Source organism: Amblyomma maculatum, chromosome 1 (assembly GCF_055883805.1).
Source record: "Amblyomma maculatum isolate TAMU_Amacu chromosome 1, ASM5588380v1, whole genome shotgun sequence".
Taxonomy (NCBI): Eukaryota; Metazoa; Arthropoda; class Arachnida; order Ixodida; family Ixodidae; genus Amblyomma; species Amblyomma maculatum.
In genome coordinates, this window is record NC_139344.1 from 30,522,605 (window position 1) to 30,593,005 (window position 70,401).

The 70,401-nt window shown below is 44.9% G+C and overlaps 1 long non-coding RNA gene across 1 annotated transcript; it reads right to left on the reverse strand.

The window, feature by feature from the left end:
• Positions 1-24,334: 24,334 nt before the first annotated feature.
• On the reverse strand, positions 24,335-39,892 carry LOC146202033 (uncharacterized). The gene is made up of 5 exons (XR_014701960.1): positions 39,838-39,892; positions 39,307-39,387; positions 35,135-35,207; positions 28,520-28,627; positions 24,335-24,420 (listed from the first exon to the last, which is right to left on the reverse strand). It is a non-coding gene; the product is annotated as an uncharacterized LOC146202033 (long non-coding RNA).
• Between the last annotated feature and the right edge of the window lie 30,509 nt (positions 39,893-70,401).

Below are 70,401 nucleotides of genomic sequence, written 5' to 3' on the forward strand. Positions count from 1 at the left end.
CCTGCCTATCCCGCTCCTTGGGCGCAGTGCGGGGAGAAGAGGCGATCCGCCCTGTCAAGGACACAGTTGAAATCACCGACTAGAACTATCCTGGATGGACCCATTAGCTGGGAGTCAAGATGTTTGTAGAAGGCACCCTGAGCGCGACCATTATTCGCAGCATAGACGTTGACTATACGAATGCCAGAATCAAGATCCACAGATAGGAAGCGGCCCTCAGCATCCCTGGAGTGGCGCAAAACCGAGGCGCGGAAGCATGGCATAAGGATAATACCAACCCCACGGGAACCCGACGCGCCATTGCTCCAGTAAGACCTGGTGCCAAATGTTCTGTCAAAGCTCCTGATCTGGCCAAGACGATGGATGTATGTCTCTTGCAAAACCAAAATATCTATCACTCGGCCGGCAGCGTCTTTTGCATAGGGCCGCCGTCGACGCTCGTTTTGAGCAGGCCTGGAGTGTCGGGTCGGCGGGTATCTTGTGCCATTGATCACCGTGTCTGTACAGGCTTTTGGCCATTTGGCTCCTTTTAAAGTTTTTCTCCCTTTTTGCTCTTTTCAGCCACCTATTTATCCTTCAAAGTTTGCTCTATGCGGAATAAGCGATCAGGTTTTAGTCAGCGCTTTTTGGGTCTTCTCCTGATTGCTTCGTTTGAACAAGCTGACTTTTTTTTCTTTTTTTACTTTGATGCACCGCTGAAAAGGTCCCCAGTTTCTTCAGAGTGCCCCGCAGACGACCGTGTCGCCTTGCTGTCTTGCAATCCTGTCTCGTACCTCCCTGTCTGCAGTAAACGTGGCTTGGAATGCCGGTAGCTTATTCTTTTTTTTTTCTATTTGAGCTGCCTCTTCTAAGCAAATATTGTAAACGCGCGAGGGGTGCAGCGATGGGTGCGCACACAGCCACCGCGTCACATGTACTGCATGCAGTTGTGTTCCTTGAGATTGAAGTACGGTTGCTTTTTAGACCCGCTCCGCAAGCATGCGGTCCGCACGTTTTTTGTCTCAAGCGGACGTGGTGCGGAAAGGGTGTTGTACGATCGTTGTGCTGACTGCCGGTCAGCCGGACGGTTCCAGCGTCCCGATTGGTGCGTTCGGGCGTTCCCTTCTGTCCAATACCATCATACTCCAACTGCTGCGTGACCACCGCGGAGCTCTTTCGCGTCTTCCTTTCCAGCGTGCTGCATCTCGGTTGTGTCGGAATCGCCATGGCGAGGTTTTTGTCGAGGCTTTTGGTGTGGTCGATGGCTCTCGTCAGCTACCACATGAATAGCAGTTCAGCAGAGCGCCTGACTACCTACGTGGCCGCCGGAAGCGATGTGAATTGGTCTTTAGTTTCTCAGTTCATCGCCACCAACGTAATTAACCAGCAGCAACGTAAAAGGCGTAAGCCTATAAAACGTCTTTTGAGGGATCGGCGTCGACTGGGCGAGTATATTACGTTGGTGCGGAACATGAGGAGTGGAGACGGCACAGACTTCTTCCAGTACTTCCGCATGTCTGTGGAAAGGTAAGTAGTACATGTTCATATCATCCTTGCCTGTGTTTCGTGAGTTTCTTGAGCGCAGCCAGTACGCCGGAGCAGGTAGTGTGCTCGCGTCAGGGATGCATGAGATGGGAAGTGCGTTTTCATCCGTCAGAGCATAGAGCGTGTGAAAACTTTATTACTAAGTTTGTTTTACTCATAACTATGGAAGAGACTGGGAAGGCAAACGCGGTTACATCTGTGCATTATTAACTTCAACGAAGCGAGCCAAAGGCGCGGAAGTGCTCGTCAATGAAAGAAATAAAGTATGGACATCAATATTTTACTTAGTTGGTTCTATTATTATTGTTTTTGTGTGTGTGTGTTTTTTGCCTCAGCTTCGCGGTAATTACCTAGGCTCACTCGATACGAAGAAGTACGGCCATCATCACGTTCATGAATTTCTCCATCAGTAAAAAGCATGAACTAATTTTTATTTTACCCGTGGCCTCTGTAGCATATCGCCCTTGTTACTCAGCATACATGCGTCTCCCGTGCTTTTTTGCGTGCAGGAAACGTGGGGTTGTCTAACTCATTGTATTCAATAGACAAGTGTTTCATTATGCTGCTGTTATTATGCAGGTTTGACAGTCTCCTAGAGTTAGTTAGACCTCTTATTGAGCCACTCAAAGCCTCAGTGGTCAGTTTGTCAGCTGGGGAGAAGCTGGCATTCACATTAAGGTAAGCTCTTTTACATTTTTTTGCAATCCAGTGCCGTGACGTGTAAGTAGCATATACCATGTGCAGGTGGATACAATGCTGTCATCTATTTAAAGTGCATCCACATTTTAAGCTCTTTAGTTATTGTACCGCATGTATGAAAAAAGAAATGTATTGTTCACTTGTAATTTACAGTGCACAGCGCCTCACAGCTTTCTCCTACTTGTGTGCATAGTTATAGCTGTACTAGTAAGCTTTTTAAGTGCTTATGGATAGCTCCTGCATGTAATCATCCTTTCAGCATTCCAACAACATCTGCTCAGTCAAGAAGGCAATAGTGTTATTTTAGATTATACTACCTTTTTATTGTGACTGTAAGCATTCCATTACATTTGTGGTCAAATCTATATTGTCAAGTATTGATGTCTAGTACACCATGTGCCTTACTTTTCGTGAGATCTCCCAGTTTGTCTCTTGATTGCATATACCTTATTTTACAAACAATGCAAGACATCCATCGACCAGTACTAAGTAGAAATGTGAAAATATGTTAGAATATTGTGTATATTTGCTTCACTGTTTCTCAGTATTTTGTAGTGAAACAGTTCCAAACCTGCGGAAGAGTAAATGCTGAACACTCACAAAATTTCACATCAGAATAATGCTGCAGCAATTATAGTAATCAGTAAACACAGAAAAGTAGTCAGCTCCCCTGATTTATCTTATTATCTTAGGCTAACAAAGGTATAAAAATTTCAGGCCACCATATCATGCTGAACTAATATTTAAGCATACTTCTGCAGAATGTTGACCATGGCCTATTGACACAAAGGGTTCCCAGTTGCAAAGTAAACATGTAGACTAGCTTGAATTTTGATTTAGGTGTCATGATATTAAGTAAATTACATCTCCATGGCTTGATTGCATGCCTTGAATGTCAAGGTCTATTGATTACTTTTTTTTGCAAACATACTGCAATTTTTTATGCATGGCTCGTCCAGCATCGAATATGTAGATACTGTATACAAGTAAAACAAAAGACCATATATTTACATAGCATGTAAAGGGACTGTGTAAGTCTAAAAAACAGTCCGATAATAAAATATCTCATGACAGTGCATCGCATATTTGCGTTGTCGTAAGAGAGCAACAGGTCTTGATTCTGTTATTTCAATTTAAGATGGTGGAAAACTAATATTTATGGATTTTGAGTCTTCTGTTGGGGACTTACATGCATCCAGCACATTTACGTTACTGCCTTTTATACGGTTTCACACTCAAACGTCCATACATTAATTTCCTTTGGATCCTCGTTGATTAGATATTTAGATGCCCGACCTTATAGTGATAATCTGCACTTTTATATTTACCAAGTGTAAAGCTGTATACATTCTGCTGGCTTTTTACAAGGCACATGATTCCATTTCTCTTGTACTAATATTGGAAGAGCATATAACATACACTGGGCCTAGCTCACATTCTCAAGCTTATGGATAGGCGAGATAATGTTAGTATTTGCATCAACCAAGCATTCAGTGAAGAACTAACTGAAAGCTAGAATACATGTCATATTCTTTTGACTTCTATAATCTGAGTCGTTTTGGGACGTTTAAACCCCACAAACTGAAACCAAACAGTACAAGTGAACAAGTGCTCATAGGCCTGGCTCGGCACTGAGGAAACTCATTGCCAAAGTGCCTCTGACTTCAGGCATTGCAGCAAGTGTGTTCCGAGATTTGTTTGCTTGTTCCCTTCTTTAATTAAGAGAAACATTAGTAGTGTGGATGCCAGTGGCACTGCACTTCGTGTTCAAAGTAGGTACAACCTATACGAAAGGTCTTGCTCCCAAATGCATAAAATACCACTGCCAAGCCTTGCATAGTCTCGTTCTTCGACTACTGCTCCTTGCCCTCAAGGACTTTTATGACATCAGATCAGCTTTGAGATATGAAGCAAAGGAGGCAGGTGTAGTAAGAAGCCGACTACGCCAATTTCTTTATTACAGCTAATGATTGGTTGCTGATGTAGTGATCTGCTGACTACTAGAATAATAATTCCGAAATTCTTCGTGCTTGTACTAAGTACTTCATTCTTAATCAAGGAGTGGTGCCATGCCTATGTATTGCCTGTTTGAGATTGTACTTAAATTTCATGCTTTTCAACAATATGAACTAGTATCTCACCACCATATCAGCTCGGTGGTGGACACTTATTCAGGAACTCAAGGATGTGTATTTGATCCAGACTGAGGTGCCTGCTTTTCAATTGAGGCAAAAAGCAAGGCACATGTGTACATTGCAATGTTAGCGCACTTTAATGAGCCCCAGGTAGTCAAAAGTTTCGGATCCTCCACTAACAGCATCCCTCATAACCTTGGTTCACTTTGCAACGTTAAACCCATAAACCAAATCAAACTGCTTCACTGAATGACATCTGTGCCTAAAAGTTTGTTCCATGTACAAATAGTGCTTTTGCATTGGTACTACTCACTGGGTTTCCTATCTTTGCAGGTACCTGGCATACGGTTTCACGTTGAGGATTATAGCAAAGTCATGCAGGATCTCTGACTCTATCGCAGGCCGTATTGTGAGGCAAACATACATTGCCTTGCGGCAAGTTCTTCAGCCCTTGTATCTCCCAGAGCCAACCAGAGCTGACTGGAGACGGATGGCTTTTGAATTTGAAGACCTTTTGTAATTTTCCATATTGTATTGGGGCAATTGATGGGAAGCACATTAAGATAGAGGCGCCTGCTAACTCTGGAACAATGTTCCGCAACTTCATGGGTGGCTTCAGCACAGTTCTACTTGCTGTGTATGATGCCAGATATCGATTCATTAAAGTACACATTGGGGAATGCGGTTCTCTTGGAGATGCTGGCCTCTTCAACAGCTGTGAACTGGGGAAGGAATTTATAGCGGGCTCTTGGTCCATACCAGAAGCAAGGCTGCTCCCAGGCACCTCTGTAGAACTTCCTAATGTCATAGTTGGGGATGAGGCCTGCCCACTGTCTTCAAACCTCATGAGACCCTTCCCAGGAGCAAGCCTCAACTCAGAAAGGAGGATTTTTAACTATAGGCTGTGTCGAGCAAGGCATATCGTAGAGAATGCCTTTGGTACTTTGGCTAACCGGTGGAGGATCCTTCGTCAAGAAATTAGGGCCTCTACGAAAACGGTGGATGCAATAGTATGGGCCACTGTGCTTTTGCATAAGTGAGGACATTTGATGACGAAGAGGACACCATTTTTCAGTATTGTTCCCCAGCAGATGTTGACAGGGTGGGAGAGGATGGGCGAGTAATTGATGGTGAATGGATAGCTGATGAGCGCACAGGCGGTGGCTTTACACCTGTTCGCAGGTGCAGCAGCAACAACTATGGAGCTCAGGCAAAGGCAGTGCGAGAAAAGTTCTGCAGTACTTTCTCTCTCAAGCTGTAAGTGTCATGGCAGGACAAAGTACTTGATGCTGGCATTGTACTTCCAAAATAGCAAGTTACATTTATCTGAACGTGAACGTGGTGTAGCCATTGTTGAATTCCGGCCTACATTTTATTCAATGGGCACTTTTAGGAGTGCTCGGTTAGCGCATGTTAAAGCTAGACAGAAGAATTAAGACGTGGCACCACAGCTTGCATTGCAGTGAGCGATTTCCTGCAACTCGTTCATGTGCTGCATTTAGGAATTCAAGCAATTTCCGGCTTGCAGTGGCAGCACAGCGCTAGGACGCGACATGTGTTGACCATTTGTATGCTGGGTGAAAATCTCTTGAATGCCTAATAGTGCTGCTGTTGCGCTGCCGCTGCCAGATTCTGGTCTGCATCTGGTTCAGCGGGCCCTCTCACAGCGGTCCGTTTGATTCAGGCCCAGACCAGCTGGTGACTTTTCATGTCCTGGCATGGCACCACAGCTCGCACTGCATTGTGAGTGGCTTCGTGCAACTGGTGCGTGTGCAGCATTTAGGAATTCAAGCAATTTCCGGCTTGCAGTGGCAGCACAGCGCTAGGACGCGACATGTGTTGACCATTTGTATCTGGGTGAGAATCTCTTGAATGCCTAACAGTGCTGCGGTTCTGCTACCGCTGCCAGGCTCTGCTCTGCATCTGGTTCAGCAGGCCTTCTCATAGTGGTCCGTTTGATCCAGGCCTAGACCAGCCAGTTACGTTTCATGCACTGGCTTCGCTTCAGAGCTCTCACTGTGCTGCACTCGTGTAAATGTGTGGCCTTTGCTATTTATAGCAGTTGCTTCATTTATTTTTCTTTCATTCCTTTGCCTGTTCGTGCTTGTGGTTTTCTGTTTTTGTTCTATGTTTCTTTTCAGGTGACGTCAGACTTGTGCAAAAGGCAGCTGTGAAGTTTACAGGGGCGTTGCAGGCTGCAGTGCAGTCATGTGCATATCATTTTTTCTGATTTTGCTTGCAGTGTCCTTGCTAGTTCTTATTCTTTCTACTCATGCTTGGGCTGTGTCAAGCACATTCTTGGCCTGCATTGTATCTTTATTATGTGATTGTGGGCTTTGTGTCCCTACCTTGCCACCCTTTGAACGGCTGGGAAGCCAGACCATTGCAGTGGCACTCTCGGCACGGACTGCACGGCGGCACAGACTGCAATCTCGACAGTGGATCGCCAAATTGCTTTTCCAAGGTGTTCAAGAAACCAGAAATTTGGCTACGAACAACCATCAACTTACCCGCGAAATCATTGAAGCCGCCGCTATCAACGAGCAAAAACATGAGTGTGTTAGCACTCCTTCACTTGCGCTGTTAAAAAAAAGAATTTTCATTCCTTTCCGCCTAAATCTGTTTTGTGCATTCTTTTAGTCTTCGCCTGTGTTGGTTAGTTCCGCGTTCGCCCGTCGCAATTTTTTGATCGAGCAATTCTGTCTTTGCCCCATCGTTTTATTGCCCTAAGGTTGCGCGCATCTGTGGTATGTTTCGTTAGCCCGTTCTGTTTTTCAGTGTTCTAGGCGTATGAATTTTTTTTAGTGTCCTTTTATTGTTTTTTTTTTTCGGTTTGTCTGATTAGATTTCTACGTTTTCATTTAGCGTCTTTTAGTTGTTATTGTGGCACCGATCATCAGCTTCTTGTTGCCAAAATTAAGCTTCGATTGAGGAAAACGCAGAAAACTAGGCCTTTCAGGTATGATCTGGATCAAATTCCATTAGAATATGCTGTGGAAGTGAGGAATCGATTTCAAGAATTAGATCTAGAAGACAGATAGCCCGAAAAGATGTGGACTGATGTTCGTGATATAATACAAGAAGTTGCTACTAAGGTAGTTCCAAAGAAAAAGAAATGCAAGAAAGCAAACTGGTTATCTGAAGAGGCTTTGCAAATAGCTGAGGAAAGGAGGATGGCAAAAGTTATGGGGGAAAGAGAAAGATACAAGGTTCTCAATGCGGATTTTCAGAAAATAGCAAGGAGAGATAAGAATGCCTTCCTGAACATACAGTGCCAAGCAGTTGAGGACAACAGCCAATTAAGGAACACAAGAGCTCTGTATAAGACAATCAAAGATATCAAAGGAAGCTTCTGTGCTAAGCTGGGCATGATAAAGGACAAACGAGGCAAGGACCTCACTGAAGCCTCAGAGATAAAGAAGAGGTGGCAGGAATACACAGAAGAACTGTACAAGAAGGACGCGAATGTGCAAACCCAACATAAGATGTATGCGATTACTAATCTCGAGCCTGGCATCCTGAAGAGTAAAGTTGAATGGGCCTTAGCCAGCCTTGCTGACAACAAAGCTAGCGGAATTGATGGCATTCCAGCTGAGTTGCTTCAAAACCTCAACCATGACGCTGTTAACATTCTGCATAAATTAGGTCAGAAGATTTGGACAACCCTGCAGTGGCCACAGGATTGGAGGAGGTCAGTTTACATCCCCATTCCAAAGAAAGGCAGTGCCAAAGAATGTTCCAACTACCGCACGATCGCGCTTATTTCGCATGCTAGCAAGGTGATGTTGAAAATCCTCCAAGGTAGGCTGCAGCAGTATGTGGATCGGGAGCTTCCGGAAGCGCAAGCTGGTTTTCGCAAAGGCAGAGGAACTAGAGATCAAATTGCCAACCTTTTCTGGATCATGGAAAAAGCAAGAGAGTTCCAGAAACCCATCTACTTCTGCTTTATCGATGCGAAAGCGTTTGACTGCATAGATCACAGCAGATTGTGGCAAGCTCTCCAAGAGATGGGAGTTCCAATTCACCTCATCTGTCTCCTCAGGAACCTGTATGAAGGACAAGAGGCCACAGTCAGAACTGGGCATGGTCTTACTGATTGGTTTCCGATTGAGAAAGGAGTGAGGCAAGGCTGCATACTGTCGCCCTGCCTATTTAACCTATATGCAGAGTGCATCATGAGGAAGGCCGGTCTGGACGAGTCTTCAGCCGGAGTGAAGATTGCTGGAAAACATATCAACAACCTTAGATATGCGGATGATACCACTTTAATGGCAGAAAGTGAAGTGGAACTCAAGAGACTTGTGATGCGCGTACAAGAGAGAGAGAGAAGTTTGGGCTTAAACTGAACATTAAAAAGACAAAGATCATGGCATCTTGCCCTCTCAAGTCCTGGAGCATCAATGGACAAGAAGTGGAAGCTGTGACAGATTTTCTCTTCTTGAGCTCCAAGATTACCTCGGAAGGAGATCAGCCATGAAATTAGGAGACGCCTGCTTCTGGGAAAGAGAGCAATGGTTGGCCTTGACCGCCTAGTAAAGAGCAGAGACATTAGTCTGCCAACCAAGATCCGTATAACTCGTGCTATGGTCTTTCCAGTTGTGATGTATGGATGCGAGAGTTGTACTGTGAAAAAGGCTTACCGCCGAAGAATTGACGCGTTTGAATTGTGGTGCTGGCGAAGATTCTTGAGAGTTCCTTGGACTGCGAGAAGATCAAATCAGTCGATATTGTCGACCATAAACCCTGACTGCTCATTGGAGGGTCAAATTCTAAAGTTAAAGCTCAGCGACTTTGGTCATCTGATGAGAAGAGAGCAGTCGCTGGAGAAAGATTTGACGTTGGGAAAGGTTGAGGGTCGCCAGAGAAGGGGTAGGCAGCGAACGCGATGGTTAGATGGCATCCTCGAGGCACTGCTGATGAAGTTATGTGATGTTAGGAAGACAGTGAGAGACCGGAAAGCGTGGCGTGACATGGTCCATAGGGTCACGAAGAGTCGGACACGACTGAACGACTGAACTGAACTGAGTTGTTATTCATGTTTTTCATCCTTTTTCCTACTTTATTGCCTTTACCTTCGCTGACTTATACAGCCTTGCCTTTTAGACTGAGCTTATGCCCGCGCTGTTTTGTTGTTTTTGTTATTGGTCTCATGCTTTCATTTTCGCTTTTAGCCATGTTATTTGTTGGCTCTCTTCAATTATTGTTTTATCTGGGCTTCACGTGCACCCCAGTTTTGTTCTTTGCATCTGCCCCACCCCATACTTTCCGTGTCACAGCGTTAATTTGTGTTCCATATTAGATGCCGTTCCTTGGATGCTTGAGCTCCGATAACCGTGCTGATGCGCAAATTTAGTCTTTGTGTGTATATAAGGCACGGATCGGCTGTTTTTGAAAATAAAGCGTATATGCGTGTGTCCTCCTCTCCCTGGTCCGTCGTCTGCTAGTCTTCTTTCTTTGACCAAATGTGTTCCAGCTAATGTTGCTAAAACAACTGAGAGCTATTGAGAGTCGCGTAGCCTAGACTGCGGCACATATCGTTCTCGAACCTTTGCTCACTTTCAAATCATATAGTATCACAAAAAAACTACTGCTAATGTTCTAGATTGTCTTCTCATGCTGAGAGATTTTTTTTTGCATCTGCTGCCTTTTCTTTTACATTAATATGCACTCCTGTGTGTTAAAATGTTTGCTATGTTAAATGTATGTGAGGCGCGTTGTTTCAGAGTCAAGGTAAAAATAAAAATGCTTCGAATGAAACGCCGTCTATTTCGGTTCAGATAAACGTTCGCGCCGACTGCGAACCAGGGTAGCGCGGACGGCTCTCACGAGGTATATACCTTTGCGTCGGGCGAAGGGGTTGTCGAAACGCCTCCTCTCTGGACTGTTGCAAACCTCCGCTGCCGCCTCCACCGTATTGACGTCAGGCGCTCACATCAACCCAGCGAGCAATATGGTGACGCCCAGGAGGCCCTCGTTGCAAAGGTCTATACACAAGGAAATGGCAATGAAAGGTAAAACAAAATGCTGCGCGCTCTTGCGCATAAAGCCCCCCCCCCCCCCCCTCTTTATCTCTCTCACTCTCCCCATCTAGCTTATTAATTTTTATTTTACTCCAGATAGCCCCCTTCTTACCCCAGATGGCTTCAATGCAAAGTTGCGCAGAACAGCGGGAGAGCTGCCCAGCGGAAGCGCGTTTTCTCCTCGGCGTGGAAAAGCCAGGGGACTAGCTAGCAGGGGACGAAAAAACGTTGTGGTGCCATGTTCAGCCTATCACATACAGAAGTTGTGCTCTGTCGTCTATCAGAGAAATATATTTTTTTAGGCATATAGATGCGTATATCCAGCAGGAAATTAAAACAAAACAGCAGAAAGATACTCTTGAAGTGACAGCTGAAGAAGGATGCTGCGACAGTTCAAGATGTAAACGAAAGGGCAACAAAAACAATGTAGTCAAGCCTGAACCGGCCCAGATACAGCCAGGAAAGGTAGCAAGATATTGAGAGGGATCTACTGGTGAATAGCCTCAAGTGTGAGCGAGTGCAAACTCTCTTGCTCTCCCCCCCCCTTCCCCCCTTTTTCTTCATGAGGACAAAAAGTACAATATGGAAGAGAGGTGTGAAAAGAAATTGGCAGACCCAAGGACACTACCTGAAGAGCCAGCACGCATGGGCAAACAGCTTATTCCCAACTGACTGATTACTTGGATGCAGTTCATTTATGATACGTGCAAGCTAAAGCATCAGAATTTCAGCAATATGTATAGCAATTACTATGTGGGAATAGAGGCTGGATAGTTGCCAAGGCTGGTAATTAAGGTATATTTACATCACCTGCAATTTGCCCCTGTTGCTGCATATTTGTTCCACAGGGATTTTGTGCTGCTTTACTAAAGCACTAGTTGTCGGGTAAATGCTTTATTTTCTTCTGAGAAATTACTGTGCAACTAAACATATTATTTTAATTCAAGAATTGCAGAAACAAAATCAAAACCTATTGTGTAATGTGTTTAAAACAGAAGCTGGCATGACATTAACAGAACTAAAGGAGAGCCTTTGAGTGTTTTATACACCAGTTGTCCTAGCTTTCAAAAAAAAGCTTGTGTGCATGCCTATAGCTAGCCCACTAGCTAGACGCATCAGCTGTGGCTGTTGAGGGTTGCCTGGCTCGAGTTTCATTATGGAGTATTCATTATGAACCCTTTAGATTAAGACTATATAATTACCATTTCAACCACTAGCTTCAAGAAAAACTAGCATCAATCGAGAAGCAGTAAACTATCTTTAAAAAAAACAGCTGACAGAAATGTTTGCATCCAGGTTCCCTTTATTTTGCACTTTTTTTTCGTGATCTTAAATGGGAACAAGCACAACACGAAAACGTCTGCATAACAGCAATTCCACCTCAATGTCCTGAGACTGAAATGCTCTCCATGATGTTTTTCATGTGCCCTGTGTGAGGATATGCGTGAGCAGCTAGTCAAATGATAGCTCTGATTTGAGGTTAGTAAATAAAGTTATGTAAATCGCACCAATTGATGCAAACATTGCACGTAACTCTATTTCTAGACTACTTACAACTTTAGAATTGATGCTTTGTTCCTGAGGCCAATAAATAAAAACTGCAGACTATGTGTCTTTGCTAAAAGGATAACTATGGCAAATGAAAAGCCACTGCAGGTACGGCAGACTAAAGCCCCTCTATCCTTAATTAGGACAGGCAACTGAACAGTTTTCAGATGCTTTCACTAGCGTAGGCCACTGTCTTATTAAAAAGTTTGATTGCATTTAAGCTTTCCTCTCGGGGTCACCTTCAAGTGAAACGGTCATGACACAGTGGTGCTCCTATGAGGCTGATGTCCCCCCCCCCTCCCTTTTCTCTCTTAAGAAGCATTTTTAACAAGTAAAATTTCCTATTGGTTAGTTTCGAAATCGAGACAATGACCTTGGAAGCAGCACAGCATTATTCAAGCTGTAATATTTTAAGAGAAATATAAAAATGATTACATATATGAATATCGCTAATGTATGTATAACAGTTGCATGAAAATAAGTTAGCGTAAAAGATTTTTGTTGTTCACCATTTATTGTTTAAAAACAGAGCACAAGCATTTCTCAGACAAAGGCAGTCTTTTCGCTCCCCCTAAAACCAAACTCTGGGGCTGCCGCTGCCGTGACATGTAAGGGATTGATTACTCGCACATTTAAGATGTATGCATGACATGGACTATGTCATGCTTAGCCAGGTCATAATGACTATAGCTTTAAGGTTACTGTCCAAAGAAAATAGACATCAACTTTAGTCACACTGCACATTGGAAATGCATACAATAGCATGTAACAGTGCTCTGCTGAACAAAAAGGCAGAAATTCTGCAACCTTTTTATCTACAAAGACAGAGCCTTTGCTTCCAGCATCTGCTTGCACTCTAGGGATGTGCCTAAAGAACTGGCCCCATGATTACTATTTAGCGTTCCACTAGTCAATATACCTTTTCATTGACATGCTGAAGAATGTGTATTACATTTGTTAGTGGTGTTAGATTCACGAGCTGTGCCAGTTGTAATTTTATCTCTAGGAATCAGCTGGACAAAATACATTTTCTTCAATATGAAGTGAAGTATCCTTCTTGATTACCAATATATTCATTACAGGTCAGACTGTATTGAGACCTAATACATAGACTGAGCCAGTATAAATAATTTCGGTGGCATATATGCAGTGCTCAAATCAGATGCATGATATTGGGGTTTGTATGCCCTTGGGATCATGATGAGGACAGGCAGCACGGAATGCTATATGCACCATGGCTGTTTACTGTTTGCTTATGAGGCATACGAAAAACCAAGTGATTATGTGCCTTTGCTTTGGAAGGCCACAGTATAAGGTGGAACCGTTGGAGAGGTACACGCAATATTTGGGACCGAAATAGTTGCAAATGTCAGAGAACACTGTGAAGCACCCATACAAAAGTAAAACTGGCGCTTCCTGATTGTGACTTTACTAACATCTTGATATGTGTTCAGGTATTTCTGTAGTCTAAATTAACCCATATAGACTGGCTTTACAATTGGCTCTATTTTCAGGTGCTCATTGGCTGAGACATAAGATTGGATGCTATGTTTCTACAAAGCATTCAGGTGTCGTCTGGTTAAGGCATGAGATTTGATTAAACGTGTTCACAAAGCCTTTAATATTCAAATTTTCAGTCATATCTAGTTGCTACGGCAGGTTATCCTCTTCTTCAAGTGGATAACAAGTTCCGCTTTCCAGTTCCACTTTGAGCACAGATTTTAACAAATGCAAAAAAAAAACTCCCTTCCACTCTGTGTGCAATGGCCTAAAAAATTCTTTCCATTGGTGCCTGTAAGCACAGAAACAAGGCTGCCATTGATATTCATTTTCCAGGTACTATAGGTACAAGTTATTCTATTTTGGCCAATTGAATTCAGTTTATTCCGGATGTGCGCACAATCTTGAAATGGCAACGCGGGTGAAAATTACTACTTGAATAGGACTGTGCACCGAATTTACAGTTAATTTTTTAAGTCCTTCTAGTAAACCACAAAACGAAAAGCTGGCATAAAAGAAGACTAACTCTAATGAATAGTAAACAATGTATGCAAACAGCTATGAAAAGAGGCAAAACACAGATGCATCCTTAAAGGGGTCGTGAAACGTTTTCCGGAAATTTTGCACGGCTTAGTTAAATGGAATCATTGTCCTGCATCATATAATATACCTCGATTCGTTTCATCGCCCGCGTTGATTTAATAGCGACAAAAACAGAATTTCGGTTTCCTAGCGCGCGTCCTCCTCAACTCAACAGACACGTCATAGCGCTAAGCCAATGAGAAGCTCCCGTTGCCGGAGCCTGCTGAGCCAAAGTTGACCAAGCTCGGTGTATTTTAGAGGTTCTAATTGTGCCCTACTCTACGCTCACACAGGGTTTTTTTAATATGGCCGACGCCTAGGTTCCTCCGTGGGTTCCAGCGTCGCTGTGCTGCTATAGTGAACTAGGATATAGTCGCTACTGTTAAAACATGGTTACATCGTGGGCTTTGAGCCTTACGCCGACGCAACTTTTCGGGTGCCAGGTCGGCGAAGATGGACCCTGCGAGCGACCGGTACAGTAACACTTGTGTCGAGAGGCCGCGGTAACCGCGGCACAACTCCGGCTTGCAGAAGCCCCGACCGTCAGCCTCCCGATCCCAGCCGTTTCGGAACTACGCATTGGTATGTATGTCCGAGTCTTGCAGCCTAGCCTACGTTTGACCGTTGCGAGAGTGCGCAATCGCTAACCGAAGCTTTCGAACAGGTGCAGCTGCGGGCGGTGCGTGCCGATGCCGACTGCTCTTGAGAGCATCTGGCGAGATCCCGGCGGCGACTACGTAGTTGAAGCAGCCGTCTGGGTGTTACAGATCATCCGCATTTACTCCAAATCCTTCTTGATCATGGACTGCTAGTCGAGAACACAAGGTAAGAACCTTGAGCGAAAGGCGACATAACTTGAACAAGCGGCACCTGTTTTTCATTTTCTCGAGCAAGAAATGCTGTAATGAAATCTATTGCGGAAGGCAGTGTTAATAAAATAAAGCTTCCCCTTTAACGTTACTTACCTGCGATCATCTACACTGTCTACAGTGTTGATATTGCGCCACGTTAGCGCGAACACATCGCTGGTTTTTATATTTTTCTTGTTTTCGTAGAAGCGCATGAGCATGACGTTTCACCATGCAAATTACTGGTTTGCTTAATTCCATGCACGAGTAAATGAGAAAACACGCATCATCTGATAGTGTGAACTTGCTAAATGGAAAGGGCATGCACATTGATGTGAAGTAACGAGGGGGGGGGGGGGGGGGACGCTGTCCGGACACATTTGCTTGTTTTATTAGCCAGGTATGACCTTCAGCAAGTGCAGCACTTCAAAACATAAATACATAAGAAATGCCACAAGAAATGCAGTAAATAAGTACAAAAGCAATCTCATTTCGGAGGACTCTGTGCTAAGTGAAATTGCATGCAGTGAAGTAGCCTGTCTCCTGCGGAAGCCGTGGGAAAATGCACTAAAAAACGACACAGAAAAGAAAAACACACAGAGCAGGACTGGCTTCTGCAGACGATCACTAACTAGCCCGACAACTCTTGTTATAGCCTGTCCCCACTTGCTGCCAGAACAATCACCATACCAGCACTCAAAGTTTTATTTGCTAGTTTTTTTTTACCCACTTGCATTAGGTGAGTGTTGTATAGTGTGCAAATATAATTAAAAAAATTGACTTCACTGATACCATCATCAACACCTGCACACAGTAAACCTCTCCAAAATGCTTTGACACTGACATTTTACATGTGCTGAAATGCAACAACCAAAAAAAAAAAAAAAAAAAAAAGACGTTCTCCCAAAGGCCAGTACACCGAAACTTCCACAGTTTGAGTAAGTGTTGGAAATTTTACAGTTAGCAAATGAAGTTATAGAGTAGTTTTGCGGCACTTGCAGAAAGTTTGGCACGTGCCGTGTTGTGGGAAAACAACTGAGAGCTGTTGACAGAAGTGCACTTGTAGTTTATGGCTCCTTCGAATAGAATGACTCCATGCACAGAGCTGCTTAATGCATAAGTCGCATACTTAACATCTTCGTGCTATGCGGATGATATCAGCGTGGACATTGACATCGGCCACAACACTAGTATAGAGGGTGTAAGACGACTACCAGGTTTTGTCAGTCAAAAGCTGCATTGCCTTCAGGCATTATTTTGCTGCAGTAGCAAATTGTGATTGCACTGGAGTTCTAATATTGGGTGGGTCTCATTCTCTCTCAATCACCTGCAGCAGAATTCAAAGTTTGCCATACTTCCAGGGAGAATAAATTGACAGTGAAAGTTACACTGTACAGCTTCTGTTAGACGGGAATTCATTGTACAGATGCATGAATAACTTTCAAATTTGTAAAAGACCTAAATCATATTTTCATTTTGCTATGCTGAAAAGTGAATATTGCTTTTTCTCTTGTCAACAGGAGGCACCACTACATCTGCTACAGCCAGCTTGCGCACTGGCTTTGGGGATGCCTCGGCAGACATCACAGTAAAGTCCTCCCTATTTGTAATGCAAGCCAAATAAGGGAAAGGTTTCCATCTGACAGTTACACTGGTTTCCAGTTTGTGCAAGGTTTGTAGAGTCATCACCTTATTCATTCTGAAACAAGCCGGAAAATATGAGAAGAGAGAATTGCAGGACAGCTGGACTAATAACTGGAATTTCACTAAAGGATAGAGGCAAAAGAAGACTTGCACAGAGATGCACATGTAAAAAAGGCCCCAAAAGACTGTTGACCGATTTCTTAGCCACACGCACGTCCTTAGCCTTTGCAGTATAGTGTGCCTTTGGACTTGGATCTGTGGCTTCCCTTTTGTAACGAGTGGTTCTTGACCATAAGGAATTTGGTTTTTTTAGATTTTGATTTTTTAGACCCTTTCTGCTTTCCACGCTTTCATTGCTTTGGGGGTTTTTCGTGCACGGGCATTTCTGTGCGAATCTTCTTTTGCCTCTTTCCTTCAGTAACATTTCAGTTGTTAGTCAAACTTTGTCTTGTGCTCCTCTCACGTGTTTCGTCTTCTGGCTGGTTTTAAGATGAATCAGTACCAACTCATCCAGTTGTTAGTCTTGTTGATATCACTAGCCTGACTGCACCCACTGCTGGGCAAATGCTTCTCCCATATCCATCCGAATAACCCGATCCTGTGCCAGGTGCATGATTCTCGCAAACTTCCTAATTTCATCTGCTTGCCCGAGTTTCTGCCGCCCCCTGCTAAACTTGCCTTCCCTTGGAATCTAAAAGACATATATAGGCTCACTTAGAATGAATTTTGTGTACTCACTCCCTTCCTTTACCTTTGACGGGTAGAATTTTTCTTCTTTTGGAACTGACCGCAGATACATCAGCTGCATCCATATGATCCCCGCAGACTTCCTAATCTGATCTGTCTGCCCGAATTTCTGCCGCCCCCTGCTACGCTTGCCTTCCCCTGGAATCTACAAGACATATATAGGCTCACTTAGAATGAATTTTGTGTGCTCACTCCCCACCTATACCTTTGATGGGTGGAATTTTTTTTAGCACTGACCGCAAATGCATCATAATTGTGCAGTTGTGTATATACCTGCTTGTATAGATGTCTCTCCCATATCTATCCAAATAACCCGATCCTCTGTCAGCTGCATCCATCTGATCCCCGCAAACTTTTTATCTGCCTGCCTGAGTTTCTGCTGCCCCCTGCTATACTTGCCTTCCCTTGGAATCTACAAGACATATATAGGCTCACTTAGAATGAATTTTGTGTACTCAATCTCTAACTATACCTTTGTCGGATGCATTTTTTTTTATTTAGCACTGATCTCAACACATCATGATTGTGAAGCTGTATATACACATTTGTATATTTAGGAGAGAGGAAGACAGCAAAGAAGCGTGAAAAAAGATGTCTTGCTCTAGGTCAACTTCCTTCTAGCCTAAAAATTTTGTATGCACTGATGAACCTGCGGCCAACCAATAAATTATTTTGAAAGCAACATGTCTCTAACACTCATTTGGTAACATTAGATAATGCCCAAATGTACTACAAAGTGGTGGTCCTTGTGGCACTGACAAACCTAGATTTTCTAGTTGCCGCGTTCACCTTTACACGACCTCGAAAAATAGTGGCTCATGGGGAATAGAAAAATCAAACCGTTTTCTGCAAAAGCTGCTTTGAAAGGTGGCCACTGTTTTCAGCATTTTGCAGTCTCATTTAGAAGCAAGCCAGCATAATCTGCAATCTGTAGACATGCATACAATAATATGTGCCTTATACTTTGAAATGTACCAGACTTTAACCAGTCATAAAACAGCGTGCTGAAAAGGTATGTATAGTAAAGCCTCCTTCGTTGATGATACCCGTAGTTTGCATGAAAACATCTGCACTGGAACCTGCATGACGTTGAGTTAATTGGCCTGCTGGTTGAATATGCCACCAAAATGCTGGTAATACAATGAACTTTGTCGGTGCTGTGGTCAAGTCTAGAAATATAAAGTTGGGATGATTTAATTGTGAAACCTTGCTGCTGAATTCACTGCAGGCTAGAATGTAACAGGATTAAAGGGCAGCTGTAGACGTAAGGGCAGTCCACATTGTCACGGCATCTTATGCGTCCTAGTACACATATCTACATATCGTGCATGTTTTGCTAGTAAACAATGTAACCACAGATTTGCGAAGCTCCAAGAATGCTACACTGATGCTGTCTGAGTAGCTGCTTGTGTCGCTGAATATTGTGAAAGCCATTTGATGGAACGAAAACTGCTTGGTGAATACTTATGCAGAGTGAGGTTGGTCAGGAGCGCAGGTGATATGTACACCCTCGCAATTTAACCATACAAGCACAGACTGTATGATACTCATACAAATTGAAAAATATAAGGGAAGGAATTGAACTGAAGACTTCGCGGTTCGACAGTCCAAACTTCTACTACATGTGCTTTGGGCTGTGCTAGCCCGCCTGCAATCTGATTGCCCGAGCCAGGAAAATGGTACACACCCATATGAGAACCACTCCCAGTACTCTTTAACATGTACAAAGAAGTATATTCGACTTATTATGTACGCCTGCATCAGTCTCAAGAGGCTTCTCTCTTTGAGGCCTCTACTACATGTGCTTTGGGCTGTGCTAGCCCGCCTGCAATCTGATTGCCCGAGCCAGGAAAATGGTACACACCCATATGAGAACCACTCCCAGTACTCTTTAACATGTACAAAGAAGTGCAGGTGCTTGGGATAAACCTTGGCTGCCGCAATGCACCTCAAACAATGGCATGTTAGCCAGAATAGGAGGTTAGGCTTGTTGGTTTTCCATCCTGAGGTAACAGCGCAAAATGTGGACGGGAGCACAAGACGAGAAGACGATGAGACATTGTGTCGTCTTCTCGTCTTGTGCTCCCATCCACGTTTTGTGCTGTTACTTCAGAATGTCACGTGCCTGCCCAATATCTACATAATTGTCACACGAACCACTTTGTGTGTATTTACGACTACTTGCACAACACCATTGCCACCCACTGATGATGAGCAGCTGAACAGCAGTTTTTCACGTACACTCCGCTGCCATTAATTACAAATGCTATCACGCTACGACTTCCCATACCACCCCACCCAACCTCTGTGTGTAATGACTCAACCTTTGGTGCGTTTGCATGTTCTCGGGATACTGGAGAAATCCAAGATATCAATTAGTAGATTCAAGCAACTTAATCTGACATACATCTGGTGAGGATATTACAACTCTATCCATGTATACACAGATCTGTATCACCACAAGCGTCGCCTACAATTGTGGTGATGCCGCTCAGAACATGACTCATCTTTTTATTAAGGGCATAATTCTCCACAAACCGCTGCTGAGCTTGTGGCCCCTTGGTAAGAGGCTTTCCACATCTGTGGGAAACCACTTTAGAAGTGGTGTGAATTCACAGTTTCAAAGTCTGCATTACAAATTTTTGGAAGTTTTCAACACCACACCCTTACCAGCCTTTGGCACTACACATCACTGAGTTCCTTATATCTACTTGTGCTCAAGGCCACAAGGTAGTGCTTTAGTGGATCCATACCCACTTGCCAATTATATGCCATTATGCATGCTTTCTTCATAGACTGCATCTAAATGTGGTTTCACACAAATATTAATACTTAATTGGACAGGCGGACTGCCCAGAATGTTCCACATGTGACATTACGGAGACTCTGGAGCGTGTACTAGTGGTGTGTCCCAGTATATGCGTGCAAAACAATAACTCGAGTTACTTCTTTGAAGTGTTTTGGCAACAGGCCTCTCTCAGAGGACTTATTGGCCGGTTGGCCAGAAATGGAAAGCTCTACAGACAGTGCAGGCTTTCTGCTGCTTCTTGCATGACACGGGACTTGACTCGTGACTGTGGTGCAAGTTACTATTCCTGTATATATTTTAATCAAGTCATGACCCTCTTTGTTCTTCTCTTTCTGTAGCAGGTCAGATATTAAACTTTTAAGCCAATCTATCCGCCTTTCCAATCAATAACACTTGCGTGAATGCATTTCTCCTGGATGGTTGATCTGGTAATCACACCATCGTAATGCAAGAACATGGGGCGTATGAGCTTTTGAGGTGAACAATTTTTACTCTAGAAATGTCTTTTAAATGATGTGAAGGATTCTGTATATATTTTAATCAAGTCACGACCCTCTTTGTTCTTCTCTTTCTGTAGCAGGTCAGATATTAAACTTTTAAGCCAATCTATCCGCCTTTCCAATCAATAACACTTGCGTGAATGCATTTCTCCTGGATGGTTGATCTGGTAATCACACCATCGTAATGCAAGGACATGGGGCGTATGAGCTTTTGAGGTGAACAATTTTTACCCTAGAAATGTCTTTTAAATGATGTGAAGGATTCTGAGCTCTGCTCAACATGATCCTCCTCTTTGGAGTCTTCATCAGGTTCTATGGGACTAGATGAGTGCTGTGGAAAGAACGTGATCGAAGTGGAACCAAGGGGCCTGTTCTGGGTGGTACGATATGCTGGTAGGGGCACCTGTTGTGCAGGCCTCACGGTATCGTTCAAAAAAAAAAAATCCAAAATGCGCATATTACTGCTATGAGGGCAATCTGGCAGGAAACAATCAAATAGAACTGGTGGCTTCTGCGAGCCGAGTAGTTCTCAAATAAGCATATCTGTAAGGCTACAAATCGCAACTACGTTTACTGCCTTTATCACGCGACCTACACTTTTTTTTGCCAATGCACTGGGCCAGCGGTTTTGCGTCGGTACGACGCATCGTTTGAGGTGAGCTTTCTTCGTTTCCGGTCCATGCCGAGGCTTCGAATGACGCCGAGGTTCATTTAGGACTTCCAGTAGAAAGTAGTACGAACACATGAACCCAATCGGTGTGCCAAAACTTGTGAAAGCGAACGTTACTTCCACTCGGAGAAGCCGTGCTGCAATCGATCGCGACGTACACGGTTGGCATAGCGAGAACTCAAACCCGCACAACACGCCTAAACCCAGAACCTAACGGTGACAGGAAAAATAGGCGAAGTCTGAGCACTGTAGACGTTGTAGGAAGTATGCTTCCTCCTTTTTTTTTTTTTTTTTTTTGAGAAAGGTTACGAGAGAGGCGTCGGGAAGGTGGGGGAGCAAAGCTGCGACAACGCGTAGCGTGAAAGGGCCACCCAAGTACATTGTAGCAACCTTTTTTTTTTTTTCGGTTTCCGGCTTTCCTTGTAGTGCCATAGTTCAGGTCATCCGGCCGAAATAAAGGAGGCGAAGCTCGACACGCTATTCTCAGTGATGCAGCGCGGAGGCGAGCAACTAATATACGAGTACGCGCCGCGGCGCCCGCTCCTGAAACACTCCACCCACCACTCGGATTGAACGCACTTGTCGATTTCTTTGACCTGGAACCGTATTTAGATCGTATCTTTAATGACGCCAAGAATAATAATAATAATAAAAATTACAGCAGCGGCCGCACAACCAAGTTGTACCGGTGGTATGAGACTGCTCAAGACGTTGTGCTCCATCACGAATGTTCACAAAAAAAGAAAAAGAAAATAACAACAACAAATTAAATTGGAACCATTGTCGTTTGGAGTACCCGGCGGAGCGAGGTATAGCCGTCGTTACCGAAAATCTGAACTTGAGCGTCACCTCTCGCTCTGTTCCAGAGCGCAGCGAGAAGCAGACACCACCCGTAAAGTGAGCTTTACCACCCGTCCTGCTCCGCCGCCGCCGCCAACCGCGCGTCACGTGACAGTATTGTTGAAGAAATGCGTTTGCGTGAGCGAATAATTGATATAATATATTTTTATTTGCTACCTTTAACAGCAACCTATTATTGTATGGGAAATAATGATTATATCTGCGCTTCCAAACGGCTAAACATGACGTAGGCGAGTACTTCTAATTCCGGCCTACAGGGTCGCATGGTCGCTTCAGGAACGCAAAAATGCTTTGATTTCAGAATGGTATTATTAAATGCAGAAGCAATATTTCGACGAGATATTTTGGAATAGGCATACCTAATGTTTACTGAAGCAAGGAAAATTGCAACTGGGCTGCTACATTTTCGTTTCACGACCCCTTTAAGAAACTGCATGTAGACAGTACAGTATAAAACAAAACTGTATACTGCATAGCTGCGATTGCAACTAAAAGCCTCGCTGGCATTATAACCGGTATCAATAAAATAGGTATAAAAGCACAGATTATGTGGAAATATTTATTATCTAATTTTTTACTCTGCACAGGAGGAAGTGAGTAATGTATAATGAAAAAAAAAAAGTTGAGGAGGTCAGCAACCTTTGCTTACACATAGTGTTCTGTGCTAACATTGGCAGCAATCACTGCAGCCATAGGAACGAGGCACGACTAGCACAAGTTCATTTTAGCACTAAGAAATATGGCATATGGGTGACAAGCGTTTAGAATATACAGTAGCCGTGCTTTGTGGTTACTGCAAGTAAACCTGTAATGCCGAACAGAATTTGCAAAAGCCCATTTCCGGGATGAAACCTATGATGTCAAAGAATACGATGAAATGGTAAGCCGTGTAAGTGTGTGCGCAGCATGCATGCATACGTTCGCACATAGCTTTACACTGATATTTCTGGCCTTTCCTGACAAGTAAAAATAGTAAGGGTGAATGTAATGGTGATTCTCTTTTCAAAACCACAAGGCAATAGATAACATTGCTAATTACTAAGTGGTGTCATTGCCTTTAATAACTAAAACTTTCAGAAGTGAATTTGGTTGCCGACTAGTAACATTTTCAGCCGAATATAGCCTCTTTCGTCGTTAGTTTGCTTTTTGAAGAACAAAATGCAATGTATCAACAAGCATCAGAAACTTGGAAAAGGCCTTGTTGAAGTTGTTCGAAAGAACACCGAGGAAAAAGAAAGGGCAGCTGTGGATTTCATCTTTCACTGGCATCCTTTGCTGTTATTGAAATTTGCCTCTTCATTTTATTTAACTCTGTATGCATTCTTGTCTGTGTTCAATTCGCCAAGTAACTGGGGGACTATTAGCAAGACATACTTTGAAGCCAATGTATGATGATGTGGGTGATTATACAATGTGCATTACAAGTACACATACACACTGCTTCCTGTACTTTGTCCTGTCATCATCTTGGGTAAATTTCAAAGATCTTGATGCAAGTGCACTGTAGGGATACCTGGTGGCTAAACAAAAGAGGAAACTGTGTGAGGAGAAAGGAAAATAACAAGAATTGCTTCCCTGTGCAGTGGCATTTATTCTTTCCTACTGACCTTGTCCTTTAGCAGTATTTTTTTGCCAGCACCACAGGACATATGTTAACGCGTTGTGTAAAAGTATTCACGGCAGGTTAAGTCGACTTATTTTGCAATCAACAATTTCTGTTCCATGCAACGCAGTGTTGTAATCGTCTTGCAGACTTTCCAGAGAGAAATGCCCTTCTTGAGTCCCACAGTTTAAAAACACGCAGCTTAACTGTTAATCTCATTTCCATAACTAAAGAAAACCCAGTCAAAACGTACTACAGAAATACTACAGAAAAAATTCCTGTAGTTTGTAGTTTGTCGTATTTTCGGCATGTCGTAATTGTGTTGTTTGTCTTGTGTAGTATTTCTGTAGTCTGCGTTGTGTAGTGTGTAGCAATTCTGTAGTCTGTCTTACGTAGTGTGTCGCATGTCTGTAGTCTGTTTTTTGTAGTGTGTCGCAAGTCTGTAGTCTGTTTTTTGTAGTGTTGTCCTTCTGTAGTCTGTCTCCTGGTGTGTAGTATTTGTGTAGTGAGGTGCATTTCTGTAGTCTGCCTCGTCAAGTAGTTGCTATTGATAAATTAACATACAGCTGCGGAGCACCAGCCTAGCTCTGCATTCCATGCATTCTTAAGTATGGCCATGCACATCAAAAACACCTTACTTGGGGCAAAACAATTTATTAGCACAATACTCCCGGCTGATGACGTTCCTTTTTCTTTTTTCTTCTGCTTGTGCAAGTTCAGCATGCCCTAGCTGAAGAAGAGAAAGACTGTGAGACTGCATGCTCATAAGAAATATACGTACGAATTCCAGAGCTCATAAGTATACAACGTGTCAACAAAATGTCACCTAGCTATGCAGACCACTGCAGAATTCGGGAGACATCTGTTGACTGCAACAACACATTTCGCATGCACTGCATAGCTCGAATGACCAATTATGAAGAAAACCACACCATTTTTATAAGCACAATATGCTTCCTTGATAACAGATAGTGAACTCTCACCTATCCTGATCTTGTTAACTTGGCAATTTAGTCAACTTAGTGCTAGCAAAAGTGCATACCTCCAATGATGTCCAATGCTTGTTAATTGGAGGCACTTATTTGTGCACCAATAATTACAGATCTCAGGCTTTCGCAACTCCTAGATTTAAGCGATGCAATGCTTGGCAGATCAGTGGTGCACGAGATGGATGAGAGGCGTTAGTTTTTTCCTGCCTGCTGGCTGCATTGCAACAGGTAGAACGAAAGGAAGAAGATGGTTTGCACGGTATAAAAAAAAAGAACAAGCCAACAAGGGTAAATAGGGTACGCCTCAGGTCGCAGATGAGCCAACGTTTCGACAAGTGGACATGCCTTCGTCTGGGCATAGCGATCATCACTGGCAGGGGTTTAAATACGCTTTTGCTTCCGAAGAAGAAAAGCTGGGGAGGGGAAATTGGGTGCGAAAGAGTGGGGAGGAGAGGATGGGTGAGAAGAAAGTGGGTCATGAAGTGGGGAAAAAAAAGACATCTTGAGTATGTACTTATCAGCCATGGAACCAGGGATTCTGTAGCCTGCAAAAGAAGTAAAAGCGGCAGTACCAGGAAAAAAAAAAGGACTACTATGCTGGTTAGGTGATTAGTCACCACTAAAGACTGTTTGGTGAAGATACACCTTACAAAGGGAGGCTATGCAAAGGGCCCTGATAAGGCATATATCTAGGGGGACAATTTTTAAAAGGAGGGGGTAGGGCGGGGAGTACATAGTCACAGGATAATAATCGCATAGTGAAAAATAATAATAACCTTAAGTGTGTATCTCAACCTGGAACCGGAGATCCTGTAGCCTACAAAAGAAGTAAAAGCAGCAGTACCAGGAAAAAAAAAGAGAAAAAAATCATAGTACTGGGTAGATGATTAGTCACCACTTCCATGGGTTTGGTGCAGATACACCTTACAAAGGGCCCTGATAAGGCATATATCAAAGGAGGACAATTCTTAAAACTTTCTGTGAAGGGGGGGGGGGGGGATTACAGTCATAGGATAATAAGCGCACAGGGAACCAACACTGACATGAGAAAAAAAAAGAAAAAAAATAATAATGATAATAAAAAAAATATGTGAGGACAAATTCAAGCAAAAAGTGATAAGGAGGAAAGGTGTTTAGAGGAACGTGTAGGGTTAAGCTATTGCGGAAGGGAATAGGGTGTACTTGCGTTGTGAATAAACTATACAATTAAGGCTATGTGAGATTGTTTTTCCGAATAGTTATGATGGAGAGGGAATATACGTAAGGGATTCTAGCGTTTCCTTAGATATATTTATTCCCGCTGGTTCCAATGTTCTAAATTTATGAATTAGATACGCTTCTCTATATTTTCTGTCCCTTGCAGATTTAAAGCCAAACTGGAGAATATATAATTTAATTTCTTCGAACTTATGGTCTTTCTGATTGAAATGCTGGGAAACTGCTTTCGGGAGGTTTTTGCCTACGTCTGCCCGATGTCCATTAAGCCGCATGTTCATTGGTTGTCCTGTCTCTCCGATGTACTGTTTATGACAAAAGGAGCATTCTGGAAGGTAGATAACGTTTGAAGATGTGCAGTTAAAGCCTGATTTCATGTGAAAAGTGAAATCGCTTGCATTGCTTTTAACCGTGGTGTCTTTTTGTATATGACTGCACGTCTTACATCTAGGTCGAGAGCAAGGGTGTGGTTGTGTTGGATGCTTGTTGTCGAGTTTAGAATGTACTAGAATATCTCTGAGGTTCGCGTTACATTTGTATGTCACCCTTGGTGTCTCCGGAAATATTTTCTTGAGGCGTTCATTACACGTTAGCGTGGAATGGTATTTCCGCAGAATATTGTTTATGTTTGGAAGGGCATTGGAGTATTTATTAACAAAAGAAGGCTGTCGTTCGGTGTTGGCCTTTGGTCGTTTCGTGAGCACACCGTTGCGGTTTAAAGTGCTTGCTTTTTCGAGGGCCGTATCAAGGGAGTTACGGGGATAGTTCCTCAGGATTAGTGTTGCTTTCAATGAATGTAGTTCGTTTAGGTAGTCACTATCATTGCTACATATTCTTCTAAGCCGTGTCGCCTGTCCTACAAATATTCCTTGTTTACAATGTCTCGGATGATGACTCGTAAAATGTTCTATGTCACCAAGGGTGACATACAAACGTAACGCGAACCTCAGAGATATTCTAGTACATTCTAAACTCGACAACAAGCATCCAACACAACCACACCCTTGCTCTCGACCTAGATGTAAGACGTGCAGTCATATACAAAAAGACACCACGGTTAAAAGCAATGCAAGCGATTTCATTTTTCACATAAAATCAGGCTTTAACTGCATATTTTCAAACATTATCTACCTTCTAGAATGCTCCTTTTGTCATAAACAGTACATCGGAGAGACAGGACAACCAATGAACATGCGGCTTATTGGACATCGGGCAGACGTAGGCAAAAACCTCCCGAAAGCAGTTTCCCAGCATTTCAACCAGAAAGACCATAAGTTCGAAGAAATTAAGTTATATATTCTCCAGTCAGGCTTTAAATCTGCAAGGGACAGAAAATACAGAGAGGCGTATCTAATTCATAAATTTAGAACATTGGAACCAGCAGGAATAAATATATCTAAGGGAACGCTAGAATCCCTTAAGTATATTCCCTCTCCATCATAACTATTCGGAAAAACAATCTCACAGCCTTAATTGTACAGTTTATTCACAACGCACGTACACCCTATTCCCTTCCGCAATAGCATAACCCTACAGGTTCCTCTAAACACATTTCCTCCTTATCACTTGTTGCTTGAATTTGTCCTCACATATTTTTTTTATGATCATTATTTCTTTCTCTCTCTTTTTTTATTTTTTCATGTCAGTGTTGGTTCCCTGTGCCCTTATTATCCTGTGACTGTATCCCCCCCCCCCGCCCCCCTTTGCAGAAAGTTTTAAGAATTGTCCTCCTTTGATATATGCCTTATCAGGGCCCTTTGTAAGGTTTATCTGCACCAAACCCGCCTAAGTGGTGACTAATCATCTACCTGGTACTATGATTTTTTCTCTTTTTTTTTCCTGGTACTGCCGCTTTTACTTCTTTTGTAGGCCACAGGATCTCTGGTTCCAGGTTGAGATACACACTTAAGGTTATTATTATTTTTCACTATGCGATTATTATCCTGTGACTATGTACTCCCCGCCCTACCCCTTCCTTTTAAGAATTGTCCCCCTAGATATATGCCTTATCAGGGCCCTTTGCATAGCCTCCCTTTGTAAGGTGTATCTTCACCAAACCGTCTTTAGTGGTGACTAATCACCTAACCAGCATAGTAGTCCTTTTTTTTTTCCTGGTACTGCTGCTTTTACTTCTTTTGCAGGCTACAGAATCCCTGGTTCCATGGCTGATAAGTACATACTCAAGATGTCTTTTTTTCCCCACTTCATGACCCACTTTCTTCTCACCCATCCTCTCCTCCCCACTCTTTCGCACCCACTTTCCCCTCCCCAGCTTTTCTTCTTCGGAAGCAAAAGCGTATTTAAACCCCTGCCAGTGATGATCGCTATGCCCAGACGAAGACAAGTCCACTTGTCGAAACGTTGGCTCATCTGCGACCTGAGGCGTACCCTATTTACCCTTGTTGGGTTGTTCTTTTTTATACCGTGCATTGCAACAGGTGATGTTCGTTTTGCTCTCCTCTCACTGGCAACATATCAGAAGAGCTCGACGAGGAAGACGATCACCACACCCATGATGACAATCATTACCTGCTACTGTGATGCTGAACAAATTATAACAGCCAACCACTTAATTCTGCCTAAACTGGACAAATGAATCAAACATGACCATGAGAAGATATTTACCGCCGCAGGTTACAGCACTTCTCGCCAGGTACCTTGCCACCTTTATGTAGCGCTTCTGCAGCTCATCGGCAGGGCAGGCCTTTGCCTTGAGGTAGTGCCACAAGGAATCTGCAAAATTAGGTAATAGGTAATATCAGTGTGGTTAAATATCAATATTACAATCTGACTAGGTTCAAAACTACAAACACTCATCCATAATACCACAGTGCAGATACAACCTGCAAAGTAATATAGGAACGAAGTGAAAGCAAGAACAATGCATGCAGAATCAATGACTGATACAACTCGACTATTTACACAATTACCGTAAGGGGATGGGGAACAATAACCATTTGGACAACAAATAATTTAATGCAATTAGAAATTGTGGCACTGTTTGCACTATATACTACAGAAACTAGTGCAATATGGATTGCAAGGTAAGTCTGCATCAATTATCGACATCACAAGGCTAGTTACTTCCACTGTAGGACAAAGTACTGCTCCACTGATTTTAAATTATCACTGTTTTGCTTTACCTGCAGCCATCTGCCCTGCTTCAAGCATACTAATCATATCTCCCAACCAAATTCTTTTCTATTCACAGCTTACAATTTCCTCCTGTCTGAAACTGCTCTGCTACTCAAACTGACCACAAGTTTCTCTTATACCCTAGTTACTCGGCTAGCTTAATCACGGCTACCGAACTTAACCATGGTTAACTGCCAATCGCGGTTCGCTGCTGTTACACAGCTCACTGCCGTTCTCAGTTACAGCAGCTATTGCCCATTAAGTACAACAGCTGAAGTGACGCCGTGATTGGCAGATTGAAGCTGCATTTACAAATATCCTATTTATAAATGGTTCCCGGAGTGTCGTACCGACGAGGTGCCAACAGCGTGGTCAAGCACCACACAAGGGCAGCACCTCCTCGACCACCGTAAACATCATTGCGGTGGCCCCTCCTCCCGCAAACCATACGCGAACAAAACAGCATATCGCTAGTGCCAATGTCAGAAATGAAGCGAGCAAAATTTGTTGGTGTCTGGAATACTGAGTAGATTACCAAAATTGAATCACTCTTGAGAATCGCTGACCAGTGGCAAATTGCTGCTAAGAGCGATAACCGCGACAAGTAAGTTTCAACTCAAGCCAAAGCCAGCTGCCGCCAGTGCAGATTGGGCTCAACCGTCCTGCTTGTACTAGCTCTGCGACTTTTGCTTTGCAAAAGTTAACCATATCATTCTTTTACTATGGCAGATTAGGATTCAGAAAGGTAGTTTCATAAGTAGACCAATTAGGAAAGCGTCGCTCAGTACCAAAGCGCCGACCGCCGCTTGTGCTTAGAAATGGTTTGGATTATGCCTGGAGAGTAGTTCAGCACTTTTTATTTTATTTATGGCGCTGAGTTTGCCACACGGCATAAAAGGTGGTGGTAGAGTCACAGGAATGTGTGGAGTGCGGCCATGTGCAAGAAGTCACATAAACTGCACGCATAAATGTTGTTTGTTATCCATAAGTGGAAATGAGAGTCATTAGTCGGTGCAAGTCCAGCTTTTCGTAAAATGATCTTGCGTATATGCAAAGTTCCTGGGCATATCCATATTAGATGCCAGACAGTGGTGTCGCAAGCGGGTTCTTCGCAGTGTGGGCATTTGTCGGGAACTGAAATAGTAGTACTTTGCCACTGGTGTTAGTTCAGCACTTCTGAAGCCGATTACTGCTGGAATTACCCGGAAAAGAGCTACATTGGCATCTTCGCCATGACTTCAACAGTGCGTGGCTACAGTACATGGGTGGCTGTAGTAACTGATTAAGTAAAATGAATACGAAAAAGTTTAATGTATAACAAAAAGGTCAACACTGTTAAACTTCTGGGTCAATTGCTAGCGCATGAAAGGAGGACAATGATATGAATGACTTGAAGTGTGCTTTTCATATGACGACTCTTTTTGATAGACTTTCCGCTGCTCCAAGCACCAATTTACTCTAAAGAACAAGATTACCTCGGAAAAAGACTGCAGCCATGACATTAGGAGCCGCCTGCTTGTGGGAAAGAGAGCAGTGGTTAGCCTTGACCGCCTAGTAAGAGCAGAGATATTAGTCTGCCAACCAAGATCCGTATAACTCGTGCTATGGTCTTTCCAGTTGTGATGTATGGATGCGACAGTTGGACTGTGAAAAAGGCTGACCGCCGAAGAATTGAGGCGTTTGAATTGTGGTGTTTGCAAAGACTCTTGAGAGTTCCTTGGACTGCCAGAAGATCAAATCAGTCGATATTGTCGACCATAAACCCTGACTGCTCATTGGAGGGTCAAATTCTAAAGTTAAAGCTCAGCTACTTTGGTCGTCTGATGAGAAGAGAGGAGTCGCTGGAGAAAGATTTGATGTTGGGAAAGGTTGACGGTCGCCGGAGAAGGGGTAGGCAGTGAACGCGATGGTTAGATGGCATCCTCGAGGCACTGCAGATGAAGTTATGTGATGTTAGGAAGATAGTGAGAGACCGGAAAGCGTGGCGTGACATGGTCCATAGGGTCACGAAGAGTCGGACACAACTGAACGACTGAACTGAACTGAATAGGGAACTAGGAATCATATTTCTAGCCCTATGTACCTAACACTGAGGAGACAGAAATTCATCGTATAGTTCTTTGTAACATTTTCTTATAGTGCGCTGCCAAGCTTTCATCTTGGTCGATAAAAAAAGTGTCACGCCTGTTTCCTCGTATAGATGCATCAATGTCATTCACAGGTTAATATACACATGAAGGCTTTTAGGAGTGCTCTTATTTTGTTCTTTTCGCTGTATAGGAGAGGTGCATGAGCACAACTGCAATGTTCTCCATGAGCGCATAGCAAAATTTGAGCAATCTGCCATCTTTTTTTATTATACTTGGAACATTTTTATTTAAATTCAAATCATCTTATAACTGCTTATTTTGCAACCCTCATAACCGAATCCACTTTGGGGCATTAAACTCCATATACCATATGTACCATACTTAAATATACTGTTCGATCAGAGTTAGGTTTTACGTGAATATTGAATTCGTTCTGCAGGTTCCTGATGACTTTCAAAAGAAAATTTATTGATCTGAGAAATAACACTGCATAACCTTGCCGGGATACTAATGATGCTCACTCCCTTTATAGGGCTGGTTATGAAGTCACTCATTGAAACTCGTGAAAGTGAAAACAGAAAAGCTACATCAGAAGACAGCGCCTGTTTTGGCAATATCGGGCTGCAGTGTCCGCTTAAGATAACTACAGTTACCTTGGCAGCAGCTTTTGTGTCCTTTTCTGTACGAACACATGGGCACTGCAGGTGAATGGGTTGTCAAGGAGTTTTGATTAAACTTCTTATGAATGGACAGTATATAAAACAAAACGTCCACAAACTGCAGGTGTTTGCTATTGCGCTCTTCGCTGTGCGGCCAAAAAGTAGGTGCGACAATTAAGGGTTGTGAACTACCTGATCAAGTTGCAGTGCAGATGTGCAATGCATGATAGCTGCAAAGGCAATTCGTCGCTGAAGGGTCTACTTGTAGTGCTCATGCTGCCCTTTGCACTCATCTTTATCAGACAGTAAGAAACATATGAAAACAGGTGCCATTTTCTTTCTTGTGCCTCGTGGTGTAACTGACCGCACCACAGCTTGCAGGAATACCCAGAACTATGCTTGAAAACCAAACAGACGGCTAGGGTTTTTGCCTACACCCCAAAAGTCGCTGCTGTCACCAGTGCCACCGCATCTCCACTGATTTCACTGGCTGACGCTTGTCTATATAGTACCAAAAGTGTGAGCAAAATGGCATCTAGCTCTGCAGACCCCTGTAGAATTAGGGAGCCATCAGTTTACAAGATAGAACACATTTCGCATGCGCTGTACTACTCTAATGTTCACTTATGAAGAAAACTGCACCATTTGTTATAAGCAAAATGCACTTCCTTGAACAGCATGTGGGACGAAATGGTGCATGATACCCAGAACAGCAGTGCAATGACAACAAACACGAAAAGAGAAACACTGCACAAGCACACACTACCAATTATAACACAAAACAGAACCCCAGCTTTCACTTTCACACCCAAGTGCATCACACTAAAACAACTCTTCTTTCCTAAATACTCAGATATACCTGGCCAACAATAGATGTTAGTAACCCTCCCCTCCAAGGGGAGGGGTGGACTTTTTTTTTTATTTCCCAAACTTGCCATAAGGCATACATAGAAAATGCTTTACATAATTTTTGAAATAAAGTTTGCGAAATAAAAAAAAAGTTCACCCCTCACATTGTCTGCGCAAGACAGTTACAACTTCTGCCACTTAGACACACACTAAAAGATCACCACACATCTGCAGCTGCCATGAATCACGTTCACTCACAATACATCTAAAAAGAGAGTTCAGTTCATGAGTCTTAAAAGGAAAAAACACATCAAGGCAACCCTTCTTGCAGTCGCTGATCACTTTGGCCAATCTGCTCAGCTGCAGTTCTTTACATAACATGATGACATTTGCTCTAATAGCTTTCTTCTGCACAAGCAGAAAATTCTTAATTCTTCCTAAAATTCTTCACGGTAGCCTTCTTTTCATATAGGCCAGCCAGAACCACTTTGAAGCCCCCTTTTTCCATTTGAAGAAGACGAAGGTTATCATCTAAAAACATTATTTAGAGTATGTTCCTGCAGTACTAGATCCATCTTCCGAGAAGTCCTTGGGGTACAATCCAGCCCATCCAATATTCCCCTCATGCACCACACAACCCTGGTGGCTTTGCAGTGGTTCCGGCTACCCAATACTAACAGAAGGTGACCCAGGCAATTAAGAATTGTGTACTTGTATAGAACAAAGCTAGTAGATCAAAAGCCATCGCAGTATGTAATTAACTGCAGCTGACCAGATCGGCCAAGGTGATCAGTGATTGCAAGGGTTGCCTTGATGCATTTTTTCCCTGTTAAGACTCAAACTGGATTTGCCTTTTAGATGCATTGTGAGTGAACGCAATTTGTGGCAGCTCCAGATGTGTGGTTGGTTTTTTAGTTTGTGTCTCAGTGGTGGAAGTTATGAGTTCTGTTTGGATGATGTGAGTGATGGATTTGGTCTTGTATTCACTGCTTGGACGATACCTGGGATGTGAGGGTTGCAAACATTTACTGTTGGCCAGACATATCTGCTTAGGAAAGAAGAGGTGTGCGAATATGAAGGACTTGTGTGTAGAGAAGGAAGTTGTGCTTGGGCATTAAAGACGAAGTTTGCATTCTGTTTTGTATTACAGTTGGTAGTGTATGCCTGTATTGTGTTTCATTCATAGTGTTTGTCTTTGTTGCACCACACTTCCTTGAGGTAAGGTAGTGAGCTCACATTTATACTCATCATGTTAACTCAGAAAGTCAGTCAACTTGGACTCTGCATGTTTCTAGCAAAAGTGTATAAAACTCAATGGTGTTCAATAGAGACATTTAGTTCCACACCAGTCAATACAACATTGGCATTCATAAAACCTAGCTTTGAGCAGTGCAATGGTCGGCAACTCAGTGGTGCAAAGGATAGACGAGAGGTGTTGAGAGTTTTTTCCTGCCTACAGGCACATACTTTGCTGACTGCATTGCAGTAGCTAGTGTTCCTGTTGCTGGCTTCTTACTTGAGAAATATGAGAAATGTTTAACAGCAAAAATAATTCAACAAATGATGAGAATCATAAACTGCTACTTGTGAACAAATTATAGCAGCCAAGCACTTCTGCAACCTAGAGTAGCTCATCTGGAATGGGAGGGTGAGATCGCAATCAACCCATCAAGTTGACCCTTGGAACAGAGCGGCATCAGAGCTGCCATCCCTAAGCCGAGTAATTTGGAGGGGTTGTTAAAAGGGCTTTACATCTGTGTCTTGTGCTTTCACACAATGCAGTAGCTTAGTACTGCATGCTGATTCATATGTGCCAGATGATAGAGGCGAAAATAAGAAATTAGTCATTTAGCAAATAGCAAAGTGCCCAGAAGAAATGAGCATGGGCAGGACATGTAGTGTGAGGAGAGGATAACCAATGGACGCTTTGCATAACAAACTGGATTCCAAGGGAAGGAAAGCTTAGCAGGGGCAGCAGAAAATTAGGTGGGTGGATGAGGTTAAGAAGTTCGCAGGGGTCAAGTGGATGCAGCTAGCACAGGACCGGGTTAAATGGAGGAATATGGGAGAGGCCTTCGCCCTGCGGTGGGTGTAGTCAGGCTGATGATAATGATGATGAAGGTGCATGTATATGATTGACAATCTTGTGAAATGAAAATAAATATGTAAAATAAATATCAATGAGACAGCTGCACAGTGCAGTAGAGAACTACATTGACTGCCGAGAGAGCTAGCCTTGAAGACAGAATGTGGAGCTCGAAAGGCTGCCCACATCACCATCACACTACCTCTCAGCAGGAGTGACTTGTGGTCAGTGGGCTGCCAAAGCTCAATAAATCAGGAAGACTGCATTTGTAATAAATGCTCAAACTCATTAAGTTACACTTATTGAGTTATGTTTATTTTTCCCTCCCAAGGAATAAATACTGGTGCAAAAGCGCTGAAGACCATCTAAGATTACCATAAAACCTCCAATATTTTTTTCGGTATAATGAGCAGAAACACACCTTTTGACTGCTTTCCTGCCTGTTGTGAGACTGCAGCATCACCCAAAGAGGCCTTGGCACTCACAGTGGTTCACTGTTATTGAAACAAAAACAACAATTAGTGTTTTGCACACACAAATGTTCTACCCATAAAAAGGTTTTTTAAATGTGCAACAACAGCACAGCCCATTCTAGTAAAAAAAAATGTTTTTCTTTAGCTACAGTAAAAGAAAATTTTAGCAGTGACAGAACAGCTAGCATGAACAGAACAACTTTGAAGGAAATATTTAAGATCCGTCATAACATCAATTATGATATACTAAAAGACGTGGCTCATGAAAGGGGTGCGTGAGGTGTAGTCCGCACAGAGTGCAGCGCTCAGAGGGTGCAGCTGGGCAGTGAAAGAAAGGAAGTGGTGGGGAGCAAAATGAATTATTGTGTAAAAGCGCGTATTGGTACTGCTTAGACACTGACTGGAGAATGTGACCTTCTCGTAAACTAATTGTTCTGTTTGGAGTTCTTGAAAACACAGGCCTTAGTTTATGCCAGACTCCATGCCAAATTAATGTTGAACTGGGCCTGTGCATGCGGGTGCACCCTGAAAACACCAGCATTAATCTGATACCCATCAGAAACCCCTGCACAAAAGCATGTTAGACGACACCAGTCAGCAGCCGTACTGCCATGCCTCTTTTTCTTTATATGCAGTTCAGTCTCCTTTCCCAAGCGGGCATTGCTGGCAGTATCTCTCAGGCAGTTGTCTTGTTCATTTATCTCCTGTGCCTTTCTCGCTCCTCGATCCAGTCCCATCCGCCTCACAATTTCAAAACGCCGAAAGGCACAGAATGCCTGTTGTTGAGTGGAATGGCAAGTCAGATCATGACGTGCTGACCACAAAAAAAATATGAGAAGGAGGGCACTTTTAGAAAGGCCAGGTGCTTTAAAAGGAGAATTGAGAATGTACCCAAGGGTGCTCACGTAGTGCATTATTCTCTCTGGAAAAAGCAAAGTCATCGTTAAAATGAGAAATTCAACTCAAAGCATTAACAAAATTGAGCCTGGGGATGCCCCCTGTCTCCCAGCTCCAAAAGGCCATTTGGCGCTCAACATTTTTTGTTGGTATGGCACCAATCAGCATTGGTAACTTTGCAGTCTAGATGCGGAAATCAGTCTGCACCTTTTTGAGGTACAAGTGGACTTCCAATACTTCTCATACTGGGCAATCACCTGTCTTAATTAAGCCACTTAGTTAAGTCAATGAATTTCCTCGCAACTTACACATGCTAGTGCTTCTGCCTTTTTTGGAAATATGTTCTTTTGACGTAATGTTTTAATGAATTGTCATTCCTGGGACAATATCGCTGCGTCTAAGGGTTAAAAAAAATACACTTTACTTGCTCTGCATGGTTGGGTGCAAAAGCAAGCTTGACTTCAAAGGAAACCATGAGGACAGAGAAGGAAGTTACGATTTGGTGCTTAAAACATGGGGAGGGAGAAAGGGTGCCGCTCCTTTGCACCAGGTGCGGGTGACCCTAGAGACGCCAGTGCTAAAAGAAACAAATGCATTCCTGTAAAATGTATCTTTTAATTGAGAATATATTTTGAAAAATCTTCAATCGTTTTGTGGAAAATTCTTTTCACCATATCCAGAACAGCTGCTCCTGAACAAATTTACGACTGTGTATCGGTGAAACAGTAGCAACAGCCAGAAAAGTAAACTATTGCTCAAAGCAGTGAGACTGCAACTCGACACTATTACATCGCACCACTGGCTTGTGACAGTGTACTCAAGTTCCCATCTTAGCATCTTCTTTAAGGAGAAGTACATATGCCCTCATAACCCCGTGTACATTCCCCCTCCCTCGTAACTTAACGAGATTGGAGGAGGTTTCCCTTAGGAGGATAAGAGCTGGGGCGGCCCTTACCCCGTCGGTAACATGCCGATGGCAATCTCAAGCAGACATTGGACCAACCACATGCCCGAAGTGTTCCACACCAGCTGAAGAAGTGAGCATTCGCCACCTGCTGCGGACTTGTGCAGGGACAAAGGCATCAAGGACACAGATTCTGCGGGAAGTGGGACTAACCACAACAAGGGAAGAGGACTTCTCTAAATGGCTCACCGACAACAATAAGAGCGGGCACCTGCTCCGGTTCCTTACGGAAAATATTTTACATCAGTTTCTATAATATGCCTTCTGGCAAGCTTTCGATAAAAAAAAAGTGATGACAAACTTCCCCTTCCCTCTCAAAGCCGCCTGCCAAGCTTGATAAATTTCTAGCGTGCTATCCAGCTGTCCTGATGTTGATGGTCATGACATCGAAGAGCGCACACCACCAGTGAGAAAGCGCATCGTGCTGTCGCAGAGTTATCGGACAGCCGAAATTAAGTGATGTTTTTCCTGTTTATTTTTTTTTAATATCTTGAAGTTATTGTCAGTCACATACATCCCATCCTGCCAGTTTGGGCAACACGACCTAAGGCATTGCATCAGCCATTAACATGCTCACTTGTTCTTTAATACTCTCTTCAGCATTGTTTCTGCAATGTGTTCGACATTTTTTTCAGTGAGTCCCCTGACAACAGCTTCAGTTTAATGGCTGGATACATTGTTCCTTATGCAAATGTCATGAGGAGATTGTTAGGAATATGAATCACAAACATAATCTTCATTATGAAAAATGAAAGGTGATAAATAATAGTATCTGCTACCAAAAACCCAGTTCACACTGGAGGAACACATCAGCGGCATGAACAAAACACATTTGCCAGCAAGCCAGAAATGTTTTCACTACAAACTTGTTTCCAAAGAGCTGAGAAACAAGGCACATTGCCGGGGTGTTGCCTCGGGCAACGAAAACTAAATGCAGACACCGTCCGTCAGCATTATTTGATTTTTTCGCCAGCTGAGCAAAACTTCCGGCAACAACACACCACCACAGCATGCACTTAAAGGTAACTGACCATTTTTTAACAGTTTCCATGCATCAAGACAGCACTTAAAGAAAACTCTTCTTCGTCGCTTTGTTGCATGACGTAGCATGGCGCCTTGCAAGCAGTCAGACAAGCTGCCGATGAAACCAGCTGTGCTGGTGCCGCATGTTTCCCTTTCTCCTCCATGCACAGCATTTGACCCCAGAAATGAGCACGCAGGCAGTATGGGACTATACGAGTGGCTATGCTTGAGGAGCAGTAAGGGAGCACTGTCAGTTTTTTTTTTTCAGTGAGACAAGGAGCTCGCCAAGTGTTCCCGTAGAAATTTCCACTGTGTATCTGGGTGACAGGTACATATTTCCAGACAGTTATTGTTAAAGTGGCGAGATGGTTGCCAAAGCTATGCAAATGTGCTGTTGGCAGACAAAGGTTGACCAAATGTTTCTGCAGTGTGAACCAGGCATAACAGTTTACTTAGTGTGACAATATGCTTCTATCAAAAACAATGACTTGTTTCAGCAGACTTGGCACTGAGTCTGACGGTAACTTTTTACTGGACTAAGGATACTCCTATAACGGATAAGATTCTCTATCTGGTTTCATCCAAAAACTTTATAACTTACCATATGAGATCTACATGCTGCTAAAAATATGCCACGGCACCTAATTTAAACAGTGCTAAGAGGACTCACTGAGCAGAATATCAAGCGCATTTGCAGAGGCAATAATAAAGACAGTATCCAAAAAGAAGTAGCACTGCAGCAAAGCACGCCATCTCTTGCTGTACTGGGTTGAAGTGCACATTGCGATAGCCACCGATGCTGCATCTCGGGTAGTTTTCCGGCATACCTGGCTGCAGTACCTCGTTCTTTCAGCAGTTTGATAGATCACGGCCGTCCCACTGCTTCGCCACAGTGCAATATGCACTCCTCTTCATTACAACCATGAACAGCAGAGCTGCCGAATGCCACACTAGAAACTTGTCTGGCAATCCCCCGTGCAAGAGTGAGAGCGAAATTTTTTATAACTCATGGCACTTTGGCCACAAGCAAGCGGCACTATACAACAGTGTAGCACTACTGATTCTCTGTGGCAATGAGTGGTGGCCAATTTAGTTTTTTAGCCGACAATACATACCATATACTAGATAGTATGTACAAGGCTGAAGCATTTATGTTCTTATGATTTTAGCAAAATTCATAAAAATTCTGTGCCTGTGAGAACATGCAAATATCTGAAAAGCATAAACATTTCCTACCTGATGGCTGTGGCAGAGGTAGAAGTGGTACAGTGCTGCTGTGGGACCTATGGTTTGTACTAGCTGAAGGCTGGTTCGGGACTGAAAGGTAAAGAAATACAGCGAATTGTTTAATTTCTAACAGATATCTCTCACACTTTCGAAATTTTGCCACACTCTACAACTAATGTTTATGCAACTCAAGCGGGGAGGAAGTAAAAAATTCCCCTCATCTAAAGTTTTTTTATTTCTGAAGACCACTGGTACTATTTTACCCTCCACCTCTGTAAGAGGACACTTCACAGACACTGACAAATGAGTTTTAAAGGACACTGAAAAGTCAGGTTACACTAGCATGGCCCTAAAGCCACTACGCTAGCCTTATTGGTTATTCATTTACTTTCATTTACAGTTTATAGTACATACCACCCTGTTTAGCATGCAGTCGGTTCATGCATTTGAATCCTTAGATTTAGAGCAGGAAGGTACTTTACAAACGTTATGCATATTTGTAAAGAACATGAGAATATCTTTAAAAGCAAAAACTCACACCTGGTGGCTACAGTGGAAGTATGACCAGTGCAGTGCTGCTGGGGGAACTATGGCTTCTATCAGCTAAGGCTGGCTTGGGACTGAAAGTTAAAGGAGCAGATAAGATGGTTTCATTTCCAGCAACTACCTCTGAAACAGCATTCTAAATTATTCACTCTTTTTCAACTTAGGTGTATGCTATTTGGCTTCTTACATTTGCTTTTTAATTCCCATGGCTGAGTACTTGCAATTGTTGAAAACCACTGGGACAATTTTACACTCCTTCAAAGTAAGCGGGCACCTTAGTGGGACTGAAAACTAAATTGAAAAGGGCACTAAAAGGAAATGGTGAGTCAGGTTGCACTGATTGCCATACATCAGATGACAACAAATATGCTCTGTACCAAATATTTGCCTTTATAACCAAGATATTTGTATTAAGGCAAAAACCTGCAGCCCCATTAGAGGCACATTTCTCAGGGCGGTCATGAATGACATAAATATGACAGCTCGCAAGGAACAACTTTAAGCTTGTCAGCGGGAAACAGCTATTGCAATATGAGGACAGTAGAGTGGCAATTCAAGAAAAGAATTCAGTTTGCACCTCTGCACCTTGATAAAGCAAGTAAAGCAGTGGCACTTCTCTGCTGCTTAGCAGTTACACAACAACTTAGCTTCTGCAGATTAGTTACCCTAACAATCGTATGAAAGCATTGTTATCAGGCAAAAGGCCAGTCAATTGCTAAAAAAAATATTGAAAGCATCGTTGCAAGGCAAAAGGCCAGTCAATTGCTAAAAAAAAATTAATGAAAGCATCATTGTCAGGCAAAAGGCTAGTCAGTTGCTAAAAAAGAATAATGAAAGAATTGTGTTTTGAAAAGAATTGTTGTCACGCGAAAACCCAGTCAATTGATAAAAAAAAATTAATGAAAGAATTGTTTCGTGTCGCCGCTGGTATGCGTGCCGCTACAGGGATTCTACTACCTCCAAAACCTCGCCGCACGCTCGTCGGACCACCAAGACGATTCGCACTGCAGCCCCGTGTGACAGTGCAACCAGAGCTCGTGCTTCTATAGGGCGTGGGGGCGATCTTTCCTCTCTCTTGCGTGCACTCCCTGCTTCTGCACTGCACATGCGGTTCTTTGACTTTGTGAAACTAAAGTAGGCTATGCCCAGTCGAAAAAGACGACAGAAATTTCTGTAGTACTACAGAAATTTCTATCGCGCTACAGAAATGTTTGATGTTACTACAGATATTTCTGTCGCGACAACAGAACTTTTGTTGTTACGTCAGAACTTTGTGTCGTTACGACAAAACATTGTGTCGTAACAACAGAACGTTGTGTTGTTACGTCAGAGCGTTTTGTTGTTGCGACAGAACGTTGCGTTGTTACTTCAAAACTTTGTGTTGTCGCAACAGACAACGGAAAGTTTTGACGTAACGACACAACGTTCTGTCTGTTGCGACAACAAAACTTTGTGATGTCGCCGCAGACAACACAGTGTTTTGACGTACCATCACAACAATCTGTCGCAACAACAAAATGTTCTAACGTAACACAACCTTCTGACGTAATTGTCGCGACAACCCAAGGTATGTAGGTGATAGCGGGGTCAGGTAGCGAGGTTACAAGAAAAATTCTATAATGTGTTCTGCAGTGGCAAGCAATTTTTTTTCGCGCATGTAGAACCGCCCATATTTTTCTTGTCCCAAATAAAACATTAGGTTTTTCATTGTTGCGTATCAACATGTTTATTTCAGTTCAAAATACAAAATTCGTAATAAGACACTGAACAGTGTTACAGACAGTTCCATGTAGAGGCTAATTTTTTACCAGCCGTATTTTTTTTTCTGCGCGACTACCTCTCTGCCCTCAGCCGCCTTCGAACAACCTTAAAATCAACTCATTGTGCCAAAACAGAGCGCGCCTTGAGTGTCTATCTACTGCCGTGCATGCATACCGCTAATTGCGCCATTCGCGCGCACATCAAGTAGCATCACGGGCGATTGCCGGCGCAGTCGCGACCGCAACACTCATGTTTCGTTCCATGCAGGGATTAGCTTCTCGATGAGTGCGAATAAGTTTCACAGGAACAATCGCAAAGCTACTTCTGTTTTAACTCAATCCTTAAGACAACCGGATGAATAAATCTTTCTCACCTGTGAAATCTGCTTCCAAATTTGTAGCGATCTCTTCAAATGATCTATCCTTGTTCTCACGTCGATGATAAATTCCATCCTTTATGCACAACAAAAGATTTGACTCTCGTGGAGCAACCTGATATCACACGTTCTTGGCCAAAAACGAGGACGGCATATGCTTGCACAAGTAACTTCCCCGCACGTCTCCAGCACTCGCGCGCAGTCCTTGCTGGCTCGCGCCCAGCTCGGCGGGACCGACGCTACAGACATGGCAGATGCACGGGCAGTCTCAGGGAAAAATGGGGCTTTCTGTATATTTTAGTGCGGTAGAAGGACACGCTAATTTCAGTACGATAATGGTACGGCGTTTGAAGGGAATTGATTTTCCACTGTAGCCTGCCCACCTACACGCATTAGCTCGCTACAAGGCACCCATTCCTCCGCGGTGGACAACGGGACGAAGAGACAAGTTTTGCAAACTACGTTTGGGAGTGCTTGCAGGCAAACCGCTTCTCTGGAGGATCGGAATCGGGAACTGGCCAGCAACCGGTTTCCGCCCCTCTCATGCGCACGCCTCCCCCCACTTCCCCTTCCGTCCAGATGGCTGGATAGGTCTCTTCGCTGCTAGGAGAGAGGGTGGGTCTTCGCTCCGGCTGAGTGTTCCTTGTATGCGGCAGCCTGTGTGGCGTTTGTGGCGGTGCTGTGCCGCCATTTGATACCTATCCGTATTGGCAAGCTTTGATAAGTTGAGACAATGGGCGGCGGGCATCATGCTATTGTACACTTTCCACGTGACTGACTGATTTTATACCATTATAACCTGCCCTGTCCTTTCTTTCGTATGTCCCTTCTTTTATTTCCGATCCCTGTCTTCTCGTTGTCCTTTCTATTCCTTACCGCAGCTCGGGCGCCGCTGCATTTGATGGCAGATACCGTGGCTGGCAAAAGTCGATTTGTTTTTGTACTATTTAATAGTTAACTACGGCCTCGCGACAGGCAGTGCGTGTGATGGTTACATGCGGGGCTGTGGAAACGTTGAACCGCTTGCTCCTTCACCTTACCGTGTTCGTCGAACCACGCTGATGTTACAATTATGACATTTTCGGTCGAATTTACTGTCTGGACCCTTCTCTGTCTGTTTTGACTTAAAATGATTCGATATTGCATCTTTATATCGGTTCTGAGCCTCAGATTTGATTAGACTTCGCGACTGCGCTGTCAGACACTTTCTTTATGGCCAAATAATAAAACGATGTATTGATATGAAGAAGTCAATTAGGATTAAGGTGTAATACATGATCGTCGAAGATTTTAGCACTCGGCGAAAGCGAACCATGATCGATAGGGCAGCAGAAACGGCACTAAATTTGACTAACATCATCATCCGTCACGCAACGAGACGCTGCCGGTTGAGGCAGCAGACCTCGGCATTCTGAAAGAAAAAATTAAACTACTCGCTACGAGAAACAACCAGCATGCAAGAGACAAGAAAGCATGCAAGGAAGATAGACCACCCAGAGGCAGCGCCTAGCACCACATATCTCGTAACGAAATTACATCCCTAAACAGCACGAAGCACAAACTACACTATGGATTCGTATTAAATTAGCGTTAAGTGCACGTACGCGATGCATTTCACCCTTGCCCACACGGCGTGAAAATGAAACACTCAATAGAGCAGGGAGGGTGTCTTAATCGCTTTATCTCTATCTGCGAGTCATGCCTAACTCTCATACGCGCTCACGTCCAAAGGCCATTTGCGACATTTGCGAAGAATGCTAGGCGAACTCATAGAAGCGCGCGTTTAGCCTCTTGTGTCAGAAACCGTTCGGCGGCACAGCTCAATGGATCCATGAACCATCAAATCTCAAGGTACACAACTGCATGCAGTACACGTGACGCGGTGGCTGTGTGCGCACCCATCGCTGTACCCCTCGCGCGTTTACAATATTTGCTTAGAGGACGCAGCTCAAATAGGAAAAAAAAAAATAACCACCGGCATTCCAAGCCACGTTTACTGCTGGCAGGGAGGTACGAGACAGGACTGCAAGACAGCAAGGCGACACGGTCGTCTGCGCGGCACTCTGAAGAAAATAAGGACCTTTCAAGCGGTGCATCAAAGTAAAAAAAGAAAAAAAGTCCGCTTGTTCAAACGAAGCAATCAGGAGAAGACTCAAAATGTGCCGACTAAAACCTGATCGCTTATTCCGCATAGAGCAAAATTTGAGGGATAAAAGGTGGCTGAAAAGAGCAAAAAAGGAGAAAAACTTTAAAATGAGCCAAATGGCCAAAAACCTGTACAGACACGGTGATCAATGGCACAAGATACCCGCCGACCCGACACTCCGGGCCTGCTCAAAACGAGCGTCGACGGCGGCACTAAGCAAAAGACGCTGCCGGCCGAGTGAAGGCTGGGGAACGTGACAAACGAGGTAGGGACATGGAAGGGGACTGATGGCCCCAGAAAGGAAAGGAAAAGGATAGTTGCGGGGTGGCAGACAAAGCTGTTTTCTGCTGTGTATTTTCTTTACCTGGGCACCCCCACAAAGGTGAGTGGGGTTAAACGACAAGAAGCGTTACTGGTAAAGTGGGCAGTAGAAAAACTGGCCGGAGCTCGAGCGAACTAGGCTGAAGATAAAAAAAAAAGAAAAGCGAAATAAAGATGGAAGAAGAGAAAAGGGGAGTTATAACTAAGGCATGGAAGAAATCAAATTTCCAGATATATAAAATCGCTGTGAGCAAGGTTGATGAAATGGTCGCTACACTATGTAGAAGTTCTGCTGTGCCTTCATCATGGTCGCCCTGAGAATGAATCTTTAGATACGCGTAGCCCATGCGAAAATAAATGTTGTTGAACAAATGATCGCCCAACAAGGTCAAGGCAACGTGTGTTGAAAATTCAGCCTCAGGCAATAACTTAACTTATTGCTTTTCTCGGGTACCCTTAGGCGAAATAGATCGTTCACGTGCCTCCTAATACAGCTCCCCCATTATAAGATTGCCATAGCTTACAGTTATGCTGTTGATCACATTCAGGCCACAGTCAGTCAAAGGGCTCTGATGTGTCGGGGGCAGTGGTCTAGCGGAATTTGATATAAATTTACCTTCTTGTAAAGACCTTTGTGACAGTCCTGCCCCAGGAAGAGAATTATCACTCCGGTTTGTTGTTTGATTGAGTCATTAACATAGCCCACAAAAGTAGGAATGGTGCGGCTTCCGAAGTACTGCAGAATCGATTGTTCCAAAAAAGAGGGTTTTAAAGAATATACATGACGGCGGAAAAAACAGACTGTAAAAGAATTATGAACTTTTTAACAAAAAAGTAAATTACAAAATACAGAATACAAACTCTTTCATTGACGCACTTCACTCGAAAGGATCGCAGTTTCACAACACTTCGCTGGCGCAGTGCACACTTTCAACTAGTTATTAAGGTCACACTATCGCCACTGCAGACGCTACGCGTGAACCTTCAAAAACACCACACGCTAAAAAAAAAAAAAAAAGACTAAACGGCGCCGGGTACAAAGGGAGGGAGTCCGATTCCTCTGGACGCGCACATGCTCACGGCTGGCGGATGGCCTCAGACGAACGTCGCTATCGAGATCTAATGTCGAGATAACCGATGCGCGTGATAAAAGGATGGCTGCTACTAGGCGGGAACTAGCGCCGAAATTAAATAAGATGGACGCTAACTCATAGTCTTAACGAATTTCTTTTCGGTCTCAGTCACTAGAAATAATAACGCGATAGCATTTGTTTTCCACATTCCCAGTCGTCAATTTAAACTTCGGTGGATTTAATTGCAGCATGACCTGCAGGGGGACCTCCTAAGCACAGCAATACTGAGACCCTTTTTGACAATTTAAGAGTTCGCAGAAAGAAAGAAAGAAAGGAACAAGGAAAGAACGAAAGAAAGAACGAAAGAAAGAAAGAAAGAAAGAAAGAAAGAAAGAAAGAAAGAAAGAAAGAAAGAAAGAAAGAAAGAAAGAAAGAAAGAAAGAAAGAAAGAAAGAAAGAAACAAAGAAAGAAAAATAAAAAGCCTCTTCCTTTTTGATTTCAATGAGGTATAAAGCTTATAATATTGCATACCAGCATCTTGTAGGTACTGCGGAGGCAGGATAAAGTAGGCGGTAAAAATTCGATTTTCTTGAATTTACAGATGAAACGATTCGCTTCCTTAAGATTAGCAAGTAAAAATCATTACGCCGGAAATCACTAAGAGTCCTGGCAGGCTGTGGTGGTCAATGACCTACTGTCGTTAAAGGTCAGCACTAAATCATTGCGGACTTGATCGGTACAGAAGCCGATGCATACGCCTTCTCTTCTATGCACACTCCCCTAGGCTAATTCCCTCACTGTAGACCATAGGTAAATGATGCAAAGATCGATATTTGTAACCGTTGAGGCTGTTTTCATTCCGGCGTTGTGTAGACATAATTTCGTCCATGTTGTTGAATGACCTTCTTGTGCACTGCGATGAGTTTCGGTGAGCAGGGTTTTTCCTTTATTTTTCCCGCATGTTGAATTCTGCTGGGACTCCTTTTGGGAATCGTTCTGAGCTCCCGTGAATGTAGGTTCCAACCACCTTGAATCATAAGCGGGTGTTTTCTACAGTTCATCTTGCTCTCTTGTCAAATTCGTTTGCCTCTACATCACGATGTTGTACGCTGAATTCGAAGTGTTTGATATTGTTAAAAAAGCACACTACGAAGTTTTACCTCAAAATCTTTGTCAAAGAAAACGACCCGGCCTCTTTTACCAAAATGTTAAATTGAGTAAACTTCCCGCATAACAATATCGATTGAAGCGTCGGTACGTTGGAAGTAAGAGTCCATATAGAATGGTGATTAGCAGCTTTCGGCAGTTATGAGTAGAAAGTGTACATCACGAACAGTGAGAAAAATGTTGAAGACGAGTGTGCGCTAGCACCACAGGCGATAACATAACGTTTGCGTACAAGTGCTGCAAAGGCGTGGCTGATTTTTATTTATATCTGAGCTGTGCACCTGTCATTCCGAAGGTTTAGTGACGCCCCTTCACCGCAATACCAGCGGCAGAATTTACAAGCTCCTGATAGTAGATACGTGCTGCCCAAAAAGTGAAACTGGCCTCATAATCGTGTGACGGAGGCCGCTGCTAAACACGAGAAAAAACGTGACAGTGCAGCATGTAGTTACCTGTGCTGCTTCGCGTACATAAGGACGCCGCATCGAATTTGGTCTTTACAATTGCATTATGCCCCTGCTCTTCAGCGGCTGTGTGTATGTGGATGTTACGCGAACAAAAATGAACCCTCGTCTGGAAAAAGGCAGAATTCTCTGAAATGCACGCGCAGTAAAATTGACAGGTTAGAAAAATCACGTCATTAAATAAAGGTATCGCGCGAGTCAAGCGAAAAACCGCAGGAATTTGTGCTTTATAAAAGGATGGCTGAGCATGCACGGCTCAATGATTTAAGGCAACACAGGTGTATGTTACCGACAAACATCAATTTTTACTTTCTCATTTTGCTTGCCTAACTTTTTCCAACTGCCTAAAATATGTTGATTTGTTTACTTGGCGATGCATCATGATTGCAATAGTAAAAAGAAGCACAATTAAGACCTTCCAAATAGAGCTCATTCACGATGTGATATTTAAAGACCCCGATAAAAGTGAATTGCGTATTCAGAAGCGAAGCTTGGCCTTTTTCACAATTCTTTCGTGCTCCTTACGATAATTAAAGTACAACAATTTTAACTCCATTCACTCCGGAAGGAAATATTCTCGAATGTGTCACAGTTCACCAGCGCTAGCTAAGTGTGTATGGGCCGCCAGTAGAGCCGCCGCCGCCGCTCTCGAATCCGACCATGAGAGAGCCTGTTGCGCCCGTGCCCGGCTCCCATTGTCACAAGCCCGGGGGAGGCTTCCCTGTCTTCTTCTGTTGCTGGGAATGCAAGGCGGCCATTTCCCCTCCACCCTTCATATCTCTCTCTCCCTCTCCACGAAAAACCAGTTGGCCAAGATGGATGCCGCGTTGGCGGCAGGGGGACGCGAGCGACCATCTGCATTCTCTTCTTTCTCCTCCCCTCTTCCTTCTCCCACTATCCGCACGCTTACAGTGTCGGTGTCGTTTCCGCCGGCAGTCCACAGCCCCCCCCCCCCCCTCCCTCCCTTTTTTGTTTCTTTCTCCGCTTCCTCCTCGTCCACTCAAGTTAGCAAGATGCCGCGTTGTTCGTCCCGCGGATCACGTCAGTGCTGCCCGTGCAGTCGTCTTTCTCCTTCGGTGACTTTATGCTGATCTGCGACGTTTCTGTTCGTACTCATTTAACACGAGAACGAGCACAAGTGCTATATCATCTGAGAAGACACAGTGCGAAAGTCCTCACCGCGGGACATTGGAAACTTCGACAGAATGATGTTGAAGATTTTGGGAAGGCGAAGAAAATCCGCGCGGCGCCCACCACATTGCACATATATTTTGATATTACAGGTAAGCGTCTCTTTGCTACGATGTGTTTTGAATTGTATTCTGAAGCGTGAAATGAATCGTAACGCTGCACTTAACCGCAGACGAAGAAATGGAGGGATGGAGCAGAGAGCTTAGCAGGCTGAACCGGAAACGCCATGACGAGCGTGAGCGTGATGCGCGGAAGAAGGTACGTAATGTGATGTTTGTCTTTCTTTTCTACTTTTAGTAGCTGCGATGACGGATGAAGTTTCTAAACCCTCACTCTTACCCTAAGCAACCACCTTGATCTTGAGCACTGCCTCTAGCCTCCTAGCATGAAAAGCACAAAGGCGCCAGACTACAGTTCGCGAGCAGCAGCCAAGTACGGGCGTTATTAGTCTTGCCTGGAGAACTCGAGCTGTGCTATGTGTCGCAAAATATTGTCGCCAACCTTTCAGATCTTCAATGATAACGCCTTGTAGAGCACGGATCGATTCTGTATTTTTGTTCATGCTTATCGCGAAACGCGCTTCTTTGGCTGAGCTACATGTACGCGAAAACTCACGCGAACGCGACGACGACACACATCGCGCGAAGCCTTCGCGCGAACAGAAATGCATGTGTCGATTGGCTCGTCACTCCGCCCTGCCGAAATAGAAAATTTTGCTCCTTCCTCGCAATCGCATGCACAATCAGCTAACAGCATGAACGCAAAGCATACGTTACTGCCGTTCTATTCGCACGCGCTCTCTCTCTCTCTCTCATTTTTTTTTTTTTGCAGTGTTGCATCGTGGTTGTGCATTTCCGCGTAAATTTCTCGCTTTGTACGAATAATAGTGAATGGGCAAGGATTCTACGAATGTATAATCGCAACAAAAAAAATAAATAAAAGGTCAAGTTAGTATACTCTTATAGCGCAAGTGTAAATCCATTTTATGGCATGCTATCGCAAAACACTTCAATTCTTGCAATTGTGACTTGCATATGCAAATAGATTGCGGTGTACTATACCAGTAACACAGAGCGTCGTAGCCGTTTCGCGTTTCCGTTGATTCACGATTAAAGTATATTCTAAATAACTTGCACTTGGTTGCTTCAAACTTTATCCAGTCAAGTGCTTTTGTCTCTTCAACAACTATAACAAAATGTGTGCTTCTTTTGAATGATGCATAGTCTTATTTATTTAAAGAATCAGCCACATCAATTACATTTACATTCGTGTTTTTACAGGTCCACCTTGGCCATGGAAATTGTATGAACCAATTCAGTCTCCGATCGGATTCCGACTTCTGCAAGCTGATGTCCGTTTACCTCGGGGGGACTGAAGTACAAGGACCGTGACAGGAAGCCTTCGTAGCAGAGCCATCTCAAGAGTGTTCCCTCCACCTTACCCTTTTGGAGTGGCATCAGTTGTCAGGTAAACGAAAACATCTTTCCATGAACTGCAGAAGAGATTTCATTTGGTTTTGTGGTGGCTGTATACAATATAATTGTAATTGTATTGTTTTTGGTATTTCAGAAACTGAAGCTGGTGATGGTTTAACTGTGGCTATCAACAAGCTGCAAACCATGCTGCTTAAGGAGCATGGCTGCTGTTTGAAATACAGTGCAGGGGAAGGCTGATGAGATCACACAAAACGGTTTTATCATTATCAATGGATGACTGGCTCAATGTGCGTGTTGGTTGTTAGGAACCAACAATTATGCTAGCAGTTTTGAGTCACTTTCATAGCTGAACTTGGCTAGCACGAAAAAATAAGCCATATTTGCTGCAAAATTTAACAACACTAAACAACATGTGTTGCTCGTTTGGAAATGTATACAGCAGTTGCTTGACCATGGTCAGAGCAGTAGTTGTATTTCAGCATGCTAACCCTAGCAATGTTCTATTTTATGCTAAACAGTATTTCAGTAGTAAATCAATGCTTCCAGCTGAGCAATAATTTTCTGGAAAATATGTAAAGTTTTCATCCGAATTGTGATTTTGTCGTTTTTGCAAAATCAAATGAATGATTGAATAGAAAATAATTAATGATTTTATTTGTGCAGACACCTGGCTATTGCTGAAGGAGGTGAGCTGCAGCGAAGAAGATGTGGTCAAGCGCTACAAGATGATGCCGCACTACCTGGCACAGAAATGTCTGCGCCTTTTTCTCTAGGGTAAGATTTATAGTGTATTCCTTCCGGTGGGTGACAGAGTAATGTATGCACAGGATTTTTTTTTTTTTTTTTTGCAGCGGAGTTATGCTTGCTTTCAAGGTGTAGCTAATCAGCGGGTGTCACAGGTTGCAGTGCTCTAACATAAAAGCTTATAGGCTTATAGTAGGCAATAAAAGCTATTGCAATTTCAGGAGATTTTTCTAGCAGAGAAAGATTTGCATGGGCCGCAGTTATAAGGGCATTACATACTGGCTGTCCTGAGGATATCTGTGTGCAGTAATGGTTAGACTAAACACGTATAATCTTTCAGTCATTTTCAATTAGCCTTGTTAAACTCTTTAAACATTTATTTATTGCTCGATATGAAGGCTTACTACTTTGGCATTCTACCACTTACGTTAGAGTTGTGGGCTTTATGTAGGAGAGACGGGCTATGATTTGATAAAATGGTAATACAAAAAATGGTCTTGTGCTGTCCATTTCCGGTCCACATAATGAGCACAATGAGGTTTAAAATATTCTTGTGCCTGTCACTACAACATTCTCCATTGCCAATCTCTATGGAAAACCACAAAATAATTCTTTCATTTTTCAGTTACCTTCAAAATAACCAGCATCAATTTTTCTTCATCGAAACCACTTTTTTTGTTTAAAAATGCATTTTAAATAGGTGTTTAATTAATATCTGCATCTTTTTGTCATTCAGGTGTGCCCGTTCAAGCGCCTTTTGGAAATACAGCTTTATGGATTCCAAATAAAGGCGGCTTCTCACAGGTGTTGTTTCGCATGTCTTCGGCATGCTTGCACACTTTTTTTGTGCAGAGCTGCTAGGTCTATGCCTGCAAAATAGCCCAATTAATGACTATGATCCCATGAGACTAATTTTTCCCACTTGGCTGTGGTTGCATTTTGCACGTGTGAATATTCTCACAATATGAGAGAAGAAAGTCACAACAGTATGTGAAATGAACATGCGCCCTCGGACTACAGAACATCAGAGTACGGAATGTCAGATTGCGGGACATCAGACTGCATGCCGTCACAGTATAGAACAACAGACTACAAAACGTCAAAATACAGAACTACAGACAATGAACGTCACAATATAGAACTACAAACAATGAACGTCACAATATAGAACTACAGACAGTGAACGTCACAATACAGAACTACAGACAATGAACATCACAATACAGAACTACAAACAACGAACGTCAGACAACAGGTCAAAAATACGACAAGACTACAGACCATCAGAAATTTTCTGTTGTTTTTTTTCGACTGGGTGAAACTCGCTGCAAAACCCAGTAGAACTGCGTCTAGCCAGACCACAGCTATCGCGCAACCCTTCTTTGTGTGTAGGGGGGGGGGGGGGGGTTGCGGACTCAGCAAATAGCTTGGTATTGCGCACTTTGTCTCATGATTTGTTTTTCACAAAAGGGGGGGGGGGAGGAGGGGGTTGTTTATACTGCGCACAATTTGTCCCGTAGTTGCCCATGATTTTTTTTTTTTTCAGAGGTATCGCGCGAACGGGCCCCACAAATCTCTAGATGGACCCTTGGGGTCCGCGGTGTTTATATTGCACACTTTGTGCCGTAGTTACGCATGATTTTTTTTTTTTTTACAGCTATCGTGCGCACGAACCCCGCAAAAATGTCTTGATGGACCCTTGGGGTCCGCAGTGTTTATATTGCACACTTTGTGCCGTAGTTACGCATGATTTTTTTTTTTTTTTTACAGCTATCGCGCGAACGAACCCCGCAAATCTCTAGATGGACCCTTGGGGTCCGCAGTGTGTATATTGCACACTTTGTGCCATAGTTACGCATATTTTTTTTTACAGCTATCGCGCGAACGAACCCCGCAAATCTCTTGATGGACCCTTGGGGTCCGCGATGTTTATATTGCACACTTTGTCCTGTAAGTTAGTCATGAATTTTTTTTTATCCGCGCATGTCGTGGAATATGTGTCTGCACATTTACTTGCACTGATTTTCAAACCTCAAATATAAATAACTGAATTCACAATGGTGACATGTCTAAATAACAGCCGCTTGAATGCATAAAGAAGTGGAGAAAGGCTTACCTGTCGATGTACTCACCCCTAGCTGCCTCCGACCGTATACCGAGACGACACAGAAACACTCGAGACGACGACGGATCCACCGCTGTTAGTTAACGACGCTCGCTGGGACTAGGAAAGAAGCTGATGCCGACTTGACACGCAGGTAGAAGTAAAATACGGCAGAGAACACAAAACGCGACCTAGCCCACCGAGATTCAACCAAGCAAACCGCCATTTGCAAACAGCTGCGTAGTACGGTAACTGTGGAGCAGTGACTCGTGAGAAGGCGCAGACGATATATATAAATACAAAGGCGCCAATAATTATTTGAGGCTATTTAATTATTAAAACAAAAATTAAACCGGTTTTTGAAAGGTTTTTGAGAGCCAAAATAAAGCTTTAGTTTTCTTTAACTTTTAACCAATGGTAAGCATTGGCAGCCCTTCCGCGGGAAGTTTGAAATTGTGGATTGTTGCAGTGTGCGTGCTTTTGTCCGCATAAATTAGCAGAATGGTATCCTAGCGAGTACTGCCCATCATGTTCCCTTTGCGGAGATCAGAGGGCAGACCTATAGTACATTTTGTTTAAATGTGAAACCTTGAAACCCCCGGAGGGCCTGTAGATTACCGATTCGGAACAGTGAGAGGCTGCATTACTTAGCTCTGATCCAGGCCGGCAACACGCCATCACGGCCTGGGCCAAGGAGGTCGCCTAGAGCCATCGAACGACGACCACCCCCTAGGCGGCTTGAGGGGAAGCGTCCTCTCACGAAGAAAAAACAAACGAAATTCTCATCAATAAAGTTTTCCCCTCCGAGTTTGGGAACGGCGGTGAATGTAATGGTTATGTTATCCTGGGTACACTGCGGTAAATTAGTTTTGAATGTATAATGACCGTCTCAGTCCGACAGCGCCTGTTCGGAGACACTCAGTTAAATGTTTTTGTGAAACAAGTCTCTTGCGCGACACATATCATCAGCGAAAAAAATGCGTCCCGCGACACACATCTCTCGAAAGAAATGCGACGCGCGACATACATTCCGCGACAGAAATTAGTCATGCGACACATCCCACGCAGACATGTGTCGCAAGACAGAACCCGCGACAGATATTTCTTCCGTGCGACACAACCCGCGACAGGCCTCTTTGTCGCACGACAAAGGACAAGAACAATGTTTGTCGCACGACAAAACCCACTACAGATACCTTTGTCGCAAGACAAAGGACAAGACAGAAGACTTTTTTGCGACAGAAACCCCTACAGGCAATTTTGTCGTTGCGACAGAACCCGCGACACAAGTATCTGTCGCACGACAAAAGCGCGACTGAGACGCTTGTCGCACGACAAAAATATGTGTCGCGCGACATATTCACGACACAAAATTCTGTCGCGCATTTTGATCGGGAAAGTTCACTTATACAGCTATGCCTCGATAACATAGACCCTATTAATTTAGACATGAATGACTCTTAATACGAGCAGCTTTCCTGCAGATGAGACTTTCAATGCATTTACGCTTCATTGACATGGAAGTTTGGTACTTGGACAATAAACAAGAGCCTATTGGAGCCCTGTGACCCATGTATTCTTCATTCATATTGCCGCGAAACCTTCAAAACTGTATTTGTTGTTTTTTAACAGCCGCCGGCATACGGCCTTATCACTCTGATTCTGGATCGCGTATCAGTTTTGTATTCTTTGTTTGTTGATGCTCGATGTCGCGAGTCACACCTTTATCAGTTTTGTTGTAGCGCAAGATGCACCGAGATCTGTCCAGAAGATTCCGGCCACTCGTGTTTCTTTCTACAATGTTCCAGCTTGTGCTGGTAGCTGTTTGCGATGTTATCTAGATTGTTCTGAGCAGCCTTTAAATTGAGCGTTGACGAGTGTGACTGGCATTCTTTGTTCGACGACCGACGAGCACATTTGTTGCTATCGCCGCCGCCGAGTTGCTGAGTTTTTTTGCGGGCTCAAGTCCGCCCCAATAAAAGATTAATTTCAGTACCACTACGCCTGTGTCTTCTTTTGACGTGTACGACCTTGTCACCACTACGTGACATCTGCTGGAGGTTCTGTGCTTGATCCTTCAAGCGAAGACTTCAGCCTTATTCCTGTCGCCCTGGAGGACCAATCTACAGGTCACCGAGCCAGCCGCCGACTCCAAGGCCTACAACCCGAACACGGTCTGCTGCCTGGCCCCATTCGATCTCGGAAGGCATCGACGCTGACAATGGCCCAGCCTACAGCACCGGTTGTTTTCGTCCAGCCCCGTGAGCCCCCCTGCTTCCATGGACGACCGGATGAAGATGAGGGAGACTGGATGGACCTTTTCGATCGTGTGGCAGAATTCCACGGCTGAAACGACGCCGCGAAACTTGGGCAAGTCTACTTTGTTCTTCAGGGACATGCCCGAGTTTGGTTCGAAAATCATGAGGCAACTATGAAGGATTGGGAGACTTTCAAAGAAGCGTTTCCGACTGCCTTTTCGTCGTCCGAAAGGAAAGAGCCCAGGCCCTTCTTCAGTCAAGACTTCAATTCCCTAACGAGCCTGTCCTGGTGTACGTTGAGGAGATGAAGCGCCTCTTTCGCCGCGCTGACCCTAATAGACCGAAGGTGAGCGAATCAAACTTTTATTGCGAGGCGTTAAAGAGTCGCTCTTTGCGGGTCTTTTTCGAAATCCGCCAAGAACTGTGGCGGAATTCGAAACAGAAGCGTCTACCATCGAGAAGACGTTGGACAACCGGATGCGCCATTACGAGCGACCACTACAACCGGACTACTCAAGCCACTATCCCAGCGCATCTACAAGCGGAGAGAACCTTCGGGACCTCATCCGGGAGATCGTGCGAGAGGAGCTCCGCCGACTGATGCCATAATCGCAACAACCGCAGGTGGCGACGCTCGCAGACGTCGTCCGTGAAGAAGTCCAGCAGGCGCTGGGCGTTCCTCAAGGCTGCGACTTTTCCAGCACAAGAGGCAACAGCGATGAACTACGCTGCTGCATTACGTCGCCCTCCGCCCCGACGTGACGGCTTTCCGAGCCCTCGCCGCTACCGTCCTGTTCCTGAAAACCGCCCCTTGGCCCCCGCCCGCCAAGCCTACCAACGACCAACAAGCCCCAGGAAGTGCGACACATGGAGGACAGCGAACAAACGGCCATTATGCTCCCACTGCGGTGAGGCCGGCCACATTCTGCGGCACTGCCCGTACCGACGAATCGGTCTCCGCGGATTTGCAGTCGACGCTCCACGACCACGCCCAGGCGAACGACCGCAAGAAATTGACAACTATCTGCGTAGCGGTGAGAGTGCGCCACCAAGCCGTCGATTCAGGTCTTCATCGCCGTACAGGGCTCGCTTTGCGTCGCCAGGACGTAACTATGATGATAGTGTGCGCGGAAGGTCCCCAAGCCCGCGCAGGGGAAACTAAACAGAGCAACCTTTGGAGGTGAGGTTGCTCAACGGCGAAAAGACGAAGGTCCTCCGCCGCTGACGACCACCCCGGCCCCCATGCCCCGGCCATGACCTGAAGAAACGACGGAGCCGAGATCGGACACCAAGGCCCACGTGCAATGCGAGGACGCGAACAAGTGACCTTGAAGTTGATGTCGACGGCCGCAGAGTCACTGCCCTAGTAGACACCGGAGCCGATCCATTCAGTCATCAGTGGACCGTTAGCCTCTCAGCTCAGGAAAGTTACCACCGCTTGGGATGGCCCGCTGATTCGCACCGCAGGTGGCAACCTGATTACTCCATCGGGACGATGCACTGCAAGAATAACCGTAAATGGGCGTACTTACCCCACCAGCTTTGTGGTCTTGCAGCAGTGCTCCCGCGACGTAATTTTAGGCATGGAGTTCTTAAATGAACATAGGGCTATCATCGACCTGCGATCCAAGCTCATCAAGCTCTCTGCAGACAAAGTCATTCCTGCTACGACGACTTCGACGCAACACATCGCTCTAACCGTCCTCGAACGAGAATTGACCGTGCCGCCCCGATCAAGGGTTACAGTCTGCGTAGGTAGTGCAAATATCGAAACCGCTGAAGGCATCGTCGAAGGAAATATCCAATTGCTTTCAGAACGAGGTGTCGGAACCGCAAGAGGCATCACGAAATTCCAGAGAGGTCAAGCTCAGGTGCTGGTAACAAACTTCACCGAAGAATACTGGCATCTCAACAAGGGCACGACGATTGCTTTTCTCAGCGAATTAGCCGACCTCAAAGATGTATTCGCCCTCCACGACAAAACTCTGGAAGACGCACCGGACCGATTCCGTCAGCCCAAATTTGACATCAACCCGGCATTGACCGATAGCAGGAAAGACCAGATTCTCAGTCTTCTTCGAAGCTACGGCGAGTGCTTATCGTCATCATCGACGGTACGACAAACACCACTGGCCAAGCACCGCATTATAAAGGACGAACACGCCCGACCTCTGCGCCAAAGCCCTTATCGTATACCGCCGCGAGAATGCCAAGCCATTCGCGATTAAGTTGAGGAAATGCTTCTGCGTTGATTACCGCCGCTTGAATAGCATTACTAAGAAGGATGTCTACCCGCTTCCCCGCATCGACGACACTCTCGACCGGCTCTGCAATGCAAGGTACTTCTCATCGATGGACATGAAGAGCGGATATTGGCAAATTGAGGTCGACGAAAGAGATTGCGAGGAGACAGCATCACACCGGATGGTCTTTTTGAGTACAAGGTAATGCCATTTGGCCTCTATTCGCACCAGCCACATTTCAACGAGTTATGGACATAGTTCTGGCAGGCTTCAAGTGGCAAATGTGTTTGGTATATTTGGACGACGTTGTTGTCTTCTCGTAATACTTTGAAGACCACCTAAAACGACTACAGACAGTGCTGGAAGCCATCAAGTCATCGGGACTAACGCTAAAAGCAGAGAAGTGTCACTTCGCCTACGAAGAACTCCGGTTCCTAGGTCACATCGCTAGCAAGGACGGTATTCGCCCAGACCCAGAGAAAACAGCTGCAATCGCACAATTCCTATCGCCTGCCGACAAGAAAGCTGTGCGCCGATTCCTTGGGCTGTGCGCTTATTATCGACGATTTGTCAGAAACTATTCGCTGATCGCCGAACCGTTGACGCAGCTTACAAAGGCTGACGTACCTTTTAAATGGGAAGCGCCGCAAGAAGAAGCCTTCGACGAACTTAAGCGTCGCCTGCAATGCACTCCTGTACTTGGCCACTTTGATGAAAACGCCGAGACCGAAATTCACACCGACGCGAGCAGAGTGGGCCTAGGAGCCGTTCTCGTCCAGAAGAGTGCCGGACAGGAGAAAGTAATCGCCTACGGGAGCAGGTCCCTCACAAAAGCCGAAGTCAATTATTCCATGACGCCTCTTAATCATCTGGACCACTTCTAAGTTTCGTCCATACCTATACGGCCGACCATTCAAGGTGGCAAGCGACCATCATGCGCTCTGCTGGCTGGCTAATTTGAAAGATCCCTCCGGCCGCCTTGCCAGATGGAGCCTACTACTTCAAGAATTTGACTTGACTGTAGTCTATAAGTCGGGCAGGAAGCATCCCGACGCAGACTGCTTATCACGCGCTCCCGTCGACGCTTCCCCGAAGGACGATGACGACGACGCCTTTTTAGGACCGGTAAGCGCCAGCAGTTTCGCAGAACAACAGCGATCAGACCCTAAGTTGAAAGCGCTAGCCGGTTACTTAGAAGGAAAGACCACTTCCCCTCCTGGTGTGTTCAGGCGACATTTATTATTGTTCGCGTTAAGCAATGGCCTCCTTCTGAAGAAGAACTTCGCAACCAACAAGACCACGCAGCTTCTTGTGGTGCCTAAAAACCTCCGGCAGGAAATTCTGCAGGCGTTGCACGATGAGCCCACAGCAGGCCATCTCAGATTTGCGCGCACGTTGCGTCGAATCCAGAAGTATTACTGGCCGCGACTGTATGCCGAAGTTGCCCACTACGTGAAGACATGTCGTGAGTGCCAACGACGCAAGACGCCGTCTATCAGACCAGCAGGACTACTAAACCCGATTTCGCCCCTATACCTGCCCTTTCAACAAATTGGAATGGATCTCCTCGGCCCCTTTCCAGCTTCGTCTATGGGTAACAAGTGGATCATCGTGGCCACTGACTACCGAAGCAAAAGCACTACCAAATAGTACCGCGGCAGAAGTCGTCAAAATTTTTTTTCGACCAAATTCTCCTGCGACATGGCACCCCAGAAGTGCTCATCACGGACAGGGGAACGGCGTTTACGGCAGAGTTGACGCAAGCCATCCTGGAATACAGTAATACAAGCCATCGACGAACAACTGCGTACCATTCCCAGACCAATGGCCTTACGGAGCGCCCGAATAAAACGATCGCGGACATGATCACCATGTACGTCGATGCTGAACACAAGACCTGGGACGCCATCTTGCTGTACGTGATCTTCGCGTATAACACGGCAGTCCAGGAGACGACCAGAGCGACCCCGTTTAAGCTTGTGTACGGCAGGGAGCCCACGACGACGTTCGACGCAATTCTGCCGCACGTAACCAACGAGGACAACCTTGACGTCGCCGCCTACCTGCAGCGTGCAGAGGAAGCCCCGCACGACTACGTATTAAAGACTAACAGCGCACCGACAGCGGACGACACAACTTACGACGACGCCACGCAGAGTACAATCCAGGAGACCAAGTGTGGGTTTTGACACCAATTCGCCGTCGCGGATTAAGTGAAAAGTTGTTGCGTCGATACTTTGGGCCGTACAAAATCATTCGCCGCATCGGACCACTGGACTATGAAATCATTCCCGACGGAGTGTCAGCATCACAACGGCGACGCGCACGCCCTGAAATTGTACATGTTGTACGACTGAAGCCGTATTACGCGCGTTAAAGAATGTGTGGTATTTAAACTTTGCAGTGTTTAAGTTGCTTTGTTTTGGAACATCCAGGCGATATTTTTTTTTTAAAGGGGGGAGTAATGTCGCGAAACCTTCAAAACTGTATTTGTTGTTTTTTAACAGCCACCGGCATGCAGCCTTATCACTCTGATTCTGGATCACGTATCAATTCTGTATTCTTTGTTTTTTAATGCTCGATGTCGCGAGTCACACCTTTGTAGCTCAAGATGCACCGAGATCTGTCCCAAAGATTCCGGCCACTCGTGTTTCTTGCTACAATGTTCCAGCTTGTGCTGGTAGCTGTTTGCGACGTTATCTAGATTGTTCTGAGCAGCCTTTAAATTGAGCATTGACGAGTGTGACGGGGATTCTTTATTCGACGACCGACGATCACGTTTGTTGCTATTGCCGCCGCCGAGTTGCTTAGTTCTTTTGCTGGCGCAAGTGAGCCCCAATAAATAGTTATTTCAGTACCACTACGGGGGGGGGGGGGGGGAAGGGCAGTGTCTTTTTTTGGCGTGTACGGCCTTGTCACCACTACGTGACAATATGCACAGCAATGCTTGCAAACAAAATTGGCACTGTGGTAGCGAGGTTTATATTGTTGAGTGTGAGGTCTTTCAAGGCTCTTTCATTTCAGTAGGAAAGTAAAACAGAATGAATCACATTGGCTGTTACTCTGTGAAACTCATCATACCGTTCCGCTGTGGACAATATTTTGTGAACCCATGAACTGTGAGGCACATTGAATCCTTCCAATCACCACTGTCAGCTCCCGAATCACTTCTCACCTAGGCACAGTTCGCTTGCCTCGGGATCACCATGGCCTGGTTTCTGTTGTGCTCATGGGGTCTCGTCAGCTACAATTTAGTAGCGCTTCAGTAGAGTTCTTGAGTGCTTACATGGCCACCATCGTACATTTGAATTGGCCTTTGCTCGGATGGTTCGTAGCTTCCGCCACATTGTCTATCCACTTTTCTGACTTTTCTAGTATGCCTTCGCTGATTTATCTAGATGTTTCTACGTCGAATTTAAATTGAGCACTGGCATTCATAGTTCGACGACCGATGAGCACGATTGCTACTATAGACGAAGCCGTTTTTCAGCTATTAGTTGCAAAAGTAGCACGCACCGGTCCCATTGATGCCAAGGTGTATGAGTGAAGTGAGGATAAAAGACAAGAATCTGCGTTGGCGACATTCACCAGGTGTTAAAATTATGAATGCTGAAAGAAACATTCGAAAAGGAATGATATGACGGTTCGGGCATGTATACAATACAGAAAAGAGCTACAAAAAAAAAATCTATTGGTGCCTGAACCAGCGCAATTCGGGAAAGATAACAATCATGGAAGAGGATCTACCAATGATTAGCCTCAAACCAATGCAAGCTCTCTTTTGCCTTCCACCACATTCCCCTAAAGGAAAATTAAAATAAAGTATGAGACAGATGTGTGAAAAGGAAATGGAGACTCAAGGCGTTACCTGAAACAGCTAACTCAGAACTGATTGATTTCTTGGATGCAGTTCAGTGCTGTAACATGCAAGCTAAAGCATGAGGATTTCGGCATGAAACATGTACAGCTATTGGCAATTGCTATGTGGGAATAGAGCCAGGGTAGTTAGTGCCCATGACGGCAATTAAAGTATTTACATTAGCTGCAGTTTGCCATGGTGTTACTATGTTTGTTGCACAGGGCTCCCTTTGTGCTGCTGCTTTATGAAAGCATTGATGTCTTTTAAATGAGTCTATTTTCATTTCAGAAATGTTTGTGCAATAAAGCACATTATTTTAATCCTAGAGTTCCTGAAATCAATACTCGCGTATTGTGTGATGTACTTAAAACAGAAGGTGGTTGTGACATTAAAACAACTAAAAGAGAAAAAAAAAGACCATGCAGTGTGTTACATACCAGGTGTCCCAGCTTTCAGAAAATCGATGTGCCCTAGCCCAGTGAAATAATCCAGCTGCGGGCTGTTGAGAGTTGCCTGGCCTAGGCTGGTGTTTCATTATTTAACCTTAAAATGATTAAGGATATACAGTTAACATTTAGATTATTGGTTTTAAGAACAATTAGTATCAATAAGCAAGTAGTAAACTGTCTTCCAAAATAGCCGACGGAAATGTTTGCACCAAGGTGCCTTCTATTTTGCATAATTTATTTTTCTCTGTCTTGAACGGCAACAAACCCAATAAATAAAGTTTCTGCATGACAGCAATTCCTCTTCAATGTCCCGAAACGTGGCTCAGACAACAAAATTGGCTTTTGTCAGAAGTGCTCTCCATGGTGTGGCTTTGCATGATGTGGGTGAGAGATATGTGTGAGCAGCTAGTAATATGATAGCTCGATTTGGAAGCCAGCTATAGAAATTATGTCATGAAGCAACCATTGCGGGCAGCTGTTTTTCAGCACTATCTGCAACTTTAGAACTGATGCTTTGCTCCTGGGGCCAATAAATAAGTCATTAATTAGTTTTTACTACCTGCAGAAAAACCATGGCAAATTGAAAGCCACTGGAGACTAGGGCAATCAACTCTGAATAGTTCTCGGTGGGTTTCACTAGCCTAGACTAGTCTACCTAATTTAGGGTTTGATTAGATTTAGCCGGGATACTTGGTATGCTTGGTTTGCTGGCATCTCTTGGGGTCAGCTTCAAGTGAAACGGTCATGACGCAGCTGTGGTCTTAACTGATATGGTGAAAGCTGTCCTGTAGTCTCCTATCAGATGCTTTGTATTGGAAGGGGGTGCATGCTTCTGGGATCATGATGAGAATAAGCAGCACTTTGAGGTCAATGGTTTGGTTTGGTTTGTGGGGTTTAACGTCCCAAAGCAACTCGGGCTATGAGAGACACCGACCGTAGAGGAGGACTCCGGAAATTTAGACCACCTGGGGTTCTTTAACGTGCACTGATATCGCACAGCACACTGGTGCCTTGCTTTTCGCCTTCATCGAAAAGCGGCCGCTAAGGCCGGGATTCGATCCCATATCCTTGGGAACAGCAGTCGAGCGCCGTAATCACTGCGCCACCCCAGCGGGGACTTTGAAGCCAATGTATATGAGATGGTTAACTATAATGTGCATTACAAGTACACATGCACACTGCTTCCTGCACTTTTTCCTGTCGTGACTTTGAGTAAATTCTAAAAGGCTTGATCCTAGTGCACTTAAGGGATAGCTCGTGGGAAAAGAAAAGCGGAAAGTGCATGAAGAAACAAGGAGAACAAGAATTGCTACATAGTACAATTGCACTTATTCTTTCCTACTGTCCTTGTCCTTTACAGTGTTTTTGCCAGCTCCACGAGACCCATATTAATGTGTTGTGTAAGTTTTAAGAACAAGTTAAGCCGGCATATTTTCCACTGAACAAATTTTTGTTCCATGAAAGACAGTGTTGTAATTATCTTGCACACTTTCCAAAGAGAAATGTCCTTCTTGAGTCCCACAGTTTAAAAACACACAGTCTGGCTGTTTGTGTCACTACCTTAACTAAAAAATAAATAAGTTCACATATACAGCTACATCTCGTTAAAATGTATTTTTGTGACCCATGTAATTTTCATTAATACGCACAGCAATGCTTGCAAACAAAACTGCCACTGTGGTACCGAGGTTTCTATTATAGTGTGTGAGGGCTTTTAAGGCTCTTTGTATTTGCGTAGGAAAGTAAAACAGACTGAATTACATGGCTGTTACTCTGTAAAACTGCCATCATACCGTTCATTGGACTGTGTACAATGGTTTTGTGAATTCATGATTTGTGAGGCACACTGGGACCTTCAGCTCACACACTCTGCTTCCCAAATCACTTTTTCTTATGTTAAAATAGTTAGCAGTAAGTCAACTGCAAGGCTTGGCAGCTCATTTGCTAGTCATTGCACAAAATGAATTAGGCTGCCCGCTTAGATTGTAACCATTCTAATATAACCTTATCCTGCAAAGCTAAGGTAACACTCTGCATAGGTGCAAAGCAGAGTAGTGAGTCTGTGAATGCAAACAGCAAATCCAATCCAAGCAGAAAAGGAATGAATTCAGATTAAGTTACATGTGACCTTAGTGTCAACAAGTCAGGTGTTACATCCATGCCTCAGAGCTTTCATAGTGGATCAACATCAGCATTATAGAAACAATACCTATGTGATAATGTTCAAAACACGATGAAAAGATAAAGTAATTAATCTTTGCAAATGTGGTATGAGACCATGCACAGTGGTGGCCATACAGCAAATGTAAACTGATATGTGAGAAAACCCAGTTGATCACTTTGCAAGGTGCAAAAAAGTTTAGACGAACAGCAAATGCAACAAGGACTAAAAACACCAATGCATTCTACATTGTTGTAAGATTTGCACACGTACATTATCGATATCACTCAGTAGGCAAGTAATCATGGGCGTCACCGCAAAATGGAAGCAGCAGATGGGCACGGACATGAGCATCGACGACATTTGATTTTGATGGCATCGAAAATATCTCAATTGGTGCCCCTTAGCAAAGAAGTGCAGCTGAACAGCTACTCAATACCAAATAAACTGAGTTGGCATGCAGTCTGGCGAGAGTAGAGCTGTCAAAGCAACAAGTATGGGATGTAACATGTGCAACTCCATAAAAGCATCATGTCAGTGTGAAGCCTACATACATCATTTGTCTAAGCAGTTGTCCAATGAAGTTAACTCATCCATGTTATGCAGGAAGAAAGCAGATTGTAATCACAATAATTTCTTCAATTGTTTTCTTTCTTTTTAACCAAATATGTTTTCATGCTCAACATGCCTTAGGTACACCAAACTGTCCATATCATGAGACACAGTTGCATATGGTGGGCCTTTTTTCATAAGCATAACCTCCCGCCATACTGTACTTTTTTTGGTATCGCGTCTAAGTAACGTTTTTTAAAGACCTGATATGGTGATAAAGTATTTAGCCCATCGCATACAGAAGTGTTCAGTCGACTGATTCATCGCACATATATTTATTGCAGACATAGGTCACATAGCTAGCAGGAAATAAAAATAAACAGGAAGGTACTCTCAAAGTGACAGCTGCCGTGAAAGTACATGATATTTTCACAGTGTACACAGTGCCGTCGAGCACCCATATCAGCACAAAGCGCAAACCGCGGAACAGTGACATATTAGTAGCCTGAAAGCCGTGCAGCTAACGTCGTCGAAGGGCTCGGCGCTCGCACGGGAAGGGCTCGGCAAACGTAGCACATACACGGACCACGATCAACACAGGTGATCGACACGACACGTCGCGGAAACAACGCCGTGTGCTCGTTTCTGTTGCGGCCACTGCGACCAGCGGAAGGGGTGCCAGATTAGCTGTCACCAAGTTAATTTCAGCATTAGGAAAACACAGTGTGTGACAAACTTTGCAAACATGGACAGTCCTCTTCCTTGCTAGGAGGCAGTCGCTCAAGTCGTAAACACTTTCGCAAAACATGCAAGGGCACTTTTCGATGCGCTGAGGAGCCGATTTGTGCGCATGAAAATCACCGTAAACTGCTGTCGCTGGCCGTCGGCCGTGAATATCCTCGCGGGTAACGATAATCACAAACACATCGTGACACCGGTGCGACCTAGTACACTTCGTCGGTTGGAAGATCACTGTCTTCAGCTCAGCGCAGATAACAGTGGCGCATATGATTCGAATTGAGGGCAAATCACAGTCGATAGGAACACTAGTATTAGCAATGCGCGCTAAGTATATTGGTTTTTGCGGCAAAGCAACAACTACCATCTACGCTTCGCTCGTCGCATGGAGGAAGGAAAGTTATTTCTTTCCTCCATGGCTCGTCGCTTCGCTTCGCACCGCTGGCAGCCATGTTGCCCTGGCAAGATCGAGGAGGAGGAGCCATAGACGTCGCCTATAGCGCAACCAATAGCTGCAATCAGCACGTGCGGGCAAAAAGTTGAGATTGAGTCAACTTTTCTGCGAACGAAGGATGCGGGTGTGCGCTATTGTATGCCCCTCCGAACCGGTCGTCTCGGTGCGCCCGCATGCGTGCGGAGCGGGTCTAAAAAGCAACCGTACAGCGGCCTTGATGGTTCATGGATCCATTGAGCTGTGCCGCCGAACGGCTTCTGGCACCAGAGGCTAAACGCGCGCTTCTATGAGTTCTGGTCGGAAGGAGAAGTGGGGGGAGGAGCGCGCGTGAGAGGGGCGGAAACCGGTTGCTGGCCAGTTCCCGAATCCGATCCTCCAGAGAGGCGGTTTGCCTGCAAGCACTCCCAAACGTAGTTTGCAAAACTTGTCTCTTCGTCCCGTTGTCCACCGCGGAGGAATGGGTGCCTTGTAGCGAGCTAATGCGTATAGGTGGGCAGGTTACAGTGGAAAATCAACCGCACTAAAATTTACAGAAAGCCCCTTTTTCCCCTGAGACTGCCCATGCATCTGCTGTGTCAGTAGCGTCGGTCCCGCCGAGCTGGGTGCGAGCCAGCAAGGACTGCGCGCGAGTGCTGGGGACGTGCGGGGAAGTTGCTTGGGCAAGCATATGCCATCCTCGTTTTTGCTAAGAAAGTGTGATATCAGGATGCTCCACGAGAGTCAACTCTTTTGTAGTGCGTAAAGGATGGAATGTATCATCGACGTGAGAACAAGGATAGATCATATGAAGAGATCGCTACGAATTTGGAAGCAGATTTCACAGGTGAGAAAGATTTATTCATCCGATTGTCTTAAGGATTGAGATAAAACAGAAATAGCTTTGCGATTGCTCCTGTGAAACTCATTCGCACTCATCGAGAAGCTATCCCTGCATAGAACGAAACATGAGTGTTGCGGTCGTGATTGCGCCGGCAATCCACCGTGATGCTACTTGACATGCGCGCGAATGGCGCAATTAGCGGTATGCATGCACGGCAGCAGATAGACACTCAAGGCGCACTCTGTTTTGGCACAATGAGTTGATTTTAAGGTTGTTCGAAGGCGACTGAGGGCAGAGAGGTAGTCATGCAGAAAACAAAATACGGCTGGTAAAAAATTAGCCTCTACATGGAACTCTTTAACACTGTTCAGTGTCTTTTTACGAAGTTTGTATTTTGAACAGAAATAAACATGTTTATACGCAACAAAGAAAAACCTAATGTTTTATTTGGGACAAGAAAATATTGGCGGTTCTACATGCGCGAAAAAAAATTTCTTGCCACTGCAGAACACATTATAGTATTTTTCTTTTGACCTCGCTACCTGACGTCGCTACATACCTGCATACCTTGGGTTGTCGCGACAATTACGTCAGAAGGTTGTGTTACGTTAGAACATTTTGTTGTTGCGACAGAACGTTGTGTTATTACGTCAAAACATTGTGTTGTTTGCGGCGACATCACGAAGTTTTGTTGTCGCAACAGACAGAACATTGTGTCGTTACGTCAAAACTTTGCATTGTCTGTTGCGACAACACAAAGTTTTGACATAACAACACAATGTTCTGTCGCAACAACAAAATGCTCTGACGTAACAACACAACGTTCTGTTGTTATAACACAATGTTTTGTCGTAACGACACAAAGTTCTGACGTAACAACAAAAGTTCTGTTGTCACGACAGAAATATCTGTAGTAACTTGTAGGGCTCGTGGCGCGCCGCGCATTCGAAGGCCGCGCCACTTCCCAATGCTCCCTGCGCGCGTGCCTGTTTCCCTCTCCCCGCTAGCGCGGGGATAACCGGTCCCGCGCGAGGGGGCTATAAAAGAAGGCACGCGCCGCCGTCTCGCCCTCTCTTGGTCTCTGGCTCCTTGGTCCCTGGCACTTCGTTCCGGCGCTCTCAACGACCCGCAGCCACCCGGACGACGACACCGACTTCGACGATCCCCGATCCCTGTGAGATTAAAGATGTTTATCATACGGCCCACTGTGTGTTTGTCGTGCGCATCCCTCGGGCAGAGGAATCGCCCACAACTGACACCCAACTGGGGCTGAATTAGCACCCATGTGGACGATTTCTCTGACAACGTGGCGGCGCACGGCAACACGACGGGCCGGTCCTTTGTATGTTAGGCGCGACGCCATTTTGAGTTTAGGGCTATCGTGTGTGCAGATGACACGGAGTGTAGTATAGTAGTGTTTGTACGTGTTTTATTTTGTCTTGGGTTATGTGTGTGTTTGTTAGTGTCGGGCGGTTTGTGTTTTAATTTTTTTTTGTGCATGTGTTAGTTTTATGAAGTGTTTAGCCTTTGTGACTAGCCTCTTGATGCGGGCTAGGTGGTAGTCGTGCGCGTTTAGACTCCCGGCCGGCCTTAGTTGTTGAGTGCAATGCCTCCGAGAAAAGACGTGCCAGATAGGGCCGCCGCTTCGGACGCTAGTGCGTCCGGAAGTGAGGTAAAGGACGCGGTAGAGTCTGCGCAGGTTACCGATGCGGTCGCCCTGATGAGGCAGATGAACGAAGTGTTGTCGGTGTTCACCCGTCAGCTCGGTTCGGTGGCTAGCGCCAACCAAGCCACAGCTGCGGCGACAGTCTCGCGTCCGTGGATAAATGTAGAGGTTCCCTCCTTTTCCGGCTACACGGACGTGAAGTAAGTCCACGAGTTCTTGCAAGAGCTCGAGGATTATCAGACGGCACTGGGTTCCCCAGATGACGTGGTGCTAGCGCAGGTAATCCCCGTGGCACTTGTTGAGAGCGCGGCGCGGTGGAGACGCTGCCAGCCGGCCTTCCAGTCGATGGCAGACTTCACAGATCGCTTCCGCGCCGAGTTCTTGCCGCCCGATTACGAACGCCGGATGCTTGAGGAGCTAGCGTTGCGCACACAGCACCCAGAGGAGAGCCACCTCGAGTATGTACGCGCAATGCAGGAGCTCTACCAGAGGGCAGATCCCACGGCAACCGATCTTGAACAGGTCGCGCGCGTGATGAGGCAATGCCATCCGCGCTTCAAGCCGTATTTGCGGGGACGTGGTTTAGCAAACCTCGAGGCCCTAGCACAGGAAGCGAAGGTAGTACAGGCGGATTTACTCGCTGAATTGCGCTACCAGCCACCCCCCAGGTCAGCCGAATCGCTAGAGCCGCGATGCGCCTGGGCCGGAGGCCAAGACTCCGCGCCGCGCGCCAGGGGCGCAGACGTAATGACGGTTGGGCAGGAAAGGACAGCGGAAGGCTCCGATATTCCTCGCGCTCTTGACCCGTACGCGTTCGAGCAGCGGCGTCGAGCTGGGCTTGCCAGCGAAGTCCGCATAGGCGCAGAGAGAGGGGAAATACGTCCCCAACCGCTTCGTGGAACGCGGCATCCCCCGACCGCGCGGCAGGTGAACGATCGGCTTTGCTGGAATTGCAACCAGCCGGGCCACGTGGCACGAGAGTGTCAAGCGAGGCGTACGCAGGGAAACGCGGACCACCGGCGGCCATAATTGGTAACACCAGTCTGTCGCCGTCGGCGGGAGAATTTCGTGGTAACCACGGCGGAAAAGGGGAAATGTACTCCCACGCCGCGTCACCGGGCGACCGCCCCGGGGGCGCAGAGGCTTTTGTCCCCCTCGCCTGTAGAGCGCAAAGAATGTTTTCGCGCTCGAGCCCTTTTATGCTAGTGCGGTTAGTTGGTCAAAGCTACTCGGCACTCGTTGACACGGGCTCAACTCTGTCATTGGTCGGTGATGATGTTTTCGAGGCTTGCCGTAGATGTAACATCCGTGTCAGGCCAACAGAAACCCCTTTGAGCTTAGCAGCAGGGACAACAAAAGCAGAAGGAGCGGTGCGTCTGGTCCTGCGTTTTGACGGCAGGAAGCGGAGGCATCGCTTCGTCTATCTGCCCGGCTTAGCCATACCAGTTATTCTGGGAAGAGATTTTCTTTCGAGCGAAGGCATTGTGCTTGACATGGGGGAGAACGGCTATCGCTACAGCCCCTTCACCCCCCTCATACCCTTTGTTAGCGCACCCAAACAGGAATGCGTCGCTGAGCGAGCGAGCGTTCACACTTTTGTGGCAGAGGGCTCCCCCGCGACACTGAATGGTAGCCCATTAGAAGCAATTATCGCGTCCTTCTCGGGAACCGGTAGTCAGCGCCGAAGGCTCGTAGAAACTTTACTCCCGTTTTCGGATTGTTTCACAGAGAAACCAGGCAGGACCGACTTGCTTCAGCACGAGATCGAAACGGGTGATGCGCGCCCCTTCAGATGTAACCCGCGCCCGTTAAGCGCACATAAGAGACAGCTTCTCGACAGCGCCCTTGACGAGATGATTGATACCGGCGCAGTGAGACCCTCACAAAGTCCCTGGGCGTCCCCAGTGGTTCTAGCGCCAAAGAAAGATGGTTCGGTCAGGCTGTGTGTTGATTATCGCAAGCTCAACTCACTGACGCCTACGGTTGCGTACCCTTTCCAGTCGATCGAGGCTGTAATGTACGCGTTAGGGAACGCAAGGTTCTTCACAGTCCTGGATGCAAGCAGAGGGTACCTGCAGATTGAGGTGGCGGAAGGTGACATTCAGAAAACCGCATTCACCTGTCACCGCGGGCTCTTCGAATTTACTCGACTCCCGTTTGGTTTGTCTAATGCACCGAGCACGTTCATGCGATTGATGGACATCGTGCTGGGCGATGCAAGGTTCAACTACGCGATGGCGTACCTCGACGACGTCGTGATATTCTCACGGTCGTTCGAAGAGCATCTCATTCACTTGAATTCCGTTCTTGATAGAATGAGACGTGCGGGCATAACGATCAACCCAAAGAAAGTGCAGTTGGCATCAAAGAGAGTGAACCTCTTGGGATTTGTGGTTGATGATGGCACTTTGAGACCGAACGATGACAAACTGCAGGCAATTCTGAACTACCCCTGCCCGACGGACGTGAAACGCTTGCAGAGGTTTTTGGGAATGGTTGCCTTCTACAGACAATTCATCCCTAGTTGTTCAGAGCTCGCTAGGCCGTTGAACCAGCTGTTGCGGAAAGGCTCGA